The sequence below is a fragment of the Phascolarctos cinereus genome, unplaced genomic scaffold, assembly GCF_003287225.1.
Source record: "Phascolarctos cinereus isolate Bilbo 61053 unplaced genomic scaffold, phaCin_HiC Scaffold_1;HRSCAF=81, whole genome shotgun sequence".
NCBI lineage: Eukaryota > Metazoa > Chordata > Mammalia > Diprotodontia > Phascolarctidae > Phascolarctos > Phascolarctos cinereus.
In genome coordinates this window covers 100,869,520-100,941,608 of record NW_027555514.1, presented here as the reverse complement: position 1 = coordinate 100,941,608, position 72,089 = coordinate 100,869,520, and the positions used below count along the sequence as shown (strand labels likewise).

General features: G+C 38.9%; 3 long non-coding RNA genes and 1 pseudogene across 4 annotated transcripts; 2 read left to right on the top strand and 2 right to left on the bottom strand.

Moving 5' to 3' along the window:
- Positions 1-15,333: 15,333 nt before the first annotated feature.
- LOC144455867 (small ubiquitin-related modifier 2 pseudogene) lies at positions 15,334-17,520 on the bottom strand (annotated as a pseudogene).
- Positions 17,521-50,204: 32,684 nt separating this feature from the next.
- LOC144456942 (uncharacterized) lies at positions 50,205-56,934 on the bottom strand. Of its 2 annotated transcripts, none has more exons than XR_013486176.1 (2): positions 51,494-56,934; positions 50,205-51,370 (listed from the first exon to the last, which is right to left on the bottom strand). It is a non-coding gene; the product is annotated as an uncharacterized LOC144456942 (long non-coding RNA). The 2 variants fall into 2 exon arrangements; XR_013486177.1 differs by having other exon boundaries at positions 50,205-51,335.
- Positions 56,935-58,398: 1,464 nt separating this feature from the next.
- On the top strand, positions 58,399-59,914 carry LOC144456938 (uncharacterized). The gene is made up of 3 exons (XR_013486168.1): positions 58,399-58,504; positions 58,588-58,684; positions 58,793-59,914. It is a non-coding gene; the product is annotated as an uncharacterized LOC144456938 (long non-coding RNA).
- A 3,482-nt stretch (positions 59,915-63,396) lies between these two features.
- On the top strand, positions 63,397-65,159 carry LOC110216299 (uncharacterized). The gene is made up of 2 exons (XR_013486174.1): positions 63,397-64,891; positions 65,012-65,159. It is a non-coding gene; the product is annotated as an uncharacterized LOC110216299 (long non-coding RNA).
- The last annotated feature ends 6,930 nt before the right edge of the window (positions 65,160-72,089 follow it).

The following is a 72,089-nucleotide window of genomic DNA, read 5'->3' as shown; positions in this document are numbered from 1 at the left end:
GGTTTTCTTGGCAAAGATATTGGAGTGGTTTGCCATTTCCTTCTGCAAATCTTTTTTTTTTTATGAATGAGGAAATTGAGAAGCAAATAGGGTTAAGTGACTTGCCCAAGGTCACACAGCTAGTAAGTGTCTGAGGCAAGATTTGAACTCAGGCACTCTATTCACTCTTCACCTAGCTTCTCTTTTAAGCATTTATTATTTGTGTACTATATGCCTGTAGGGACTGGGAATCTGTGGCCTTGAAGCCACATTTGGCTTTTTAGATCCTTAAGTGTGTCCTTTTGACTGAATCCAAATATTTACAACATTTACAATATTTGGATTCAGTCAAAAGGCCACACTTAAGGATCTAGATTCCCCACCTCTGTGCCAGGCGCTATACTAAGTGCTAGGAATATAAAAAAAGGTAAAAAACAGTACCTTATCTCATACTCAATATTCAATTGGGAGAGACGACATGCAAAAATTATGTCTAAACAATATGAACAACTAGGTATAAATAATGTATACACACAGACACATGTATGAATATACACCTAGATACATACACACAATAAAAACAGTACAATATACATTATATATGCATATAAAACACATATAGACACATAAACACACACATATATAAATGATACATGTATACATATAAACACATATACATATATAGATATATAAAAACACATATAGTCGCACAAATGTTCCTATATAAACATATAATATATACATATATATGCTACAACAGACATATATGAATATATAAATACACATATACATATACATACACCCATATATAAATGTTTTATTTCTTTCTTTCTATCTATCTATCTATCTATCTATCTATCTATCTATCTATCTATCTAAATATTCTCTCATTAAGATGATATCAGAGTCTTTTCCTGGCTGTTTTTCCCACCTTCTATCTCAAACACTTTTCTCCTTCCTCCTGTCTCTACCCCATCCCTACCTCCCCCCGTCAATTGTAAGTAGTTCTCCAAACACTTGAGCCACCCAGATATCTTGGGTCACAGGGAAAGGATTGGTGTTAAAGCTATGCTGTGAACAGGACTAGAACGTACTGGAATCAGCAGGACTCCAAGAAGGGAGTCCAGGTAATGCTTTAGTATAATGATAAAGACCTTGTTCAAAATGGAACCATTTTTCATCAATTTAGACTTGAGTCTCCAGACAAGACTCAGTGGTATTTGCCATGTGCCCCTGAAGTTATGAGAATTGACCAAAAATCTGTTTGCCAGCAGCAGATATAGCTCTGCAGAAGCATTTACTTGCTGTGCACAAACCTCTCATGCACCCGCACAGGAGAAATTTGAAGGTGAGATGGCCACAGGACTGTAACACACAGCTTAGGTTCAGGAACCTGGAGACCCCAGAAATTTTCACCCAAGACAATATTCAGTGTTTTAGGCCACATACCATTTGCATTATATTTTATAGCCATACATTCCATACCCCTATAACAATAATGGTTATCAGGCACATTCAAGGTCTGCTCTTCTCTATCCTAAATATTCCCAGTCCTTTCTTTCTAATGAATTAAATTTCTAAAATATTATACAGAACTGAATAGAGTATTCTAGTTATGTCTGGGTCACCAGAGAATTCATTAAGCTTATCACCTCCCTAAACCTAGACAACTTGTTTCTCTTAGACCACAATCAGCTTTTTTAGCTGCCATAAAATATTGCTTGCAGTTTACTAAGACTCCCAGCTCTTTTTCACTTGAAATGTTCCATGTTCTCCATTTTAGCCGTTGCAGTTTTTTTTTCAAGTCTGAGTACTTGGATTACACTTATGACATTAAATTTCCTTTTATGTGTTGCAGCCCAATGTTCTGACCATGCAGAATCTTTTTGAATCTTGGCTCTGTCATGCAATGTACCAGCTACCCCTTAGCTTTGTGTCATCTAACCACTTGTTATAAAGCTCATCTATATCTTTATCCAAGTCATTGGTGAAAAATGTCAAAAATATAATTAAGAACTATTTTGCCCAAGTGTATGCCAATAAATCTGACAATCTTAGTGAAATGGATAAATATTTACAAACATATAAATTGCCCAAAATAACAGAAGAGGAAGTAAAATACTTAAATAACCCCATCTCAGAAAAAAGAAATTGAACAAGCCATCAATTAGCTCTCTAGGAAAAAATCTCCAGGGCCAGATGGATTTACAAGCAAATACTATCAAACATTTAAAGAACAATTAATTCCAATACTATATAGACTATTTGGGAAAATAGGCAAAGAAAGAGTCTTACCAAATTCTTTTTATGATACGAATATGGTGCTGATACCTAAACTGGGAAGAGTCCAAACAGAGAAAGAAAATTATAGACCAATTTCCTTAATGAATATTGATGCAAAAATTGTAAATAAAATATTATCAAAAAGATTACAGAAGCATATTACGAGAATAATACACTATGACCAGGTAGGATTTATACCAAGAATGCAGGGCTAGTTCAATATTAAGAAAACTATCAGCATAATTGATTGTATCAACAATGAAACTAACAGAAACCACATGATTAACTTAATAGACACAGAAAAAAGCTTTTGACAAAATACAATACCCATTCCTATTGAAAATACTAGAGAGCACAGGAATGAATGAAATCTTCCTTAAAATGATAAGTAGCATCTACCTAAAACCTTCAGCAAGCATCATATGTAATGCAGATAAGCTAGAAGCATTTCCAATAAGATCAGGGGTGAAACAAAGATGTCCATTATCACTACTTGTTCAATATGATACTAGAAATGTTAGCTTTAGCAATAAGAGAAGAAAAAGAAATTGAAGGACTTAGAACAGGCAAAGAAGAAACAAAGCTATCACTCTTTGTAGATGATATGATGATAGAGAATCCCAGAGAATCAAGTAAAAACTTACTTGAAATAATAAACAAATTTATCAAAATTACAGGATATAAAATAAACCCATGTAAATCATCAGCATTTCTATATATTATTAACAAAGCCCAACAACAAGAGATAGAAAGAGAAATTCCATTTAAAGTTACTCTAGACATTATAATATATATATATATATAATACCTGACAAAATAAACCCAGGAACTATATGAACACAGTTACAAAACACTTTTCATGCAAATAAAGTCAGACCTAAATAATTGGAAAAACATCAGTTGCTCATGGGTAGGTTGAGTTAATATAATAAAAACAACAATTCCACCTAAATTAATTTACTTATTCAGTAAGTACTAAAGTAATTTATTTATTCAGTAAGTACTTTACTATACCAATCAAACTATCAAAAAATTATTTTGTAGAGCTAGAAAAATAATAACAAGATTCATCTGGAAGAACAAAAGTTCCAGAATATCAAGGGAACTAATGAAAAGAAATGCTAGGGAAGGTGGCCTAGCCATACCAGATCTTAAATTTTATTATAAAGCGGCAATCATCGAGCTAAGAAATAGAGTGGTGGACCAGTGGAATAGGTTAGGTACACAAGACAAAGTAGGCAATGACTATAGTAATCTACTGTTTGATAAACCCAAGGACCCCAGCTTCTGGGATAAGAACTCACTCTTTGACAAAAACTGCTGGGAAAACTGGAAAATAGTATAGCAGAAACTAGGCGTAGACCAACATTTTACACCCGATACCAAGATAAAATCAAAATGGGTACAAGATTTAGATATAAAGGTTGATACTATAAGCAAACTGGGAGAGCAAGGAATAATTTACCTCTCAGATCTATGGAGAAGGGAAGAATTTATGACCAAACGAGGTAGAGAACATTAAGAAATGCAAAATGGATAATTTTGATTACAGTAATTTGAAAAGTTTTGCACAAACTAACCAAGATTAGGATGGAAGCAGAAAACTGGGAAAGAATGTTTATAAGCAGTGTCTCTGATAAAGGCCTCATTTCTAAAATATATGGAGAACTAAGTCAAATTTATAAGAATATAAGTCATTCCCCAAATGATAAATGGTCAAAAGATATAAATAGGCAGTTTTCAGATGAAGAAATGAAAGCTGTCTATAGTCATATGAAAAAATGCTCTTAATCACTATTGATTAGAGAAATGCAAATCAAAGCAACTCTGAGGTATCACATCACACCTATCAGATTGGCTAACATAACAAAACAAGAAAATAATAAATGTTGAAGAAGATGTGGGAAAATTGGAACACTAATGCATTGTTGGTGGAATTGTGAACTGATCCAGCTATCCTGGAGAGCAATTGGAACTATTCACTAGGCTGTATCCCTAGCAGTGAGATCATATAAATGGGAAAAGGTCCTACATGTACGAAAGTATTTATAATAGCTCTTTCTGTGGTGGCAAAGAATTGGAAATTGAGGGGAAGCCCATCATTTGAGGAATGACTGAACAAGTTGTAGTGTATGAATGTAATGGAATATTATTGTGCTATAAGAAATTATGAGCAAATGGACTTCCAAAAAACCTGGAAAGATTTATATGGATTGATTTTGATCGAAGTGAGCAGAACCAGGAGAACATTGTATGTAGTAACAGCCACATTGTGTGATGACTAACTTTGATGGACTTAGCTCTTCTCAGCAATGCAAGGATCTAAGACATCTCCAAAGGTCTCATGATGGAAAATGCTATCCACATCCAAAGAAAGAACTGTGGAGTTGGAATGAGATCGAAGCATACTATTTGCTTTTTTTTCTCTTCTATTTTGTTTTGTTTCTTCTTTCTTGTGGTTCCTCCCATTGGTTCTAATTCTTCTTTACAACATGACTAAAGTGAAAATATGTTTAATAGGAAGGTATATGTAGGGCCTATATCAGATTGCATGCCATTTGAGGGAGGGAGGAGGAGAAAATTTAAAACTTGAAAGTTTATGAAAGTGAATGTTGACAACTAAAAATAAATTATTTAAAAAGGAGAAAATAAAGTTATTAAAGACATTATTAAAAAAAGAAAAGAAAAATGTTAAAAAGCACAGACCGAAGCACAGAGTTCTGAGGCATTTGAACAGAGACCTCTCTCAGCCTCAGCTTTCCCATCTGTAAAATGGGGATCATGGTGAAAGCAGCTACCTTACAAAGTTATTAAGAGGACCGAATGAGATAACAGGTAATGTAATTTGCAAACTGTAAAGTAATGTATAGAGACTAGCTATTAGAGGATGGTGAAGTTCTTTGTCAGATACAGTGGCAGTATAAGGTACAGAAAGAGTTTCCCAGAATGCATCACAGCTTCTATTTCACTTTGACAAATCCAGAGCAAGGAATCCTTTCTGATCTATCAGTTATTAATAGTTCAACATCCATTTATGAGGAGGTCTCTGTTGGAATTGCCTGGGGCTCTATTCTTGGGTCTGTGTTTTTTGACATTTTCATCAATGGCTTGGATAAAGGTATAGATGGCATTTGTGTCAGTCATCATTATATACTCATAAAATGGGAATGGAGATGGTGGAACCTACAGGACTTTCAGCCCCAAAGCCTTATGTGTGATGTAGGATGGAGAAGTAGAAGACAAGTTTCCAGGCACAGGTCCACTACAATGGACATTCATGGTAGCACTACAATGCTCTCAGCTGGGTCCCTTTAGTGAATCAGAAACGGATCCCAGAGCCTCATGGAGCTCTCAGCTCCTGGGGTTCACATGTCAGCACTGGGAATAAGGCCTCCCAGCCTGAGCATGAGGTGCACCTCTTCAGATATGGAGGGTGCTCCCCAGGATGTGGGTGTTGGCAAGGCAGAGTGATGTCACTGACGTACCTGACCAGGGAGAAAAAGTTAGCCACATAACTTATTTTTTACCATTTCCTGAAGACTAGTGGTATGAGCTGTTGAGATGGTCCCTTCCTGCTATGACCTTTCCATGAGCATCAGATTCCTTTACTGTGTGGCCATTAGCCTAATGATAGTGGGTGAGTCCTAAGCTTCGGGAAATCCTTATACTGGATTTGTCTCTAAGTTGGTTCTAACTGGATTCTACCTCAGGGATTCTGTCTTCTTTTTTCTTTCAGCTACGAGAGTCACCCAGATCCTCAGCCACCTGGTCGCAGAGAAGGGATGGAATGTGACACTGAGATGTGAACCCATTTCTTCACATGCTGTCCTGTTGTGGTACCGTCAGAACCAAGAGCAAGGCCTGGAGCTTCTGTATTACTTCCAGGACAATGCAGAAATGGAAAAGTCAGTGTTCTCATTCATGAAGAGATACTCAGCTAAATGGCCCAAAGAATCATTCTCCAGCCTGGAAATTCAGTCTCTAGAGCTAGGGGACTCAGCCCTGCTCCTCTGTGCCAGCAGTCTATCCACAGTGCTACAGAGTCATCTGATCTCTGTGCAAAGACCATCATAGTTCTGGCTGTTTCTCCAAATTCCTAACGGTCCTACCACAAACCCTCAACTCCTCTCTCCTTAGACGAAGATGTGTGGTTTCAGCTGCAGATGCATCCTTTGAATGAGGCAGCTAGTCATTAACTCTTAAAGTTCCAAGTGGGAAAATGTTAGATGACAATGACTCCTATTCTTGGAATGGCTCAGACAGCTCAGTGTACATGATAATAGCCAGTTATTATTCAGCACTTTGCAATTTGAAAAGTACTTTACCTAGACTGTCTCATTTGATTCTTATAACAACCCTAAGAGATAAGAACTATTATCATCTTTATTTTACAGAGGAGGAAACTGAGACTGAGAGGAGTTTAAAGAGGGTTAGACTACTAGTAAGCATCTGAGGTAGATTTGGGACTCAGACTTTATGGACTCCATGTCCTTTCCACTGAAGCACCTAATAGTGGTATGCAAAGATCTGAGGGAGGGAGAAATAAGTCTGTTCCTAAAGTGGAACTGCAAAGTATTCATTAATTTCCTATAATATTATTCATCAATCTCCTCCGGCATTTACAATGCAATTAAAATTGAAAATTCAATTTTAAAAATCATATCATAAATGCATACTATGTGCCAAGTATTGTGCTTATGTTAGAGGAAAAGTCACAGTCTTTATCCCCAAAAAACTTATAATCTAATAGTGGAAGGTATGGAGGGTAAAAATATGTGCAAAATAATATGTACTATACAAGGCAGTTTATGATAAATGCAAAGAAGAGGTCCTCAGTGTTTTGAACAATTTGATAGGAGATAGATCACTTTCAGGGGCAGCTAGGTAGCACAGCGGATAGAGTGCAGGGCCTGAAATCAGGAGGACTCATCTTCCTAAGTTCAAATCTGGCATCAGACACTTACTAGGAATGTGACCTTGGGCAATTCACTTAATCGTTTGTCTCAGTTTCCTCATTTGTAAAATGAGCTGGAGAAGGGAATGGCAAACCACTCCAGTATTTCTGCCAAGAAACCCCCAAATGAGGTCACTAAGAGTCAAATATGACTGAAACACAACCAAACAAGATTTCTTTCATCTGTGAAAATAAGAGAAAACTTCATAGGGCAGGAGGGGTGATGGGGGGTGGTCTGAGCTGAGCCTTAAAGGTAAAGAATTTCAACAAGTAGAGATGCACATTAGAGTCTCTTTCAGGCATGAGAGAAGATTTGTGCAAATGCAGAAAGGCAGCCTCCAGTAACAGCCAGTACTTCTATTTTGCTAAAACACGACACGTACGAAAGGGATTCATTTTAAAAAAATGAGGAGTAATCTGATTTTTGAAGACCTTGAATGTTACAATATCACAAGACAATTTTGTAGACAAGATGATGGGGGCCTGAAGGGTGGAAAGGACTTGACCACACAGTCACACAGAATGTAAGATGCAGAGCTAAGATTCAAACCTAGGTCTTCATCTCCAGTTGCAGAGCCTTTTCAGCCATGCCATGCTGTTAAAAGATAGTTTTTATTCTTTTAGGCCACAGAGATGGTAGCTACAGAATGGGGCCATGTGTTCTACATTAAGAGATACCATACAGATTTTCGATAGCTCTAGCCTGAGTGGTCAAACCAAATAATTTATAGTGAAAAATGGGAAATGAACAAAGGGAAAAAAAACTTTTTCCAACAAAAGTTTTGAATTGATATAAGACAATTGCCACAACGAACAGGTCAAAGGAATCCAGAAATAGCCTCATTCTGAAAATGGTGATGATAATAAGCATTTATATATGCTTTAAAGTTTATAAATCACTTTACAAATAATATTATTTTCTTCACAACAAAATAGGTTCTATCATTATCCCCTTTTTACATATGAGGAAACTGAAGCAAAGAGAGAGTGAGTAGTTTGCCCAGGGTCACACAGCTAGTGAAAATCTGAGCATGATTGTGACCTCAGATCTTCCTGATTCTAGGTCAAGCACTCTCTATACTACTTCACCTAACTGCCTAACACCAATACAGTCTTTGCCAAATTAGTTCAGAATACAAACTTATTTGCAGAATGTTATGAAGGAAGATAGTGGAAAAGTGTTGTTGTTCAGATGTGTTTGACTCTTTGTGACCCCATTTGGGGTTTTCTTGGCAAAGATGCTGGAGCAGTTTGCCATTTCCTTCTCCAGCTCATTTTACAGGTGAGGAAACTGTGGCAAACAGGAGTAAGTGACTTACCCAGGGTCACACAGCTAGTAAGTGTCTGAGGCTGGAGCTGAGTCTTCTTGGCTCTAGACCCAGTTCTCTATGTATTGTGTCATCTAACTGCCATAGTAAAGTACAAAACTATTATAACAAGGAAGTACAGGAGAAAATTGCTTGTAAGATGTGATATTATAATAGATGATCCATTAAATGTTTGATGTAACAAGAGCAAGAGATAGCACATAGACACTGTAATGGACCAGAATTGAAAAGGCCAGTCTGGTGGCTCACTATTACAATTGCAATAGAATGAGGCATTCACAGTCTTCATACAAGCATGGCAGAGGAAGGGCATTCATAGCAGTGAAAGGATATTTGTGAGGAACATAGATGATTCTGCTTAGCAGAGTTCTTCTGTCCTGTTCATGCTGTTAGTATGGGGGTCTGAACCCTGTGGGAAGGGCTCCAGCCCCTCATATCCTGACTTTTTTTGTATCTCCTCGGTCATGAAGCTAAATTAAGTAAATTAAATCTTAAGTATAGTTTAAATACCTTTTTTAGAAGGTCTTGAGATATTGGCCCAACACAGCAGGCCTTGAGATATTGTTCCAACATAGCAACCCAAGTGCTATCACATCACATCATATAATATCATGTCATGTCATACAATACCATGCTATATCATGTTATGTTATGTCATATCATGTCATATCATGCCATACAATATAATAGTGAATGACTGTGGAATGCTAAATACCTAGCTGGAAGGCTCTAGCCCAATTAATGGTTACTTTGTAAAGGATTTATGGCATAAAATGGTCAAGAAACACACAAAATAAAAAGGTAAATTTGGATTTCCATCTGTACTACTAGGGCAGAATACCGACGTTTATGAGACTAGATTCAGTGATGTATTGAAGTTGTTTGATAAACATAATATCCCAGCAAAGGGGGCTCAGTATTCTTTCTCATTCAAGACATAATAGACTGTTGAATTGCCTTTCCACACTAAAAAAATTCCTGTTTAAAGAAGTCATTATCTATAATTATAGCACTCTTGCAATGGACAACATGGGATCAGGGAAAAGCCCAAGGGTGGTGAAGCAAAGATAGATTATCAGGTGAACTTAATCCACGAAAATTATTTAGAAATGCAACAGTCTGAAATGCCAAGAAGCCCAGAGCTAAAAGTGAAAGTAGGTTAGAGAAAGTGATTTGTATTACAAAATAACAATACAGTAATACTTACACTAATAAAGAAATGTATTCCATAGACACAGTGTCAGAAATGATGTCTTGAGGCTTTGTTACAGGATATTTGATAAAGGGGAATTATGTTATAAAATTAAATCACTAAATGTTAACAATGTTAGTAATTTGTACCCAGGCAGTAAAGAAGATACCTTTTAGTCTATCAGGCCACAAATATGATATCTGCACCATAATATAATTTCTAATTCTAGTCTGATTGGTTCAAACAAATAATTTACATTGAAAAATGGGAAGGGGCCAAATAAAAAGATGACAGGGTGCCCAGTTCAGATGTCAACAAGGTTGAAGAGGTCAGAAAGGGAAAAGACAATAACTGAAATGTAAAAGGGAAGCCTTTTCATCCGTAAAGGAAGAATTCTAGATCTTAGAACGTATCTGAGGCTTGAATAAGTCATTCACATAAGAAAAAGCCAGAACCAACCCTGAACTTGCCTTACTCAGGCTGCCTCCACACTTTTATCCCGAGATATTCATTTGCACAAGGCACCAGTGGAAATCTGGGGAATCTCCATGAATAATAATAGTTTCCCTGACTGATGTAAACTGACTTCTTTCTGAATAAGAAAAAAAAATTATCAAAGAGGAGAGGCTGTACTCCTCCCACCTCTTTCTTGGAGATCATGTATCTCAAAGTCAAGGCTTTTAGTAAGTCAAAGAGGAGAGGTCTGTGCCAAGGATGAGAACCACAGCCATATAGCCCTCCAGTTGAACAGAATACTCTAACACTAGCTAGGATGGAGGCTAGTATTGGCAAAGATGATAAATGTTTAGCTAGTTATTTAGCAACACATTATGCAAGCTGTGACTTGGACAATCTGCTTACGTCTCTACCTTATTGGTGACTGATTCTCTTGGACCATTGTTTAGGAAAGCCACAGCTACCATGCTTTACTTCACTCCTACACTCTAGTCATCTCCTCCTAACCTACCACCTTATCACTCCTCTTCCCCATACTCATCCCTTTCTAATTTCGGGAACCTTAAACCATGATCAAATTAACTGTTCAATTATTCTTGGATGTCAATCTATCTCTCATTCACCCCTCTAACTTTTTAGACCAAAATGCTCCTCCCTGACTATCACTCATTCATAATGTTATCGGCTTTTGATGTTCATCATCATCATCATCATCAATCATCATCATCATCTTTTTCCTTGAAGGCAGGAACTTTGCTTTCAAATTTGTATCTCCATTACTCCACACTCTATGAGAACAGTTCATCCTGTTACTGAAATTCAGGAAGTCAATGGTCCTTTCTTTTTTTCTCTCAGTCACATTTTCCCACCCTCCAATCTCCTAACATGTTGAGATTTATTCATATTTCTTCATATTCTTTTTTTTTTGTACTCCTTGAAACATTTCTTCCATTATTTTAGGAAACACTCTAATATTTTATTTCCCCTGGCAATCTAAATGGAAAATTTGTGGGTCTCTGTTCCTGTTATTTTCTCCTGTAGGATGGAGACAAGAAATACTCTGTGCATTCTTGAGTGTTATTTGGTACTAGAAGAAATACAACTTGTAACATATGATATGATATATATATGACAATATAATACTAATTTTAATATTAAATTAATTAATTCTTAATTTTCTAACAGTGACAAGTATCCCTTGCGGGGATTTGTTTACTTAGAAATAATACTAGTTATAACAAATCATTCCAATGCTTAGAATGACTTTCCAAGGAGTTTTTAGTCATTGGTTTTAAGGTCTCATTTAATTTTCCCACTGGTCCCAGTTCATTATGGCTAATAAGCAAAAGTTTTTTATTTGTTTAATGATATTATAATCTGATACATTCTTATCCTTTCTTTAAGGATCCATAAGAGAAATCTCAGACCAATGAAAATATCTCTAGTAGAGCTTTGGCCAGTACTTGAGCTTTGATTGAAGAGAATCTCACTCTGATTAGGTAGTCCATAACTTAAAGAAATCACAACATTATGGATTTATAGCTTAGGGTTTTAGAGACCATTTAGTCACTGCCCCTCCCTTTTTTTTTCTAGACAATTTACTAAGGCCCATAAGGACCGAGAGACTTGCTTGAGATCACACAGATAATAAGTATCTGAGGTTAGATTTGAACTCAGAAAGATAAGCATTCCTGGTTATAAGTCCAGTGCTCTATTCACTGTGCCACCTGGCTGCCAATAAAGCTGTGATGTGGCTGTAGTAAGATACACCTGCTTTCTCACCCTCCAAATTATTTTGAAAAATTTATAATTATCTGTGAGTGACTGAATCATCCCACGACAGGAAAGCTTCATAGCACTCTTTTTCACGTCTTATAGATTCTTGCTAATTGCATCTTTGTTTGGGAAATGATGCTTAGTGTGGTGCCTTACAAGTGATGGATATTCAATAAATGCTAAATGAATGAATAAATGTTGAGTGAATTAATAAATTGCTAATTATTACAGTAACCCTCACAGTTACTTCTAACCCACCTATTAATATTTCATGTGTCTCCTCCATGCCATTGACCCATCTTTGAGCCAACCTTTAGCCATGTATTCCTTTTTCCCGCCTGACTCCACTTGGCCTGATGCAAATTTTGGCCTTTCCATTTTCCCATTTAAACAGGGCAGCCTGGGTTTACTTCCAGCTACTGATTCCAGCTGGTTCTACTCTTCTCTTCCCCTTGACCTGGAGCAGAAATTAGGCTCTGATGCTAGTGGTCTTTTTTCCACCTGCCCAAAATGGTTTCTAAATACAGCTTGTGAATAACTTCTTAAGCCCTCTAAGGGCAAAGCTATCGAAAAGAAAGGTCATTTTAGATTGTATGTGTGTGTGTGTGTGTCTGTGTGTGTGTGTGTCTGTGTGTGTGTGTGTGTGTGTGTGTGTGTGTGAGAGAGAGAGAGAGAGAGGAGAGAGAGAGAGAGAGAGAGAGAGAGTGAGTGTGAACTACAAAGGATGGTTTGACAGAGACCTTTGAAGGAAATGACATTTTGCCAAATTAGGAGGAAAAGGAAGTCTACATGATAGAAATAGTAATTTCTGTGATGAAGAAAATATCACTAACAAAGGCAGGTCAAATGTATTTGGAAGGACTTTTTGGTCAAGATCTAAGATTTAATTGGTATAGGGAATGGCCAGCGAGGAAACTCACCTCTACCAATGCAGCTTAGCAACTATTCTGTGGTTTATAGTCTTAGTAATTGCTTGGGAGCACTAAATCAGGTGATTTGGCCAGGGTCACACAGCCAGTATGTGTCAGAGGCTAGACAAAGTTGGGTATTCCTGACTCCAAGAGGGATGCCTCTTTTGGAAGATTACATTGTAAAGTTATGTACAATTCTCTTTTTTTTTTTTTGGCATTTACAAAATGTTTTCTTCACAACAATTCTGTGAAATAGGTAATACTGGTATTATCTTTATTTCATAGCGGAGGTAATGTTTGGAGATAGTTAAACGGCTTGCTTAGGGCCACATAGCTAGTGTTGAGAGGAAATTCACACCCAGGGTTCTGCTCATTCTGAGTCCAGCCCTTTCCATGAAATGATGCGTTCTCTTATGTAAGTTCAGTTAAGGGAACATTAACAGAAAAACAATTTACTGCCAGTGAGAAAAACTAAGACGGAGCAACTCTCTCATCCTGTCAGTGTGATGACAATTTTGTTGGAGTCAGAGATTGATGGGCATATTTTCTGAGAGATTGAGGTCAGAGACTGTTTCTATCTTTGTGTCCAAAGCATCTAGTTCAATTCCTCAAATATAGAAGTTTAATAAATACTTGCTGAACTCAACCAAATTGAATTGGAGGACACCTCAGAAGGAAATGGATTATCATTATTGTAAATCTTATAATTTTTCTTGAATTTTGTTGTTCATTTTTGTTTTAGTCCCATCTAACTCTTTGTGACCCCATTGAGGGTTTTCTTGGCAAAGATCCTAGAGTGGTTTGCCATGTCCTTCTCTAGCTCATTTTACAGATGAGGAAACTAAGGCAAAGAGGTTTAAATGACTTGCCCGGGGTCACACAGTTAGTAAGTGTCTGAGGCCAGACTTGAACTCAGGAAGAAGAATCTTCCTGACTCCAGGCTTGGCACCCTATCCACTGTACCACCCAGCTGCCCCAGCACCACCTAGTCAGTTGAATATATTTACTTTTGTTGTTTGTTCCTAATGAACAGTTTGCCCTTAGTTTTAAAACTTACTATACTCCCAGTCTTTATTTGCATTAACTCTGAATCCTAGCTGTACAATCCTGACATGATCAGATTCTATATCATCATGCCTGTTGGCATCCAGAAGTAGCCAAGCCTTAGGGCAATGGTAGGACTCTTAGCTAGGATTTTCAATAACCGTTATAAGGATTACCTCAGAAGTTCAGATACAATAATAGATTCTAGCAACATCATGCTGTGGAACAACTAGTCTACTTGTAGGCTCCAGCTGCTATCCCAGTCTGGGGAAATTGCTGACTGGGAAAAATCAATGTTTTTCCTTTTCCCACCCTTCTCTTTTAATTATGTCAGCTGGCAACAGAGAAACCCTTCAAAGCAGGCAAAAAGAAGGCCCATAGCAATAAAGCACATACTACATATTTTTATTTTTATAAACTATTAGTCTACTAGAAATGTGATTAAAAGAAACTATCATTTTAACGAGAGGCAATATTATATATATGCATTTTTTTTTTAAAGCATAGAATACCCATGCTGAAACTAGCATTCTGTTTTTCACTGCTGGACTTCTTATACTCCTCCCTCTCCCCTTTCCCCATGTCTCAACCCTGGTTTTCACTTCAGACTTGATAGGATAGCTTTTTCCCTCCTTAACTTGGTGCCCACAAGATCTCTAGTGTTCTCTATTTTGCAGTTCTTGGGCAATCCTGATCCTTAGATCTCAAACTCTTTGGCATTCTACAGGAAGATTATCAGAGGCTAAATCTTCCCTCACTTGACATATTCAGTCCAAGGACAGAGAATTTCCTGTACTTTTTCACTATGGACAGAAGCACACAAAGATATCTCATGTTAACTATTTATACCTTCAACATACAGATGTTTAAAAAAATCCACAATAAGAGAAAAGTGGTTTTAACTTATGCCTTCACAAAGAAATTCAGCACTTGAAGATGGCCATCCTGGAGGACATGCCCATCTAATTTTGCTTCCCTCTCACCTCTTTCCTTCCTCCAATCCTACCAATTCTCATTAAATGTTAGTCTTGCAAGGAGTGTTAGAGGTCCTATCTACCAACTTTCTCATTTAACGATTGAGGGAAATAGATCCTAGAGACAACCCAAGGGCTATGGAATCACAGGGTTAGAGATATGGAACTAAAAGAAACCTTACAGTTTATTTAGTCCTGGGGTCCACATAAGGAAAAAATTACACCTTTATTTTCTTTTATTTTAAACAAAAAGTTTATTTAAATGACAAGATGTTTGACTTGAAGAGAAAACTATCTAGGATCAATTTCTTTATAGTAATGTATCCCTACTGAGAGATGGAGATTGCCCTACATGTAATATCTATGTACAAAAAAGTTATAAAATTGTGCTTGGGTTTACAATGATAAAAGAAAAACATTGAAATTATCCAATCAAACAAGATATGGAAGGATATGTGTGTGTGTGTGTTTGTTGTTAAGCAGTGAGAGCAAAATAACTTACTGGAATATAAAGATAAAAGTTGAATGAGCATGCCACTAATGGAGAAAAGGGATATTTTCACAGGACCAGTTTGTTTTTTCACCTCCCCATCTCCATTTGATGTTGATCAAAACATACCATTGGCCATTTATTTAAAAAATACAAATCGTGCCTGTGCACAAATCGGGGAAGGGAATCAAAGAAGAGAGAAAACTATACTGCAGTAGTCAAGATGTGGATGAACCAAATCTTGGCTTTCTAACTGTGAATGTATTGTTTTCCTTGGGAGCACAGTTCTGGAGTAGAGTTGCATGTTCTCTTTTTAGTAAGTGCCTTCTGTCTGCTGCTGGAATACATCAATTGTATCTTCATCCTCTATTTCCAGCTGTGCAGGTGTGTCTGTTTCATTGATTGGCTGCCCATCAAATCAGAATCTGATCTGCCTTATTAACAAACCCTGTCGTTCACAATAGGCTTTCATTAATTATACTAAGCATTGTGTGCCTCTTAATCTTAAGTCGCACCACTGAACCATCTTGCCCTGCCACCTTCAAATTAATGTGGTCCTTGTTTTCAGTCTTGATGCTTTCCTTTGGCTTTTTGTGGGCCGAGGTTGAGTCTGGAGGTCTCCTCAGCTGCCACTTCACAAAAGAGGCACCAGGATGGTCTGCTCCGAGGGAACGGGAGAGGGGGAGGGAGGGGATGGAGAAGCAGCAGCGGCAGGAGCAGGAGGAGGAGCAGGAGGAAGACAATGGTGGTGATGGTGAGGGAGAGGAGGAGAAGAAGAAGGAGGAGGAGGAGGAGCTACACCTTTGTTTTCACTGACCTCCACCTGAAATTTAGCATTTCCTTCATTATTAATTTTAAAACTTGAATTTAAATTTTAAAGAATATGAAGTTAAAAACTTGAATATGGAAAAAGAACAACAGCAAACGACTTCCAAGAAAGGCTGTATAAGCTTTACTAAATTGCCAAAGGGGTTCATGTCACAAAAAAGGCTAAAAAAGCCTGTTCTAGTCCAACAGCCTCATTAAAATTTAAAAAAAAAGTTTAACAAGCAACAAGTATTTAACAAATACCACCCCCCCCACTGCAAAAGAGAATACTTCCTTATTCAAAGAAGAAGAGAAAAAAGAGGATTATGTGAAACTATAGGTCTTTTTTATGTACAGTTTTTTAAAAATATAAGTATATAATAAATCTAATATGCTATTTTCAAAGTTGTCCTGCTCATTTGTATTTTCCTCTGAATTTCCTTGTTTTTTATGCATTCTTAAAGACGATTCAATGCTCTACTTCTTTTTTTTCCCTTCTCCTCTTTGACAATATAGCACTAGCTTGCCTTACGCACAATACAAATCCTTTCCTCCAACATCCTCATTTTACACTTGAGGAAACTGAGGAATCAGAGAGCTTTGTTCTAGGTCACAAAAGTAGCAGATGATACTAAAACCTCAATATCCTGATTCCCAGGCCAATAGTCTTTCCCTTGTACTATGTGACCTCTCAGTACATCATCTCCTTTTGGTCTCTTCTTATACATACAGAACCCTGCTCACTCTTTGTCTAGCTCCTCTGCCAGTAGTATCCCTCCATTACTTACCATCTGTATTACTTTCAGGAGCTAGGTGGCTCAGTGGACAGAATGCTGGGCCTAGAGACAGGAACACTCATCTTCCCAAGTTCAGATCTGGACTCAGACACTTACCATCTGTGTGTGGGGTCCCAATTGGGGAAAAGCCACAAAATACAGTAATAAGTGAAAAGCCATAAAGCTATAAAAACTCTGTGAAAGGTAGAAGCCTGAACATGGTGACCTATTTAAAATCATAACTTAGATACAAAATTATATTTTAGACATTGAGTCAAAACTTAAGATACTATGACCTATGAAAGCCAGAACACAAATATTTGTGACCCATATGTGACCAGTACCTGATCAATACACAAATTTATGTGTGGGTACATTAGCTAAACTCCCAAGCTTATTACTAAGCAGAAAACCAAAAATATCCACCAATCAGCAGTGATGTACTCTCTAGCCCAGCCTCCCTTTGTCTGTTTTCTATAATTACCATGAAGATTTTGGGGGTTCTTTTTAGGGAACCACTGAATTGTGTGACTGCTGCCCCATACCACATATTGCGCCTGTTTTGTAAGTATTCATAATGATTGATTAAACTACTACTTATAATTTTCCTTTGGTATCAAAAAAATACCCCATGGTTATGGAGGAGATACAGGGTTCCCCAGCCAGGGGAATTCTGGACCTTATACTGTGTGACCCTGGGCAAGTCACTTAATCCTATTTTGCTTCAGTTTCCTCATCTGTAAAATGAGTTGGAGAAGGAAATGGAAACTTACTCCAGTACCTCTGACAAGAAAATCCCAAATAAAGTCACAAAGAGTCCAACATGACTAAATAGACTGAACAACAAAAGTTTTGGGGGCCAATCATTTAAATTTAGGTTTCAATTTTCTCATCTGAAAACGAGGAGGAAGGGCTAGAATCAAAGATACTAAATTTGTGGCCATTTGGCTATCTTTGGCCAGCAAAACTCCTCTTTGCTGCCCAAACCAGATTAAAATGGAAGTGGGAACTGTTCCACAAAATAAATAGAAATAACAATACAACTGACTAAATAAAATATAATACTGACTAATAAAGATGTAATACAGTTGACTTTTCCAAGTCAATAGGAGGCCTGCAGGGACACATTTCTGTTTGAGTTTGACACCTCTGGACTAGCTGGCCTTTAAGGCCACATGTTATTCAGTCATTTCAGTCCTTTCTGACTCTTCATGACCCCATTTGGGGTTTTCTCAGCAAAGATACTGGAGTGGTTCGCTATTTTCTTCTCCAGCTCAATTTACAGATGAGGAAACTGAGGCAAACAAGGTTAAGTGACTTGCCCAGAGTCACACAGCTATTAAGTGTCTGAGGCCAGATTTGAACCCAGGAAGATGGGTCTTCCTGACTCCAGAGCCAATGCTTTACCCACTGCACCACCTAGTTGTCTCTTTGAGCTCCCTACCAACTCTAAACCTAAAGCTATGTCCACTTGAAGCAAATCTTACTCCTCTTGTTTTTATGAGTTCTCATTTCTCCTTTGCTGGTACTTTTGCTACTCATACTCTTGTCTATTTCAACTAATCTGCTTCTCACTGCCTCTCCTTTCCACAAGAGGGCAGTATCAGCTTGCAAATATTTTAAAAAATAAGTTCATAATTCTAATTATTGTTATGATTTTGGCTAAGATGAATTTTTCTTAATCACTGATATTATGCAATTAGAGATAAGAGCTTGGAATGTAGGCTAGGAAACTAATATAATAACCCTTGGGTTCCATGTTCTTGAGAATCAAGATAAATACTAGAGCTCTGAATAAATCTCTAATATGATCTTTATCTTAGAATGTTAGAACACTTAGAACTCTAGAGCTGAAACACATATGAGCAGTCACATGATAAAACTCTTTATTTTGTGAATTAGGAAATAAAAAGACTGTAGAGGTGGTGTCCTACCCACTGGTTTAGTGCCATAGCAACTTGGACTGAAGCTTAGCTCTCCTGATTATTGATCCAAGGATGGATTTCTCTAGGAAAGACTTTCCTTTTTAACCCATACATAGTCACAATCAACAAGTGTAAGTATAATGTGCTCCAGACTAAGAACAGTCTATACTGAAAGCAAACCTCTTCTATGTGTGTGCACAAGAGAGAGACAGAGAAAGACAGAGACACAAAGACAAAGACAAAGATACACACAAATAATGACAGACAGCACTTAGTAAGCACCTCCTATGTGCCACGACTGTAGTAAGTGCTGAGAATACAATACGAGCCAGGATAAAACAATCAAATTGTTCACATTCTAATAAGGGAAGATATTACATAAAAGGGAGGTGGAGGTGGTAGAGAGAAGTCTTAGGGAGGGAAGTATTGCCAGAGGAAGAAAGTCACTGAAAGAGGTAGAAAGGTAGTTGGAAAGTCATGGGCTGGTACGGGTTTGAAATGAGTACTTAGATGCTGCCTAGAAGAGTCAGGGGGCACTGAAGAACTCTACTTTTTCCATATATCCACCTCCAAGATGGGAAGAGGTGACAATACTTTTTTGAGTCATTAAATTATAAGCTCCTTGAGGGCAGGGACTATCTTTTGCCTCTTTTTGCATCCCCTGTGCTTAGAACAGTGCCTGGCACAGAGCAGGAGGTTAAAAAAATGTTTCTTGATAGATTATTAATTGAGTCCATAGTAGCTAACACACTCACAGAACCTGTGATAATGACCCCTTAAAGAAGCATACATACATTTCATACCCCATAACTTTAGCAGCAACAATTACTCTGGGGTCCATGTCTCCTGACTGAGGAATAGTCTTTTCTTCTATCTCATAATTTGTAATCTACTCATGTCTAGGGGATGGATTATAGGAGTCAATGGATAAGGTAGCATAATAAACATAGCCCAGTAGAAATTGTGGAAGCTCAAAAGTCTGGCCTGCCCACTCCATAATAGGTGGTCAAACCTTTTCTCTAAGATTTCCCACTCCTTCTATGATTCCACCACAGAATCCAGGATCTTCTAATATGTAATTGCCTGTCTCTTGGGATCAAGTGAGTCCTGGGGACAGATTGGAGATCTCTGTCCAGGGCTTACCAAGCCTCTGATCTAAATATTTCCTTTGTGACTGTACTGCCAGCCTGTCTAGTACTCTTATCTCTCTGTTTTTTCTTCCTTCTTCCATAGGACCCATGGATGCTAGAATCATCCAGACACCCAGATACTTGGTCACAAGAACAGGAAAGAAACTGACACTGAGATGTGAACAGAATATGAAGCATAATTTTACATCTGGGTACAGAGAGGACCCGGGTTTGGGGCTGAGGCTGATTCATAGATAAGCTCCAAGTGATATTCCAAAAGGACATCTAGTATCCCAGTCAAAGATGTAGCCATTTCCTCTGATCCTGGAATCCCTAGCACCAGTTACGCAACAGAAAAGACACAGCCCTACATTGTCACCAACACAAACCTTAGTACAGAGGTGGGATGAGGGTGGGGGAGGGCAGATTTGGTTTAGTCCCAGGGCTGGATAGAAGGGAAATCTGGAACCCCATACTAAGAAAGTAAAGAGCTCCAAAGAGTAATTATCTCACAGTCCCTTTAAAAAATTCACTGAGTTAGCACAGCTCAAAGACCACTTCCTCCATGAAGTCTTCTCTTACAGCCTTGGCTGATCTCCCTTATCCATTAATCAATCAGTCAGTCACTGTGCTAAGCTCTGGGGATACAAAAAGAGGCAAAAGATGGACCCTACCCTCAAGGTCCTTACAATCTAATGGGGGAGAAAAGAAACAGACAAAGCAAGCTACGTACAAGATAAATAGGAAATAATTAACAGAGGGAAGGCACTAAAATAAGAGAGATTGGGGAAGGCTTTGTGTAGAAGGTAGGATTTTGTTGTTTGTTTTCAAAGGCCAATGCCCTGCACACGTCATGACTTGCACATGAATTGGATTTAAGTGAGGTAGAGTTGTTCAAAGTCCTCACCCTCACTTTTTCTTCCAGAGTCATTGCAGGGTTTTGAACACAAAGAAGGGATTCTGTATTTGATCCTGGAGGCAACAGTGAACCAATGGTGTTTATTTAATGAGAAAAGTAGAGGAAAGGCCATGGTTAGACCCGAGGTTTGGGCAGATTAATCTGATGGGTGAATAGAGTAAAGACAAGAGTGGGGAGAGATTTTAGGCAGGGGACTCAATCAGCAGGCTACTGAAATAGTCCAGGTGTAAGGGAATGAAGACCTGTATCAGGGTAGTGGCAGTAATCATGGTCAGAAGGGGGCATATGGAAGAGATATTATAAAGGTAAAATCAACAGGACTTGGCAACAGATTGGATGTGGGGAATGAGAGGAGAGTGAGATATTGAGGATGACATCTAGGTTGTGAGCTAGGTGACTAAGATGATGAGGGTATCCTATTATCAACAGGAAAGCTAAGAAGGTTTGGGAGGAAAATAATGGCGATGACATCTATTACCTAATGACATCATTATATTCCAAATACAAGGCATATAAGTATAATTGCAGTTAAAACACTACACAATTAAATCCAGATAATGGATGAGTAAAACAGGAAAAAAAATTTCATGTAAATTTCACTCACCTTTCTTAGTGATGACATCTCTACCAACTGTGGACTCTACAGAAATATTCTGAGGTTTGCTGAGATCATAGAGCTAGCGCTAGTATCTTTCCTTGAAGAATGTTAATAGTGGGGGCAGCTAGGTGGCGCAGTGGATAGAGCACCTGCTGAAGTCAGGAAGACCTGAGTTCAAATCTGGCCTCAGACCAAACACTTGACACTTACTAGCTGTGTAGACCCTGGGCAAGTCATTTAACCCCAATTGCATGAAAGAAAGAAAGAAAGAAAGAAAGAAAGAAAGAAAGAAAGAAAGAAAAGAAAGAAAGAAAGAAAGAATGTTAATAGAGGAATGCATGGGACAAGGTCAAAGATTCACTCATCCAGCTTCTAGCTGGTGTAACCTTGTCCTCTGTGTTCTTTCTCATCCCCCATCCAAAATACTTCAGTTCTTGGGTAGAGGGCCTTAGATACAGGAAGATTCTACCTGGAGACACAAAGACTGACCACATGGATGATGCAGAAGTAGTATAGTAGTATAGCATAATAGCATATATAGAAGTAGTATATATATATATATATATATATATATATAATATATATATATATATGTATATATATATATACACACACACATATAATATCGATCATATTTTGACAAAAATGTGAAATGATTCTCTCCAAGACTAGGATCCCGGCTTTTTTTCTGGGGGCAATGGGGTTAAGTGGGGTGTGTGTGTGTGTGGTGTTAGAGACAGATAAATACGTAAGCTGTAGTCATGCCAATAACTAGGTTTGGGCTGGGAATGGAATGTTCTTCATACCACACTGAGGGGTTGCTGTGGCCTTTACATATTTTGACTTTGAGGGTGAGGTGGGAAGTGGGATTGGTGAGATCACAGATAAACAGTATCTAGTGAAAAAAAAGGAGAGCCACAGAGCTTTGGTTCTGCCAGCTCAAACAAACCATTGCTCTCCAGGGGGACTAAAGGTGGGAAATACCCGTTTCCTGACTTGCTCCTGCCATGGGAATTAGTTTCCTCTGTTACGTGACCATTTTTCTCCTAAAAGCGAGTGAGTCCAGGGCACAGGAGAGAAATCCCCATCCAGGCTTATTCAGGCCCTGGCACCCAACCTTCTATGCTCTGTCTAAGGCTTTGTCTATTGGTTTCTGTCTCCTCTGCCCACAGATTCCACTAACACTGGATTCACCCAGAACCGAGATTCCTGGTCACAAAGACAGGACAAGAAGTTATGGTCAAGAGACCCAATTCCAGGGCAATATCTCTTGTCTTTGGGGAGCTGGAAGCTCCCAAGTGTATAGCCTGGCTCAGATACATTTAGAAAGAGGAGAGCTAAGATGGAAATTTATTTATCCATCTACAAGTTGATACTGAAGAAAAGACGACCTGGTGTTAGAGGTGATGGGTTACTATTCACTCTCCCACATCACCCATAGACAGACACAAACACACACACACATACACACACACACAACACACACACACTTCCTACTTCACCTACTGAAACTATGAGAGTTTTGTACTCAGAAAGGAAGTGACATCTGGTACCACTAAAATTTAATGCAGAAATTACAGTTTGTATTTCATTTTTTATTACCAAGAAGAAAGAGAAAAGGGAAAAGTCTCCAGTCTTGTCACAACGGTAGGGCCAGACACATCTTAGCTGAACTTGAATATTCAACCCACAGACTTGGAGGACTCAGATGAGTACTTCTACGCTAGCAGCAGAGGCACAGCCCTGTATCACCTAATTGCTTAATGTACAAGGCATATAAGCTATACTTCAGCCATTTATTTACTCCATATAAAAGACACATTTATAAGTGCACATTGACAAAGACTTTAAGCATGAAAGAATAACCCATAACTCCACTCTCCTAGGAAGTTAATATTTAATACATCAAAGTGTGAGTCATTTTGTGACTGCTGATCATCCAATTCACTTTTACCTAGGCTTTGAACTTTCTGAACAACTATCTTAAGGTCTGTATCTTTTGGCAAGCTCAAGGTTTGTCTTGGGCTCATTCTTGAGGCTGTTGTCATTTTTTCTGAGAAGGATGTAGCTTCAGAAAATTCAGAAAGGGCAGATAGGTGGTGAAGTTGGTAGAGTGCTGGCCTAGAGTCAGGAAGACTCATCTTTCTGAGTTCAAATCTGGCCTTAAACACTTACTAGTTGTGTGTGACCCTGGGCAAATCACCTGACCCTCTTTGCCTCAGTTTCCTCACTGTAAAATGAGCTGGAGAAAGCAATGGCAAACCACTCATTTCTCTGACAAGAAAATCTCAAAAGGGATAATGAAGAGTCAGACATGACTGAAAAATGGCTGAACAAAAAGGAAAGGAAATATGACACTGCCTAAGTTAGTGTTAACCTTTGTGTGTGATCTGCTTGGACTCAAAGGGAGGTAGATTTTGACTCGATGGAAAGATAAACTTCTGAATGCTCAGAGCTATCCCAAAGTGGCATGGGTTACTGGAAAGTGATTGATTTCCTCTCAATAGAAGTTTTCAGACAGACTGGCTCATTCAATCACTTGTCACAGATGTTGTAGAGATGATTCTTGGCCAAGTATGAGTTGGACTAGAGGGAGTCTGAGGACTCTTCCAAATGTAAGATTCTGTGATTCAATTAGTGCTGGTGCTTTTCAGAGAACTTTCTGGTCTTTGCTGGCTTTTCTGTTCATATCCAAGAATTCAAGGAAAATTTGGACCTGGAATGCCTCTCTATGTACTCGAGTAGGCAATCTCCCCATTGACAAGCATGTGGTCCGGAGCAGTTTCTAAGTTCTAAAAAGGGAATCCTAAAGGCTTGTGTTAATGTTGTTGTACAGTTGTGTCCAACCCTTCATGACAAATCCATGGGATTTTCTTTTTTTTTCTTTTTCATTCTTTTTTTATTTTTTAAAAATATTTTTTTCAATTACACATAAAAACAATTTTAACATTCATTTAAAACTTTTTTTGAGTTCTAAATTTTCTCCTCTCCCCTCACTTCTCATTGAGAAGACAATTTAACTCCATCAGTTGTTTTTCTGGAGATGGATAGCAGTTTTCCTCATGAATCCTTCAGAATTGTCTTAGATCATTGGAAGGCTGAGAATAGCTAAGTCATTCACAATTGATCATCATAAAATATTGCTATACTGGTGTATGATATTCTCTTGGTTCTGCTCACTTTACTTTGTATGAGTTCATGTAAGTCTTTCCAAGTTTTTCTGAGGGCATCCTGCTTGTCATTTCTTATAGCCCAATAGTGTTCCTTCACAATCATATACCACTACTTTTTCAGGCATTCCCTTGGGGTTTTCTTGGCTAAGATACTGGATTGGTTTGCCATTTCTTTCTCCAATGTGTCCCCATTTTACAGGTGAGGAACTGAGGCAAATAGGGTAAGTGACTCGCTCAGTGTCACACAGCTAGTAAGTGTCTGAGGCCAAATTTGATCTTGTATCTTCCCAACTCCAGGCCTAGCATTCTACTTACTGCACTACCAAGTTGCCCAAAGGCTACCTGGTCTTTAATGGCATAAGAACAGAGTTTATCCAAAGAACAGGCACTCTTGAATGAAAGAACAGTACCTACCTCACAGAGTTGAAGTGAGGATCAAATGAGATATTTATAAAGTGTTTAGCACAGTGACTGGCACATAGCAGGTGCTATATAAATGCTTATTCCCTTCCCTCTCTTACTATTCTCTCAGTATTTCTGTTGGTATTATTTCTTTTTGCTTCATAGAACAGTTGTCACTTGTGCAATTTCTAAGATAAAGTAAAGAAAAACCTTCAAGGTTCTCAGTCTTTTGGATTCATTCATCTCTATTGAATAACCTTAAGAATCATTCCTACATGAGAGGATTTATCCTCTGTACTAAGCATAGCTCTCCATTAGAAATTTGTTTTTCATTGGGGTTCTCTTTTCCCTTAATTTTCCCTGCAGTCTTTTCTACTACTAGATCTACATCAGATTTTCTTATAAAGTTTCAAAGGAATGCAGCCTTAAGACTTCAATCATCCTCCTAAGGCAGCTGGTAACTGGAGGAATAAGGTCACACAATTAGTAAGTAGAAGAATTGAAAATAAGGTTCCAGATTTCTGACAAGTCCACTGTTCTAAAGACAAAATCAGTTTGGTTGGATCACAACACTGTCCAGTGAGATAGAATGGGACCAGGTGGTGTAGGACTTTAAAAACTAAACAGACAGTTTATAGTTTATTCCAGAGGCAATAGGAAATCAATAGGGGCTCCTGAGCAGGAAAATCATGTGGTCAGATCTGTGCTTGAGGAAAATTACTCTGGCAGCAGAGTGAAGAATGGACCAGACTACAGATATTCCTGAATCAAGGAGACCAATCGGTAATCTGTTGCGATAATCTAAGCCAGAGCTGATCAGGATAACATACAAAAACCTTAGTAATATTGGGAGGTCCAAATATCCAAGCAATATTTCAAACAAATTATTATCAGTTGTCCCTGAAACCTGAAGGAAAAGGTCCCTACCCTGTTCAAATAGTACAATTTTCTCCCTGATTCTTTAGCGCCCAAGGTCAAACAGGTAGTGATGGATATGAATTTTCCTATGTCTTATGTTGCGTAATAGCCAAGAGTGTGCTGGTAAATGTTCAACAACTGGCTGTAAAGAAAAATGTGTGCATGACACACTTTTAAGTTTAATCTATAGTATCAACATTTTCTCCATCACTTCCTTAAGTCTAGGTAATCAACAAAATAAATTAGACACTTATCTGTAGTGTTTGCCCATTTTTGAGGTACAAATGCTCACACTGAAAATTTAACAGTCACTCCTCCCAAGCTGGTTCAAGCTGGCTCCAGCATACCCATCTTACAGACCCTGGAATGTAATGGGTCATAGCTGACCCAAAGCTGAAACTTTACCCTGTGTTTGGGGAGCTAAGTAGCACAGTTGGCACAGTGGTTAGAGTGCTGCACCTAGAGTCAGGAAGAACTGAGTTCAAATCTGACCTTGAGCTCTTACTAGCTATGTGACCCTGGGCAAGTCACTTAACTCTGTTTGCCTCAGTTTCCTCATCTGTAAATGATCTGGAGAAGGATATGGAAAACCACTCCAGTGTCTTTGCCAAGAAAAACCCAAATGGGGGTCATGAAGAGTAGGACACAACTGAAATGATTGAAAAACAACAAAAAATCCTGGGTATCTGTCTCTGTGGGACTCAAGGACATCTGGGAAGCTGAATACCTCTCACCATGAAGACCTTCATGCCACAGAATTCTTATTTTACTTATGTATCTTTTTTCTAATAGACTATAATATTACAGAGAGGGAAAAAAGAACCATGACATAAAAATAAACCTACTATAGTTTTCTCTATACAATTAATGAACTTTACATATAAAACTGAAGTATCTAATTAACTCATTTTTTTTAGGTAATTGGGGTTAAGTGACTTGCCCAGGGTCACACAGCTAATAAGTATCAATGTTTGGTCTGAGGTGAACTCAGGTCCTTCTGATTTCAGGGCCAGTGCTCTATCTACTGTGCCCCCAAGACTCATTCTTAATGTAGGAAATGATATTGAAATGAGCAGAACCAGGAGAACAATTTAACCTGTAACACTATAAAGACAGTGTCTGACATGTATTTACAAAGTAGTTGTTTGATGACTGACTGACAAAGAACTTTGAAAGACAAGTAAATTCTGGATCAAGGCCATGAGTAACCATGATTCCAGAGGACCAAAGTTGAGGCATGCTAACTACCTATCTCCTAATAGAGATGTGATCAAATCATTATTCATAATGAGACATATTATGTCGTTGGCCAATGGGGGAATTTATTTTACTTGATTATTCGTATTTGTTAAATAAGTTTTTTTTTCAATTAGGGGCAGGTAGGAGGGAGAGAAAATAAACAGTTGTTGATTTAAAAAAGTAAAATTAAATGAAATACGTAATTAAAATAGAGAAATAAGCCATAGCAGTTCTTGGTTGAGAGGTTAGTACCTGTGAGATAAGTAGAAACATTTGACCAGCATTCCTCAGGGACCATGTGAGACCAGAAATCAGAAGGTCCCATGGAAAAGAACAATGATATCACTAGAAGACATCAACGGGGCTACAACAATGCAGGTAGGAATTGCTTCTCCATGCCTCCTTCCTGACTACAGGACATCCTTAAATATATGCCCCTCCACAAATGGTCCCTAGCCACACATATTCAATGAATACACGGCTCTTCACATGTGTTTCTTTGGTATGTCCGTGTTTCCCGCTGATAATGTATGCATTTATATGGAAGTTAAAACCAGCTAAACCGGAGGAAAAAGTCTATGGCTACTTTATAACTGATTTCATTAGATGTCTTTACTGTAACTAATACTTTGCTCTTATTGACTAGTAAAAGTGCAAAGATCAAGAGCAGCTCATGATCTATACCTTTTTCAGTGGTTATGGGTACACAGAGTACTATGAATCTTGAGTAGACAGTAGCTAGCAGGAGGGAGCCACAAGTGAGTGGACAGGGTTGAGTACTCTAAGTACTTAATTAGTATAAGCATCAGCCCTCTATCTTTCTTGGATCACAGAACAAAGGTGTTTGTTAATTTGTAACCTGGAGGCAGACACTAAGCATAATGAAAACTTAAGGAAAAGATTTGCTGATGACCATTCTTAGAAAGGGAATTTGGCTCCTCTGCTTCCCCCCCTAGAGTGTGCAAACCCTTCACAAAGTGGCCCTGGGTCTTTGGGAATCCTCAGGGACAAACTTCACCCAGCTTAGAAAGTGATGTGACTGAGCTCCGCCCCCAGACTGCTCCTCCTAAGTCTTTAACAGGGTGAAACATCAGTTAAATGAGACGCGTCATTCTTTTTCTCACTTACGCCATGGGCGCCAGCCTTCTCTGCTATGTGGTTATTTTTCTACTGGAATTAGGTGAGTCCTGGACACAGATGGGAAATACCTTTACAAGGATTGCCACATTTCCTTGGAGATATAACATCAACTTCTTACATAAGTTTCACCTCCTGTCTTTTGTCTTTTTTCCTTCCAGACTCCATGCATGCTAAACTCACTCAGATCCCAAGGCATCTAATCATAGGGAAGGGACAGGCAGTGACAATGACTTGTGACCAAGACACTCAGGATGCTCGAATGTTTTGGTATCAACAAACCCCAGGGAAGGCAGGTCTAGTGCTTATGTTTTACTCAGTGGGAAAGCAGGATAAACAAGAGGGGGATGATCCTCAAGGATTTGATGCTGAGAGACCAGACATCAAGAGTTTTACTCTCAGCAAACCATCTGCAGAACCCAGGGACTCTGGGATGTATTTCTGCAGTTTCGACCACAGTGATGAAAGGGCATTTCGTTTCTATGCACAAACTTCCTTCCTTTAAACCCTAGCACAGGAAGTGGGAGTTGGTGGGTAGGGAAGAGAGTGGAGGCAACTGTCATCGAATATAAAAACTGCCCAAAGAGAAAGCAAAAATGTTTCATATATCACAATATCAAAAAGTCAGAGGAATAAAGTAAATGCTTGAGTTAGGAGTTGAATAAACTCCACAACCTAAAATGGTAGGTCCTTCACATAAGTTAAGTCTCCACATGTGCTAGTTGATCCATTGTACTGCGGTATGTACAAGGCTACAGGCTTAGATGGGCTTCCCTTTTCCTCCTTTTTGTTGAATTTCAAACCACACAGTTCCTGTGGTTGGGCTAAGCCCTTGAGATTTGGAAGTTCTGCTTGTGATGAGGAATCAAGATGCTTGGAAGTTTTGGAATGCGGACTGTTGGATTTTTATGCCCAGAACCAGAGGGTCCAATTCTCTATTCACTTCACAGCCAAGACCACAACCAACGCTTCCCTGAATCTTCAGTTACCCTGAGAATGGATCAATGCAATAAAAAGGAATCCAGAGCTGCAGAGACTGGAAGCTGTTGAAAACCTCATCAGCTGTGAGATGGAAGGGAAAACACTTCTTTCCCATAGTGCTCCCATTTGCTTCCTCCCCACCCTGTTTTTTTTTTTTAAATTCTCATGGGGGATAGGTGACTTTTCCAAAGTTCTGGAGACACAATTCAAACTCAGATCCAGGTTGGGTATTCTTTCTACTACCCTACACTGGCTCCTAAGAAGTATCAGGAAGAGTAGTAAACAGCTAGCAAGAATACCCCAAACTATCTATCTTCCAGGAACTACAGTGAGAAAATCATTCTCATATTTCAAAATTAAGTGACTCAGAGGATTTATGCAGATTTGGGTACTAATGGTAATACATTCATGGGTTTCAGTGTTGTTTGGGATGTTAGGGGGATTAGCAGTTCTGGTATGAGGGTTTGCAAGCCATTTTCAGGGCTGCTCACTCACCTTTAGTGTTCACTTGTCACCCCACTCTTGCATGTGGCTCCAAGAAACTATAACATGCACAGTGGCCACACCACAGCAAAACCATCTTGGCAAAAGTGCTAAACCAGGTTGAGGGTATCCAATGGACCTCAAACCTGTCAGTGAATTAGGGGGATGTCTATCTTAAACATATGAATACAGGCAGAATGGGTGGATGAGAACAATTTGTTCCAATGGCCACAAACTCCCATGAAGCAGGCACTGTGGAGTGCTTACAGCATAGTCAGAAATCAAAATTGCCAAAGTCATCCACTGCATCCTGAGCCCATCACCAGTTCTCCTGACTTTTGTCTTGGCACTGGACTTCGATGACTCTGGAAGAAAAAGTGAGGCTGTTGAGTTTGTTCAGCTCTCCCTCACTTAAATCCAATTCATGGACAAGTCAAGACAATGGTGAGGTCATTGGTCCTCTTCAAAAACAAAGGATTAACAATAATTCTTTTTGAAATGAAAACACATCTTCTGAAATAGTGTGAATAATGTGCTTGAAAATTATATCGCTTTCAGTATGCCAGGTAGAATCCAGCAGAGAACTTTCTAGGTATTCTGGGGAGTAGAGAGGAGAAGAGTATGGGCCAAGAGAAGTGAGGAAAAATACTCTGTTAGTCATGGCTTGCAATAGTGAGGAAACTGGAGTCCTTGCACAGTCAGTCATAAAGCATAATCAGGCTGTTACTGTGTGTCAGGCACTGTGCTATATACTCAGAATACAAAGAATACAAAAGGAAAATAAATGAGAATGGACCTTTGACCCAGAGTGCCAATACTGGACAAGGACAGGTTGTTGCCATATCATTGTATTAACTCATATTGAGCTAACAATTCACTAAACATCACCTTTCATTGAACTTTTGTTTTGGCAAGATTCCCTCATCCCATAGTCAGACATTTCATTTAAAAAAAAATTGACTATACGATTCATTCCTTTTCTATAGAGTAGGGATTCCTTGTGAATTATTAGTTGGTACATATGGCCCCCATGGTCCCTTCCAACTCTCAGATTCTGTGGTCCTGTGATTCTTGGTCTCCCAAGAGTCCTTGCTAAAATGTAAATGTATGTTATGTGAATGGTAGCATACCACACAATTCAACAACAATTCAGTCCAACAAACATTAAATACCCAGTATATGACAGACTCCAAAAGAGGCACAATATTTAGATAAATTACCTGTCCTAATCAACATGATATGAATGCAAATAACCATAATAAACAATCGTACCTGAGAAGTATGATAACGAGTTGTGCCGTGGCTTAACACAAGTGCCAGGTACATAGCCAGTGCTTAACAAATACTTGCTGGTTGAAGTGAGGGTAGGCCACTACTGACTTAAGAGATAAAGGAATCTGGGATCACAGATTCAAAGTTGGAAAGGACCTTAGAGGTCATGTGGTCCAAACCCATAATTTTAAAAACGAAGGACTAAAGATTAAATGCTTTGCCCAATATCACACAAGTAGCAAGTGGCAGATTCTAGCAATTTTATGGAATACATTTCAAAAAAAAAAAAAGAGGACATGAGTGAGGAGATCATCATTCTAGGCAGAGGGAATAGTATAGACAAAAGCACAGAGGCTAGAAAATACTGGCCCCTGACCAGGAGAGCAATTTGTGTAAAACAAAGAAGAGGAAAATAATATGGTATAAAGCTGGAACAGTAGACTTATGGATGGCCTTTTATATCAGGATTCAGAATTTTAATTTTTATCATTAAACAACAGGAAATTGTTAAATGGTTTTGAGTAGAGGTGTATGACCAAAATAACAATTCTGGCAGAAATTAAATGTGGATTAATTTATCAGAGTAGTAGTAGAAAGCTTCTAAGAAATGTTAACTGAGAGCAATATGGAAAGTGTCTAGAGCTTAGGGTTTTGCCATGGAATGAAGGCCTGGATGGGACACCACAGCGAATAGCTATTGAGCACCAGGGAGTATTATGAGGTCCCAGAGGACCTGAGAAGAGGGTGGGTTGGAATAAGCAGAAGACACTATGAGAGGTGAAGATTCCCAGCACAGTGCCTTGGGCACTGGCTCAATAAATATTTGTTTAATTCAACTGAACTGAAAAACAAAACCAAACTAAACCCTGCTTCATAATTTTCTTAGCACTGGCCAAATGTTTTTGATAAGATTTTGAGAAAACAATGCTTTTTTAGGCAGCTAATTGGTATAGTGGATAGAGTACCAGCCCGGAGTCAGGAGGACCTGAATTCAAATGTGACCAGAGACATATAGCACTTACTATCTGTGTGACTCTGGGCAAATTACTTAACTCCAATTGCCTCACCAAAAACAAAACAAACAAAAAAGCAAATAATGTTTATGCCTCTCCATAGTCTTTAGAGAAATTTGGAATCCAAAGAACATGTTTCTGTTTCATGGAATCTTCCTATTTCTAGTCTCAAGGAAGAGAGCTTGGGAGTTGATGAGACGTACATTTGAACTTCACACTGCTATTTCTAAATCTTCTAATCACTAAACCCTTCTTCTTGCCCCCAGGAAAGTCTGTGTCCCATTCTTACTGGACCCTACTCCCTCTAAATAGCTATTTTTGAAAGTATCAGATAACCTAAGTTGACGTAAGATTTTAATGCCTAGTATTAGAATCCAACTCAAAGTTTCTTTGTTTTAATTGTCCAGTTTAGAAGATGCTGTTGTCCATCCTCCATTCTTGCAGAGGACCAAAAACATCAGGAGGCTGATGTCTTAACTTGCAAGTGAGTTGGATTTAAGTTAGGCAGAGCTGGACTACTTAGAGGAAGAATGAAAGGAAATGAAAGCAAAAAGAAAACACTTCTCTTATCTGTAAGTAGGTGTGTTATCTAACATTTAAGTAACTTGTGCACATATTCTGCTCTTGCTGCCTATGGTAAAGTAGTCCCTACCACACTCCTAAAGACAGAACTGAGAATATTCTGCTGTGGTGACAAATCAGTATAAGAAGGACTTCAAAATATTTCATATAACCATGTTTTAATTATAGCTGAAGCTTGTGTGGTTGGCATAAAAGCTAACAGGCAGCCATCTGCTATGCCACCACCAAAAAAAAAATTATTGCTTTTTGTGGGAGCCAATGAAGACCATAGTTCCATAAATGGAAAGGATCCAGCCAAGTAAGGGAGGCCCAGAGCTCTTCTTCTACATCATTGGGCCAAAGCTTAGAGGAAGGATGTCAGGGACCCAATCCATTCCTGCTCTGACCCTCTCATGGGCAACAGACTCTTTTGCTGTGTCTCCATTTTTCTCCTCGGAGCAGGTGAGTGCTGGGTAGAGAAGGAACCTTCCCTTCCCCCTTTTGGAGAGAGGAGGTTCAGAGATTTGCCTTTCCCTAGAGGAAGAAACAAAGATCTCCCAGATTCTGTGCCCCAACTGTTGTCTCTTTTTTCCCCTCACACAGCCCCTACTGAAACAGAAATCACTCAGACACTCAGATTCCTGGTGACAAGGGTGAAGAAAGAGGTGACACTCAGATGTCAACAACATTTCCACCTCAACATCATGTGTTGGTTCCAAGAGAAGACACCAAATGGACCCAAGCTAATGTTTAGTTTTTGGTATGAGGAGATGAATTTAAATGATACTGTTCTGCAGCCAGTCATACCTATATTACAAAATCAAGGTCACTTGACCCTCCACATCCATGACATGGAGACAGAGGACTCAGTCACCTATTGCTGTAGCAGAAGCAAAGACACAACCTTGCAGAGCCTTCTCCAAGCTGTGAAGAAACCTACTGGCTCCGGTATAGGAAGAAAGAAGGGAGAGAAGTCACCACATCAGAGAGTTGGCTTACATCAGGAGGTTTTAGAGAGAAGAGGGATTGTCAAACCCCAGAGGCCTTTGCTAGTAGCTCTCAACTTTCATATTGGGCTGATATACAGTTCTCTGATTTATTAGAAAATGCCAGTGTGTATTGGTAGAGGGTCTCACTAGAAGTGCCCTACCCTGCTGAAACCAGACTGCTAGTCCAAAATAAAAACAAAAACAAATTGTATTCATTCATACTACATTTTCTTCTTGTGTTTCTTTTTCTCCTTCAATGGTGTGGTGATGGTGGAAGGGGCAGGGTCCCCTCTGTGTGCAGATGGTAGGGAGTATTATTCTATCTCCTCTCAGTTCATCATCTTGTCATTCGTTAATTGACTTCTCCCAGTGTGTGATATCAGAGGTGAGACATCAACTAGATATGAGGGAGATCTGATCCCCTCCATGTGAGACTCCTGATTAAATTTAGCATCCCTGAGCTGCCTTGGTGCCTCTACAGATAAAGGGAGGCCTGGTCAAATGTTAGGCCATGTCCCAGGAGGAGCTTCTCTCAGGACCATCACAGGCCTCCCTCTCCTGCAATGTCCAGGAAACTATCCAACCAAAGCCATGATGACTTCCCTGGGAGTATTCCTTCCATGTCTTCCCCCAGACTGTTTTGGTGGACACAAGAACTGCCCTTGTTGGGAAACAGGTACTGTCTTAGGTCCTTCACTGGTGTACATGTTGCCCCTCCTTGCTACCAAGCTTGTGTTTCTCCATTTAAGGCACCTAGAGGCCTTTGTGAATGAAATGGGACAGATATTGTACTTATTGGTTTGCATTACTTTCCTATCAAATCCTTAAGTAAATCTCCTTTAAGTCTCAACAAAGGACTGCCCTCAGATACAACTAGTATTTATCTATGGGACTGTATGGGGTGTGCAGGGAGGACTAGCACTTCTGGTGAAAGCCACACCCTGTCTCAGCAGACAGGCTAAACTAGGCTGAGTGTAACCAACAGTCCTCAAAGCTGTAGGTGAATCATGGGGATGAGCGTTCCCTAGCAGAATGGGTAGAGCAGAACAATTTTTTCCAATAGATATGAAGATGGCTGAAGCCAGCACTGTGGAGCTTTTAGAGCTTGATCAAATACCGAAGATGCCAAGGTGATCCTCTGCATCCCAGGTCATTGCCAGTGCTCCTGATGACTTCACGCAATTCTGCCAAGTCACCATGACTTTTGTCTTGACATTAGACTTTGATGACTCTCTGAAGAGTGGTGAGGCTTATGACTCTGTGCAGCTCTGCCTTACTTAAATCCAATTCACAGACAAGCAGGAATATGTGTTGTCTTCAAAAATGAAGGATGAACAAGAATACATCTCTGTCTACACCATCATTCTTGTAAGCTTTTTCAAGAGTAGTGGTCACGTGCCTATGATTTTCTTTGGACAAGACCCAACATAGAATCTCTGTATCTTGACTCTAAATGCCAAGAAAAATATTATACCAATTGCAAAGTGTCCATGAGCACTACAAAATCTCTTCAGTGAAGTTAATCATAATTCAGAAGTCAGCCTGTTTATATTAGAAAAGCAAAGTTGGCTAAAAAAATATGTTTGTTCAATTACTCTAGGTAGTTGGATTGGCAGTCCATTGAGTTAGTTGACCAACTTGTAAAACTAGGTCAGGTGCTTCAAATGCTGAAAAAATTGGATCCCTAATTAAAAGAGAGAGAATTTAAGCTGGAAGTAATATGAGAAGAGGTGCCATGCCTTGAGTAACTCTAACTGTCTGAGCCTTCGTTCTGAACATTGCTGGTGAGTAAGGAGAGGACCTAATTTACCCAGTCCAAGATCATGCTGATATATGAGAGCTGTTTAAAATGGAGACAACAATATGTGGGATGGGCTATGTTTTAGCCAATTCCCCTTTTCATGGGAGATCACGCTTAAGATGAAAATTTCATAATGGGACACATCTCTCACATCATTTCTGTAGAGCAGCTGTTCTTAACCTAGGATCCCTAAATTTTAAATGAATATATTTTTATGCCTATTTCAATATTGGTAACTAAGGCTATGCATTGTATTTTATGCATTTGTAAACATTTTGGGAAGGGATCCAGTTATTATGGTTGTTGAGTCACTTTCAGTCATGCTTAACTCTTCATGACCCCTTTTAGGGGTTTTCTTCACAAAGACACTGGAGTGGTTTGCCATTTCCTTCTCCAGGTCATTTTACACATGGGGAAACTGAGGTTAAGTGACTCATCAGGGTCCCATAGCTAGTAAGTGTCACAGCCTAGACTGAAACTCAGGTCTTCCTGACTCCTGGCCCCATACTCAGTCCACTGTTCAACCTAGCTTCCTCCCCAAAACAGACCAGGAAAGTATTTATTGTACAAGGCATATAATCTGTATTTCAGCTATTTATTTCCTCCATGTGAAAGGCACATTTAAAAGACAACACTCATATGTGCACATTAACAAAAACTTAAAGCATGAAAAAATAACTCATAAGTCTTCTACACTCCTGGGAAGCTGATATTTAACACATCAAAGTGACTCCAGATCATCCAGGTCACCTTTACCTTGGCTCTGCCCTTTCTGAACAAGCGACCCCAAGCTATGTCTTGCATTCCTTCTTCTCCTTGTAGTCCTCTTCTCTGAGAAGGATGTAGTTGCAGAAAATTCAGAAAGGGAAGCAAATGTGACACTGCCTGAGTTAGTGTTAATCTTTGTGTGTGATCTGCTTGGGCTCAGAGGACAGAATCAGTGAAAGTCTAAGAGGTAGATTTTGACTTGACAGAAGGATAAACTTCTGAATGCTGAGAGCTATCCCAAAGTGGCATGGGCTACTTTGGAAAGTGATTGATTTCCTCTCAATAGAAGTTTTCAAACAGACTGGCTCATTCAATCACTTGTCACAGATGTTGTAGAGATGATTCTTGGCCAAGTATGAGTTGGACTAGAGGGAGTCTGAGGACTCTTCCAAATGTAAGATTCTGTGATTCAATTAGTGTGGGTGCTTTTCAGAGAACTTTCTGGCCTTTCCTGGCTTTTCAGCTCATATCCAAGAATCCCAGGAAACTCCGGACATGGCATGCCTCTCCATGTACTCGAGTAGACTATCTCCCCATTGACAAGCATGTGGTCCAGAGCAGATTCTATGTTCTAAAAAGGGAATCCTAAAGGCTTGTGTTGTTATTGTTTGTGTTGACATGCAATCATATCCAACTCTTCGTGGTTTTCTTTTTTTTAATTAATTTTTTTATTCCAAAAATATTTTATTTTTCCCAAGTATGTGTAAAAACAATTTTAAACATAATTTAAAAAAAATTTTGAGCACTAAATTTTCTTTCTTACTCACATTTCTCCCCTCATTTAGAAGGCAAGCCATTTGATATAGGTTATACATGTGTAGTCATGAAAAACATACTTCCATTTTAATCATGTTGTGAAACAAAACATAGACAAGAAAAAAAATAAAGAAAGTTAAAACAAGTAAGTTTCAATCCACTTTCAGACTCCATCACATTTTTCTCAGTGAATAACATGTTGTATCATGAGCCCTTTGGATCATTGTATTGCTAAAAATAGCTGTCATTCAACTATTGTTTATTGTACCACATTGCTATTATTGTGTACAATGTTCTTCTTCACTTCACTTTGCATCAGTTCATATAAGTCTTCCCAGGTTTTTCTGAGAGCATCCTACATGTAATTTCTTATGGCACAATAGTATTCCATCACAATCATATACCACTACTTGTTCAGTCATTCCCATATGCTTTTCTGAGCAAAGATCTGGAGTGGTTTGCCATTTCTTTCTCCAGTGTGTCCTCATACTACAGATGAGGAATTGAGGCAAATAGGGGTCAAATAACTTAGCCAGAGTCAAGCAACTAGTCAGTGTCTGAGGCCAGATTTGGACTTGATCTTCCCCACTGTAGGCCCACTGCTTGATCCCACCTGCCCAAAGGCAACTTGTTCCTTAATGGTATAGCAAAAGAGTTTATCCAAAGACTAGACACTCTTGAATAAGCAACCCTTAACCCTAATAAACCAATAATATCACTCACAGAATCTAAAAATAAGTACTCTCAATTATGGGCCCCCAGAAGCTTTATCTGTACCTTCTGTTCTTTCTTTTCAGAGGTTGAGGAACAGGAAGGGGTTTTCTTGACACTTCCCCCAAACCCTAGAGGTAACTAGGTTTCAGAAAGACCTGAGTTAAAATCTGGCCTTAGGCATTTAGTAGTTTTGTGACCCAGGGCAAGGCATTTAACCCTAATTGCCTCAGTTTCCTCATCTGTAAAATAAGCTGGAGAAGGAAATGGTAAATCACTCCAGTATCTTTGCCAAGAAAACACCAAATGGGGGTCATGAAAGTAGGGCAGGACTGAACAACATCAAAAACCCTGGGTGTCTATCTTTGTGGGACTCAAGGAGATCAAGGAAACTGTACACATCTCACTATGAACACCTTCATGCCACAAATATCCTTGTTTTACTTACGTATCTTTTTTGGAATACACCATTGTATTATAAAATGTATTACTGAAAAAAACATAACAACCAAAATAAATTGTTTTCTCTAAACAATTAATGAACTTTCCATGTAAAATTCAAATATCTAATTAACTAAATGACTCATTCTTAATGTAGGAAATGATACAGAGTGAAACGAGCAGAATCAGGAGAACAGTTTAATCTGTAATAATGTTATAATGACAGTGTCTGACACATATTGACACAGTAATTGTTTGATGACTGACAAACAACTTTGAAAGAAAAGTAAATTGTGAATCAATGCAATGAGTAACCATGATTCCAGAGGACCAGAGATGAAGCACGCTAATTACCTATCTCCTAATAGAGATGTGATCAAATCATTATGCACAAAGAGACATATTATATCATTGGCCAATAGGATAATTTATTTTCCTTGATTATTCATATTTAATAAAAGGTTTTTTTTTCTGCTTAGGAGCAGATGGGGAGAGAGAGAAAATAAACACTTGTTCATTTATAAAAGTAAAATAAAATAAAATACAAACTTTAAAATAAAAAAAATACTCCATAGAAGTTCTTAGCTGAGAGGTTAGTAGGTGTAGACAAGTAGAAACATTTGGTCAGTGGAACACCATTCCTCAGCGATCATGTGAGACCAGAAATCAGGAGATCCCATTGGAAAAGTACAATAATATCACTAGAAAACATCAGTGGGGCTGTAGCTGTGGAGGTATGAATTGATCTGTGACTCTTTCCTGACTACTTGGGAAACTTAAATATATGCCCCTCCACAAATGGCCGCTGGCCATACATAATCCATAGCTGTTTGCCTCTTCAAATGGACACTCTTTGGTTTGTCCACTTTTGCCACTGATAGTGCGCACGTGTATAGGGAAGTTGACACCAAGTAAATCTGAAGAAAAGTCTATTACTACTTTTATAACTCTGATAGCATTACATGTCTTTAAAGTAATTCAGTCTTCTTGTTGACTACTAAAAGCACAAAAATCATCAGTGCCTCATGATCCATACTTTTTCAGTTGGTATGAGTTCATAGAGTACCGTAAATCTAGAGTAGCTAATTGGAGGGGGAAGAAAGGGTATCTAATTATAACAAGCATCAATCTTCTCTTCATCAAGAATCATACAATAAGGATGCTTGGTGGTTTATTATCTGGAGGCAGAAAGTAAGGATAATGAAAACCTAGTGAAAAAGGCTTTCTTATGATTATTCTTAGAAGGGGAATTTTTCTCCCATTTCTCCTATAGAGTATGACCTGGGATCTTTGAGAGTCCTCAGGGACAGATAGACTACCCAACTCAGAAAGTGATGTGGTTTTGCTCCGCCCCCAGACTCTATCTCCTAATTGTTTAACAGGGTGAAAAATCAGTCAGGAGAGATGTACCATCCTTTCCTCAATTATGCCATGGGCACCAGCCTTCTCTATTGTATGGCTGTATTTCTCCTGGAAGTAGGTAAGTCCTGGGCACAGATTATTAAGATTGCTACATTCCCTTTTGATATAATGTCAACATCTTACATAAGTTTCACCTCCTGTCTTTTGTCTCTTTTCTTTCCAGACTGCATGCATGCTAAACTCACTCAGATCCCAAGGCATCTAATCATAGGGAAGGGACAGGCAGTGACGATGACATGTGACCAAGACACTCAGGATACTGGAATGTTTTGGTATCAACAAACCCCAGAGAAGGTGGATCTAGTGCTGGTTCTTTACTCCGTGGGAAAGGGGGATATAAGTGATGGGGATGATCCTCAAGGATTTCAAGCCAAGAGACCAGATATCAAGGTTTTTACTCTCAGCAAACCATCTGCAGAACCCAGTGACTCTGGGATGTATTTCTGCAGTTCCAGCCACAGTGATGAAAGGACATTTCATTTCTATACACAAACTTCCTTTCTTCCACCTCAGCACAGGAAGTAGGAGTTGGTGGGGAGGGAAGGGAGTGCAGGCAACTGTCATCAAAAGAAAAGCAGCACAAAAGAGAAAGAAAAAGATGTTTCATATAACACAATATCAAAAAGTCAGTCGAAAATGCTAAATGCTTGAATTACTAGTAGAATAAAGTCTACAACCTATGATGGTAGACCCTTTTCATCAATTAAGTCTTCATATGTGTTAGTTGATCCACTGTACCATGCTATATGCAAAACTACAAGACTGAATTGGCTTCCCTTTTCCACCTTTCTGTTGGATTTCAGAGATATATTTGAAGCTACCACCCATTTATTTCCTGTGATTGGGCTGAGCCCTTGGAATTTGGAGGGGCTACTTGTGATGATGAATCAAGTTGTTTGGAAGTTTTGGAAAGAGGAATCTTGGATTTTGCTGACCCAGAGGCAGAGGGTCCCATGCTCTATTCATTTCACAGCCAAGACCACAACCAATGCTCCCTTGAATCTTCAGTCACTCTGAGAATGCACAAATGCAACAGAAAGGAGTCCAGAGTGGCAGGGATCTCATTAGCTATAAGATGGAAGGGAAAGCACTTCTGCCCCATAGCGCTCCCCTTTTCTTTCCCTTGGTACAGCTCCTAAACCGAGGAAGAGTCCCATATCTCCAACTCCTACGTTAATCCTTTCCATATCTGGAGGAAGTTCAAGGCTGTACCTCAGCACCTCACAGATCTTGCTTGGAGGTCAGGAGGAATTTGGGAAAGATGATGGGAATTAGAGAGTTCTATGTAGAAGCACTTAATACTTTTCCTTTCATTCTTTCTCTCTTTAGTAAACTATATGACTACTGTACTTCAAGTACAGTGTCCAGTTAATGAGTGTGTTAGATTATTAAGCTGAAAGAGGAGAACTCAGCCACAGGTTTCAGTGGAGAGTTAGCTGAGGTAGAGCCATAGATTTCCTATTTCTAATATTTCACTATCATCCTTTAGTGTAAAGCCCAGACCCAGTCAAGGCTGTCAGGACTTGGCAAGGAGTGGGAGAGAATGCGGAAGACTAGGCTAGGAATTTTCTGGTTGAGAACTTGCTGGTATCCAGTGAAGTTACTGAAAACTTTGTTCAGATTTTACCAAGGCTACACTACAGAATTGTGGTATTTACAGGCCTGGTGGCTCAAGGTCACCAACATCTGATGGAAAACTCATATGTTATGCTGCCTTGCTTAATAATTAAAATGTTGCTACATTGCCTTTCTGTAGGCTTAAGGAAAATAGCATAAGAACTAATTGGCATTGATTCTATTGTTTTAACTCGTTCTTCTACTTGTAGTCTTCTTCTCTGAGAAGGATGTAGTTCTGAATGCTGAGAGCTATCCCAAAGTGGCATGGGCTGCTTTGGAAAGTGATTGGTTTCCTGTCAGTAGAAATTTTCAAACAGACTAGCTCATTCAATCACTTGTCACAGATGTTAAAAAGATGATTCTTGGTCAAGTATGAGTTGGAGTAGAGGGATTCTGAGGACCTTTCCAAATGTAAGATTCTGTGATTCAATTAGTGCTGGTGCTTTTCAGTGAGCTTTCTGGTCTTTCTTGGCTTTTCTCTCCATATCCAAGAATCCTAGGAAATTTTGGACATGGCATGCCTCTCCATGTACTCAAGTAGACAATCTCCCTATTGACAAGCATGTGGTCCAGAGCACATCTTAAGTTATAAAAAGGGATCCGTAAAGGCCTGTGTTATTATTATTTAGTTGTATCCAACCGTTTGTGACCACATGAACATTTTTATGGGATTTTCTTATTTTGCTAAATTTTTCATTTAAAATAAATATTTTATTTCTCTTAATTACATGTAATTTTATTTTCATTAAAAAAATTGAGTTCCAAATTCTCACCCTCCTTCAATCCCCTCCTCATTCATTGAGAAGGCAAGTAATTAAATATAGTTTATACATGTGCAGTCATGCAAAACATATAGCCATATTAATCATGTTGTGAAAAATAACAGCAAAAAAAGAAAAACAAAGAAAGTTGAAAACAAGTATGCTTCAATTTGCATTCAGACTCTATCAGTTTTTTTTTTTCTTTGCTGGTGGATTGTACTTTTCATCATACATTGCTTGGATCGTAGTATTGCTGAGAATAACCAAGTTTTGGCTAGCTGATCATCGTACAATATTACTGACCCTGTGTACAATGTTCTTCTGGTTCTGCTCACTTCACTTTGCATCAGTTCATGCAAGTTTTCCCAGGTTTTTCTGAATGGGCCCAATTGCCAGTTGTCCTGACCTATATCTTGCCACTGGACTCTGAATGACTCTGGAGGAGAAAGAGAGGCTGCTGACTTTGCAGAGCCTTGCCTCACTTGCAAGTCAAGGTCATTGGTCCTCTGAGAAAAGAAGGATGAACAACAAATAACACAGTTTTTCTGAATCCATCCTGTAGGTCACTTCTCATTTCACAATAGTGCTGTACCCCAATCACATACTACTACTTCTTCAGCCATTTACTTGGGGTTTTCTTGGCAAAGATCTAGAAGGGCTTTTCATTTTCTTCTCCAATGTGTACCCATTTTACAGATGAGGAACTGAGGCAAATGGGAGCTAGGTGACTTACCCAGAGTAACACAGCTAACAAGTGTCTGAGGCTGGATTTGAATCCAGATCTTCCACACTCCATGCCCAGCGCTCCATCTTCCTCACCACTTATCTACTCAAAGGTAACCAGGTCCTTAATGGTTTAACAAAATAGTTTATTAAAAAAAAATAGCAACTCTTGAATATGCAACCGTTAGCCCTAAGGAACCTATACTATAACTCACAGATTCAAATGTGAGCACCATTTTGCTCACAAATCTCCCATAAATTCTCTGATGAGTGCCTCATAATTCTCTTATAACTTATGAGCTCCCAGAAGTCTTGTCTTTACCCTCTGCTCTCTAGCCAGTGGCTCTAGGAACAGGAAGTGGTTTTCTTGACCCTTTCCCTAACCCCTAGAGGTAACTGGGTGTCAGAAGCAGAGTCAGAAAGATTTCAGTTAGAATTTTGTCTTAGGGGGCAGCTAGGTGGTATAGTGGATAGAGTACCAGCCCTGAAGTCAGGAGGACCTGAGTTCAAATCTGGCCTCAGACCAAACACTTGACACTTACTAGCTGTGTGACCCAGGGCAAGTCACTTAACCCCAATTGCCTAAAAATAAAAAAAAATTAAAAAAAAAAGAATCTTGTCTTAGACACTAGTTATGTGACTTTAGGCAAGTCACTTAACCCTATTTGCCTCAGTTTCTGCATCTGTAAAATGAGCTGGAGAAGGAAATGACAAATTAATCCCATATCTTTGCCAAGAAAACCCCAAATGGGTCCATAAAGAGTTGTACATGACTGAACAAGAGAAGAACCCTGTGTATCTATCTCTAGGGACTCAAGGAGAACTGGAAAGTTGTATACCTCCTATCATGAGCACCTTCAAATATCCTTTTTTTATGTATCATTCTCTGACTACACCACAGTATTACAGAGAGGAAAAAAAGAACCGTAACAACCAAAATAAATACACTGTTGTTTTCTCTAAACAATTAATGAACTTTACATGTCTAACTGAAGTAGCTAATTAACTAAAAGAATCATTCTTAATGCAGGAAATGATACAGAGTGAAATGAGCAGTATCAGGAGAGTATCTGAGAGATAGAGACATAATAATTGTTTGAAGACTGACAAACAACTTTGAAAGATAAGTATTCTGATCTATGAAATGACTAACCATGATTTCAGATGACCAAAGATGAAGCATGCTAACTACTTATCTCTTAATAGAGAAGTGATCAAATAATTATGCAGAATGAGACAAATAACTCACTGGCCAATGTGGGAGTTTGTTTTGTTTGATTATTCATATTTATTAAAAGAGTTTTCATTTTTTCATTTAGAGGCAACTGGGAGGGAGATAAAATAAACTTTTTAATTTAAAAAAGTAAAATTAAATGAAATATATATTTAAAAATAGAGAAATAAGCCATAGAACTTCTTGGCTGAAAGGTTAGTAGCTGTGAGGCAAGTAGAAGCATTTGACCAGTGGAGCAGCTTCCTCAGTGACCACATGAGACCAAAATTCAGAAGGCCCCATGCGAAGAAGCCCTAGAAGACATCAATGGGGCTGCAAGAGTGGAGGTATGAATTGCTTCTCTATGTCTCTTTCCAGACTACATGAAATCCTTAAATATATAACCCTCCAGAAATGCTGCCTGGCCAAATATTCCACAGATATATCATTCTTCACCTGTATTTCTTTGGTGTGCCTACTCTTCCTCTGATAATGTGAACATTTATAGGGAAGTTAACACCAGGTGAACATGAGGAAAATGTCCATTGTTACTTTTATAACTCTGATTTCATTACTTGTGTTTTAAGCAATTCTGCCTTCTTATTGGCTAGATGAGGAGGGCCTCATGATAATGGTTCTTCAGTGGGTATGAGTACATAGAGTAGGATGGATCTAGAGTGGAGAGCAGCTAGCTGGAGGGATCCATATGTGAGTGGGAATGGTGGAATTATTACAACCATCAGTCTTCTCTTCATCTAGGATCATAGAACAAAGATCTTTGTTGGTTTATTAGCTAGAGTCAGAAACTAAGGATAATGAAAACTTAATGAAAAGTCTTTCTTATGACTGTTCTTGGAAAGAGAATTTGGCTCCTCTGCCTCCCCCATAGAGTGTGGATCTTTGAGAGCCCTCACAGCCAGATAGACTTCAACTGCCTTAGAAAGTGATGTGATGTTGCTCCTCCTCCAGACTCTATCTCCTAAGCATTTAACGGGGTGAAAATCAATTAGGAGAGATGTCCCATACTTTACCTAATTACACTGTGGGCATCAGCTTTCTCTACTATGTTGCTATTTTTCTCCTGGAAGTAGATGAGTCCTGGGCACAGATGGGAAATAACTTTACTAGGATTGTGACATTCCCTTGTCAACTTCTTACCCAAATTTACCTCCTGTCTTGTGTCTCTTTTCTTTCCAGACTCTGTGCATGTTAAAATCATTAAGATCCCAAGATATCCCACTATAGGCAAGGGACAGACAGTGACAATGAGATGTGACCAAGACTCAGGATACTCGAATGTTTTCATACCAACAAACTCCAGGGAGACAGGGGAAGCAAGGAGGTCTAATGCCCGTACTTTACTTTCTGGGAAAGGGGGATATACAAGAGGGGCATAATCCTCAAGGATTTAAAGTGAAGAGAGCAGATACCAAGATTTTTATTCTCAGCAAACCATCTGCAGAACCCAGGGACTCTGGGATGTATTTCTGCAGTGCTGGCCACAGCAATGAAAGGGTACTTCATTTCTATGTACAAACCTCCTTTCCTCCATTCTAACACAGAAAATTGGAGTTGGTGGGGAGGGAAGAGAGTATAGGCAAATGTACTCCCATAGGCCAAAAGAGAAAGCAAAAATGTTTCACATAACACAACATCAAAAAGTCAGAGGAATAAAGAAAATGCTTGAGTTAGGACTTGAATAAAGTCCACAACCTATGATGGTAGGTTCTTCACACAAGTAAGATCTCCACATGTGTGAGTTGATCCACTGTACTGTGGTATGCACAAGGCTACAGGCTTGGAAGGGTTTCCCTTTTCCTCCTTTCTGTTGAATTTCAGACCAGACAGTTCCTGTGATTGAGCTAAGCCCTTGAGAACTGCAGGTTTTGCTTGTGATGAGAAATCAAGGTGCTTGGATGCTTTGGAATGGAGACTGTCAGATTTTGATGACCAGAACCAGAGGGTCCAATTCTCTATTCACTGCACAGCCACAATCACAACCAGTGCTCCCCTGAATCTTCAGTTATCCTGAGAATGGATCAGTGCAACATAAAGGAATCCAAAGTAGCAGAGACTGGAAGTTATCGAAAATCTCATCGGCTGTGAGATGGAAAGGAAAACACTTTTGTCCCATAGTGATCCTCTCTGCTTCCTCCCTCTTCCTCCCCCAAAGGGGATAGTGACTTTTCTAAAGTCATATACATAGTAAATACTGGAGACACAATTCAAACTCAGATCCAAGTTCACTATTCTTTCCACTACCCCACACTGTCTCCTAAGAGGTATCAGGTAGAGTAGTAAACAGCTAACATGAACACCCCAAACTATGTATTTACCTGGAACTACAGTGAGAAAATCATTCTCACATTTCAGAATTAAGTGACTCAGAAGATTTATGTAGATTCAGGATACTAATGCTAACTTATTCATGAGTTTCAATTTTGTTTGGGATTTGGGGGAGGGATTAATGCTTCTGGCGTGAGGGTTTACAAAACCTCTTCCAGGCTGCTCACCCACCTTGGTGTTCACCTGTAACCCCACTCTCACATGTGGCTCCCAGAATCTGTAGCATGAATAGCAGCCCTATCCTGGTTAATCATCTTGGCTAAAGGGCAAAACTAAGGTGAGAGTAACCAGTGGGCCCCAAACCTGCCAGTGAGTTAGGGGAATGTCTACCCAACCATAAGAAGACTTTCCCTGGAAGAATGGACAGATGAGAAGAACCTGTCTGGACAACCACGAAGGATACTGCAATAGGCACTGTGGAGGTCTCAGAGTTTGGTCAGACATTGAGGATGCCAGGGTCACCGACTGAATCCTGAGCCCATCACCAGTTTCCTAACTTTTTTCTTGGCACTGGACTTTGATGACTCTCGAAGAAAAAACTCATGGTGACAACTTTGTGCCACTCTGCCTCACTTAAATCTAATTCATGGACAAGTCAAGATGTTGGTGAAATCAAAGGTCTTCTTTAAAAATAAAGGATCGACAATAACTCTTTTTAACATAAAAATTTCTTCTGAAATATTGTGAATAATTTGCTCTTTCAGTATGCTACCTAGGCATAAGCAGAGCACTTTCCAGGTTTTCTGGGGAGGTGGGGTAGGAGGGACAAATGTATGAGTCAAGAGAAATGAGAAAAAAAATGCTTTGTTAGTCATGGTTCTGCTGATTGGAATACTAAGGAAACTGGGGACCCTGCTCAGTCAGTAAATTATTCAAAAAGCATCATTAGGATGTTACTCTGTGTCGGGGTTTTGGAACACAAAGAATGCAAAAGGAAAATGTGTACAGAGAATGGACCTTTGACTCAGGGTGCCAACATTGGGGTGGGGAACACGGGTTGTTGCCTTATCACTCTATTAACTCTCACTGAGCTTACAATCCACTACACATCACCCTTCATAGAACTATTGTTTTGGCAAGCCTCCCTCATTCTATTCCCAAGCATTTAATCTTTTTTAAAAAATTCTAGTATATGATCTATTCCTTTGCTTACATTAAGGCAGAGATTCCTTGTGGGTTACGAGTTGGTATAAATGACACCTATGATCCCTTCAACCTATCTGATTCTGTGACCCTGTGATTCTTGGTTTCCCAGGAGCCCTTGCTAAAATGTAAAGATATATATATATATATATATATATATATATGTGTGTGTGTGTGTGTGTGTGTGTGTGCGTGTGTGTGTGTGTATATATATATTTATATATATATATATATATATATATATGTATATATATATATATATATATATATATATATATATATGTATATATATGTTTTAAAATATATTTGTTTTAATTGCCCAATTTAGAAGATGAGTATTAGGCAGATTCCTAAGCCAATAATTCTTCTATTTTGCCACCTAAATCTAACCAGTTCTAAGCTTAGGTGCTTTTCTCCTAAGGTATAAGAAAAGCCCATATCACCCTTCTAGTTTCTTCTCTAGTACAAGCTGAATTACCTTGAGCTCAGCTAGCCACCAAGGGAACAAAAATAGATCGAGCTGGCTCTTACTTTCCACTACTGATTCAGACAAAGTTATATTCTTAGATAAGGTTGGCTGCTCATTTTTCCCTTCCACCACCACCCCAAACTGAGTCAGTAAGTCCATCTTCATTATCAACTCCTAGAAGCCACTGTCAACTAGCAGACATGTTTTTGTTTGTTTGTTTGTTTTTTCCAGTGCCTTCCACCCAAGATCTGTTCATAGGATCAAGGATTTAGAGCTGGATGTCACCTTTGGAGCCACTTGGTCCAACTCTTTTATTTTATAGATTAGGAAACTGAGACTCAGAGAAGGAAAGTGACTGACTCAACCTTGTCCAACATTACATAAGTAGTGAGCGGCATAGCTGGGATTCAAACCGAGGACTTCTAACTTCAGATACATTACTCTTTCCACAGTGCCAGTCTGGCCAGCATGCCCTCCTTAGTCAATCTGGTGGCACCATGTTCCTAGGTGTGGTGGTGTCATAATATTATTGGTGTTGGATTTTTTTTTTAGATGGGAGGAGGCAATTAATAGTAAGTCACTTGACCAGAGCCACATAGATAGTAAGTGTCTGAAGCTGGATTTGCATTCAGGTCCTCCTGATCCCTGGACTGATGTTGTGTCTACTGTGCCATCTAGCTGCCCATCATCAGATAGTTGTGGAATTAATGTGGACACCTGATCATTATAGGGGTATTAAGCATAGATTTTGAGAAGGAAACATTGTCCAAATCACAAACCACAGATATATAGAATTTTGGAGCACAAAGTTAGGAGAAAGGAAGGGGTTCTTTTCACAGCAACCATTTCCATGCTATTGATTCCCCTTCTCCTCTTAACTCTTCACCAAACAAAATTAAGACCAAATATATGAACATTGCCTAGTGGAAATACTATGGCATGAGTGGGGAGGGCTTCAGCTCTGTCCCTAACTATCTGTATGACCTTATGCAAGTCAGTTTACTCTTAACCCTCAGAGTCAGCCTTTTTACAAACAGGAGTTTGGACTTACTGATCTTTAAATTCTCTTTGAACAGTATGATATGTGATTCCCCTCAGAAGATAAAAGGAGATAATAAAAGTGCTTTGGTGAGTTAAAAATGCATTATAACTATGTTCCAATCTTCTGAGAAATAATCAGTTTTGTGCCATCCCATCACTTGGGTAGAATGCTTCTTTACTCTTCAGTTTGGATTTTTTACATTCCTCTCCATTCCCATTCCTGATCTTTTTTTCTTTTATTGAAATTTGTCATTATGGCCCAGCATCTCTCTCATCATAACCTACTCCAGGAGGGGGGAACCTGTGGCCTTAAGACCACATGTGGCCTTCTCGGTCTTTAAGTGCCATCTTTTGACTGAACCTAAATTTTACAGAAAAAAAGGATTTGTTCTCTAAGATTTGGATTGTGTTAAAAGGCTGCACTTAAGGACTTTGAAGGCTACATGTGACCTTAAGGTCACAGGTTCTCCACCTCTGGCCTGCTCTTCACACAAGAGATCAGTCACATATGTAATTGTGTTTTTTCCCCTCTTTCAATCTTCCCTGATAAACCTTTAAATTCCATGGAATCATTTTTAAGAAATTGAATTGGCCAAGATTGTTGACAATATGCCCAAGAAGTAGCAACTCCTGCCTTCCAAAGCACAAGTGAAGAGGCAACTATCTTTCTCAATCCAGTAGTTTGCAATGAATGGCAAGGCTGGAAATCTTTGGAAAAGAATCCTGCCCCTATTTTATACATATCCAGCATGGATGTAACTATGGTCAAGACAAATTAGAAAATACAAGGCAGAAGCTCCTAGAAATTCATGCAAAATTGTCATCCCAGAAGTTCCAGCAGGTCTCAGGCTTTGGGTTAAGCAAAAACAAAAACAACAACAAAAAAACACCCAGTAGTCAGAAATCCTCAAGACAAAAGGGTTTTGCCTTTTGTTTAAATTTTAACTTAGTAAAGAAGGGTTTTGTTGATGCACAGAATGTTTGTGCTAGAATGGACCTTAGCCGCCATATAATCTATTCTTGTGGTTCAAATTTAAATGAGCACTGGATTTAGAATAAGAGGACCTGCCTTTAAATTTTCCCTCCCTCCCAAATGACCTTTGTGACCTGGAGCAAGTCACTCCACCTCTCATGGCCCCAGCAACCTTCCTCTTCTATAAAATGAAGGGGTCAGAATGGTTAGGCTGTCTGTAGAATACTTTCCAGCTCCAAATATAAGATACTAAATACATAGATGAGAATGCTAGATAATTCACTAGAAAAAACAGATAATCAGGACAGGTTTGAAAATAAATGTTTAATTTATTACATTATTTTTTCCCCTTAAAAAAATCAAACTGTCTGTAATAGTAAGTCATGGCTCCATATATAATTTTCCATTTCTGGTTTATTTTGTATATGGAAATACTTTTGAGGGAATGTTTGTTAACTTTAGAGTCAATGAAACTATAAAAAATTATAATAAAAACATTTCCTGTTATAATAACCTACCAAGAAAGAGTACCCTACCAAGAAACCCAGGTATCTGGAAAACAGCTCGCAACTGTCTTTCTCAACCCAGTAGTTTGCAATGGCAAAGGCTGAAATCTTTTGGAAAAGAATCCTGCCCCAATTGTACATTTGTCTGGAATGGATGTGGCTATGGTCAAGATGGATTAGAAAAGACAAGCCAATAGTTGCTAGAATTCATGGAAAACTAACATCCAAGACCCAGAAAGAAAAGGGTTGTTTAAGGTCACAGAGAGAAAAAAAAAATTCTGACAGCCTGAAGAGCTAAGATGAAGAAACCAGTATAACATGCCTTGAAAGGAAAAAGAAAACACTTCTCTTGTCTGTATGTACCTCCGTTGTCTAACATAAAGTAACTTATACACATATCCTGTCCTTGCTGCCTACGGTAAAGTAGTTACTACCATACTCCAAAAGTTGGGCCTGAGAAGGTGCAGCCATTGTGCCAAATCAGTGTAAGAAGGACTTCAGTATGTTTCATATAACGATGATTTAATACAACTAAAGCTTTTGTGGTGGGCATAAAAGCTAACAGCCAACCATCTGATATGCCATCACCAAGAAAAAAAAACTGTCTTTTGTGGGAGCCAATGAAAATAACAGTTCCATAAATAGAAATGATCCCTCCAAGCAAAGGGGTCCCAGAGCTCTTCTTCTACATCTTTGGGCCAAAGCTCAGAGTTACAAACCCAATCCATTCCTGCCCTGACGCTGACATGGGCAACAGACTCTTTTGCTGTGTCTCCATGTTTCTCCTTGGAGCAGGTGAGTGCTGGATAGAGAAGGAAAATAGTCCTTCTGGAGAGAGGAGGTTCAGAGATTTCCCTTTCCCTGGAGGATGAAGCGAAAGTCTGCCAACTTCTGTGTCGCAACTTCTGTCTCTTTTTTTCCCTTCCCACAGCCCCTGGTGAAGCAGAAATCACTCAGACACCCTGATTCCTGGTCACAAGAGTGAAGTAGGAGGTGACACTGAGATGTCAACAACATTTGGGCCATAATTACATGTACTGGTACCAACAGGAGCCCCACAAAGGACCCAAGCTAATGTTTCATTTTGCTTACCAAAAGATTAATTCAAATGAATCTCTTCCTCAGCGCTTCAAATCCGATTCACCATCAAAAGATCAGTTGACACTCCATCCACGGTGTGGAGACAGAGGACTCATCCACCTACTTCTGTAGCAACAACAAAGACACAGCCTTGCAGAGCCTTCTCCAAGCTGTGCAGAAACCTACTGGCCCTGGCATAGGAAGAAAGAAGGGAGGGAAGTCACCACATCAGAAACTTGGCTCACACTGGGAGGTTTTAGAGGGAGGAGGGACTGTCAAACCCTAGAGGCCTTTGTTAGTAGCTCTCAACTTTCATAATGGTCTGATACACAGTTCTCTGATTTATTAGAAAATCCCAGTCTATATTGGCAGAAGGGCCTCACTAGAAGTGCCTTACTCTGCTGAAACCAGAGGGCTAGTCCAAAATAAAAACAAAAAAACCCACCAAATTGCATTCATTCATACTGCATTTTCTTCTTATGCTTCTTTGTCTCCTTCAGTGGTATAACAATGGTGGGGGGCAGGGAACCCTCTGTTTGGAGATGGTAGGGAGTATGATTCTATCTCCTCTCAGGTTGTCATCTTATCATTTGCTAATTGACTTCTCCCAGTCTGTGATATCAGAGGTTTGACATCAACTGCATATGAATGCGACCTCCTCCCCTTCATGTAAAGCACCTGGTTGACTTTAGCATCCCTGAGCAACCTTGGTGCCTCTAGTGATCAAGAGCAGCTCAATAAAATGATGGGCCAAGTCCAAGGGGTAGCTTCTCTCAGGACCATTGTGTGCTTCCCTTTCTTCCTGCAAAGGCCTGGAAACTATCCAAATAGAATCTAAGACAGCAGCCCTGGGTTTAGCCCTTCCATGTTCCCCCAAACCATTTTGGTAGACACAGACACTGCCCTTGTTGGGAACAGATGCTGCCCTGGGGTCCTTCTTCTGTTGTACTCATCTTGCCAATCCTTGCTCCCAGGCTTATGTTTCTCCATTTAAGGTGCCTAGAGGTCCTTGTGAATGAACTGGTACAGACAATGACTTTCCTATCAAATCCTTATGTGAACCCCCTTTAAATCTCAACAAAAGACTGCCTCAGATATAACTTTTGTGAGCACACTCCTAGACATATACCCCTCATACCTGAGGCTGTCCTTTGTCTCCAAATGGGATAGGTCTGTCAGCTCCTTCCTATAGAGCAGGTGTTCTTAAACTAGGGTCCCTAAACTTTGAACAAATGTATTTTATGCCTACTGCAATATTATTGGCTGCCTTTGGAAGGCATTTTATGCATTTTATAAACATTCTGGGAAGGGATCCAGTTGTTGTTGCTACTGAGTCATTTTTAGTAATGTCCAACTTCCTGTGACCGCTTCTGGGGGTTTTCTTGGCAAACATACTGGAGTAATTTGCCGTTTGCTTCTCCAGCTCATTTTACAGATAAGAAAACTATGATAAATAGGGTTATGTGAGTTGCCCAGAATCATATGGCTAGTTTCTGAGGCCAAATTTGCACTCAGCTCTTCCTGATTTTGGGACCAGCACTCTGTCCACTTGACCCTCTTGAAGGGTTTCAGAAACTTCACCAAATGCCAAAGCAGTCCAAGACACAAAAATAATTCAGATCCCCTACTCTAGAGCAAACTTCCTGTCCATTTTCAAGTTTTAGAAATGATTAGGGCCAGAAACTATGCCATGAGTAGTTTGGGCTATCTAGAAATTTCTCATGTCTCTCCATGTGGATGTGTTGTTCAATAAAGCCTATTCTAGCTAACTCATCATGAGTGCTCCAGTGTATGAGATCATAGGAGTCCTCTGAACTCAAGACCAAGGCAGCGGAGCTTTTGTGGCCTTTCAGGGTATAGGGACTAAAAGAACTTTAGTCATCCTTTTCAAGGTGGATGTGAACTTGCTGCTGTACTCCAGCAGATAGCAGCAGAGAGAAGCAAATGACACAAAGAGATTGAATAGATGAAGACCAGCAGTTGCTAACCAAACTGTTGCAGATGGATTGTAGAGATAACCAACACACCAGTGCCAAGCAAAGATGCAATGCTTGAGCAATGCCAAGTAAAAGATGATCTAATGCCCAGTAGAGATACTATACCCAGTGTAGGAAGAACACAAAGATATCTCGAAAGGACATCAGCTACTCCATAGTATTGGAGGTGAGAATTACTATGGTCACTCACAGGCTCTGGCCATCTGTATACTCTGTGTATATCTTCTTTGTATATGCCCAGAACCCATCTGCATGAGTGAATGTGTGACCCTCCAAGCACATTCTGTAACTAAAGCCTCAAGAAAAGAGAGCCTCCCCCTCTCTCCCAAGGCTCCTCTCCTAGAAAACCATTATCCATGTATTTTCTGACAAGTTACATTACTAAAGATTTAAGGATGAAAAGGTTGAGAATATACATATGGCAATTAAAGTCATCTAAACTTATGTTCAAGGTACAGTTTCAGAGGTAAGTCTTGAGTTCAGATGCCTCAGTTCCACAGACTTTATTCTAGACTCCCACCTAAAACAATACTACCAATCTAGTAGCAGCTAGGTGGTCCAGGAGAGAGAACATTGGTCCTGGAGTAAGGAAGACCTGAGTTCAAATTCACCCTCAACCACTTACTAGCCATGTGACCCTGGGCAGCTCATTTACCTATCTTTTGTCTACTTCAGTTTCTTCAACTGTAAAATTAGTATAATAATAACTCCTCCCCTCCCCCAAACCAAGGGTTGTTGGGCAGATAAAATGAGATAATATTTTTGTAGTGCTTATCATGTTGCCAGGCATATAGTGGGTACTTAATAAATGGGTGTTTCCTTCCTTTCTTCCTTCTAGCTGATTCCCTAACAATCATCCCACATTTTCAAGTGCACTAAAATTTTATTTCATGGAGTTTGAGAAGAATATAGCTACTCTTGCTCTAAATTTCTAATCTGGATCTCCAGATAAAATGTTCTTAATTCTTGGAGGTGCCAACATCACTAGGAATTAACTCCAGAGCCTGAGAATTCTGGGACCCAATGCTGACACAGTAGGATGCCTAGTGATGCTAAGATCCCATTCTTTCTTGTGTATGAACCATCATACATTCATAGCAACAATCATAGAACGATCATAGTTCAAAGTAAGGACATTTATTAACAGATGGAAAATTTTACTATAAACATAAAAAAGTAGAATAATAAGAAGTGTACACACACACACACACACACACACACACACACATATGTAAAATATAACCATTTGCCAGTGCTTCTCACAGCATGAAGCACTGTGGTTCACTTTTTGATTATTTTTTTCTTAAATTCAATTTCATTTTTTTTCAGGTTCAAATTCTGTCCTCCTCCCCTTCACTTCCCCCACATATAGGGAAGGCAAGAAAAACAAAACCCATTACAAATATGTATAGTCATACAAAACAAATTCCTGTGTTAGCCATGGCCAAAAATATACTGATGCTTTGCCCTGCACTTTGAGACCATCTGCTATCTATCTGGAAGTAAATAGAATGTTTCAATATGAGTCCTTCAGAATTTTGTTTGATTAGTGTGGTACCATATTTTTCAAAGTTTATTATCTTCACAATATTGCTGTTATTGTATAAATTCTTCTGGTTCTGTTCATTTCATTTTGCTCCAGCTCATGTCAATCTTCCAAGGTTTTTCTGAAACCTTTTCTTTCATTCTTTCTTGCAGCACTGTAGTATTCCATTATATTCATAAATCATAACATGTTCTACCATTCCCAAATTGACAAGCATCCTCTCAATTTCCAATTCTTTGCCCTTACAGAAAGAGTTGCTATAAATATATCTTTATATATGGATTCTTTTTTCTTTTCTTTTATCTCTTTGAAGTATAGTTCTAGTGGGAGCATTGCTGTCTCTCATGGTATGTGTAATTAATAAATTTTTAGTTCTAAATGGCTTTCTAGAATGGTTGGATTAATTCACAACTCCATGAACATTGGAGTATCTGCTTTCCCACAGACCTGCAGCATTTCTCAGTTTCCTTTTTTTGTTATCTTAGCCAATGTGATGGGTATGAGGTAGTATCACAGTTATTTTAATTTTAATTATTAACTAATTAGTGATTTAGAGCATATTAAAAATATGATTATCAATACTTACATTTCTTCCTGTGAAAACTATCTATTCATATCCTTTGATCATTTTTTAATTAAGAAATTGGATTTTTCTTGTATATTTGACTCAATTCCCCATATATCTTAGAAATGAGACCTTAATTAGAGCAACTAACTACAAAAATTCCCCCTCAACTTCCTACTTTTTTTAATGTAACTGTTTTAGTTTTGTTTGCGCAAAACTTTTAAATTTTACATAATCAATATTGTACATTTTACCTCCTGTGAATTTCTCTCTCCTGTTTGATCATAAACTCTTCCCCTATCCATAGAACTGACAGATAAATTCATTCATGTTCCACTAAGTTCCTTATGATAATACTCAATATGTCTAAATCATGTACTTATTTTGAGGTTATCTTGATATGGTTTGAGATATTGTTCTATACATAGATTTTACCACACTGCTTTTGAGTTTTTCCAACAGTTTTTGATAAATAGTGGTTTGTCGACCCAATAGAATGGATCATTGGATATATCAAACACTAGTTTACTCTGTCCCTTTGCTTTTGAATATTGTATGTCTAATCTGTTCCACTAATCAATGTCTTTATTTCTTACCAAATTCCATTTTTTTTTTTGAAAATTACACCTTTGTAATATAGTTTGAGATCTGGCACCTAGACTCCTTTCTTATTTTTAAAAAATTGATTGTCCTGATATTCTTGATATTTTGTTCTTCCACAGGAATTTTGTTACTCTTTTTTCTAGCTCTATAAAGTAAATTTTTGCTAGTTTTATTAGCAAAGCACTGAATAAGCACATTAAGTTAGGTAGCATCGTCATTTTGATTATTTTAACTTAGCCTACCCACGAGCAATTGATATTTTTCAAGTTGTTGAGATTTATCCTTATTTGTGTAAAACCGTTTTGTAATAGAATTCCTGTATCTCAGGAGGTTGACTCCCAAGTATTTCAAACTGTTTATAGTTATTTTAAATGCAATTTCTCTTCCATGCCTGCCTGCTGGATTTTATTGATAATATTCAGAAATACTGATGATTTGTGTGGTATTATTTTATATGTTGCCTTTTGGGCAAAATGTAATTTCCCTTCCTATGTCTTTTAATTTGGTCTAATTTTGCTTCTACTTTGTCTGAGATTGCGATTGTTATCTTTGTCTTTTTTTTTTAATTACTGTAGTGGAAGTGTAACAGTCTTGGAGTAAGTACCTTGTATACAGCCAAAAGACCTTCTCTCTCTCTCTCTCTCTCTCTCTCTCTCTCTCTCTCTCTCTCTCTCTCTCTCTCTCTCTCTCTCTCTCTCTCTCTCCCTCTCTCTCTCTCTCTCTCTCTCTCTCTCTCTCTCCCTCTCCCTCTCCCTCTCCCTCTCCCTCTCCCTCTCCGTCTCCCTCTCCCTCTCCCTCTCTCTCTCCCTCTCCCTCTCCCTCTCCCTCTCCCTCTCTCTCTGTCTCTCTCTCTCTCTCTCTCTCCGTTGTTTTATTTTACGTGGCTTGCCCAGGGTCACACAGCTAAGTAAGTATCAAGTATCTGAGACAAAATTTGAACTCAGGTCCTCCCGGCTCCAGGGCCAGTGCTTCATCCACTGTGCCACCAACTGCCCCAAGACCTTTTCTTTGACCATATGTACATGCTCCCAGGACTTCGTTGGCTAGACTTTTGTTCCATCAAAATGACGTGAACTGACACCTAGTGAAGAAAAAGTGGTACAAAGGAAACAGTTGTCACAATGACAACATAATTGTAAATAAAAACAACTTTGAAAGTCTTAAGAACTCTGATAAATGGATCAAGCACTTGTAACATTCTACTTGCCTCTTTTCAGAAACTTGAGAGACTCAGGATGAGAAATACACTATATATATTTTTTAGACATTGCCAGTGTGGATATGTATTCTGTTTAACTATGTATATTTGTTACAAGGGTTTTTTTTTCTTTTTTCAGGTGAAGTTCTGGGACAGTGAAGAGTATAAAGGCATAGAAAAGGAAGGAAGGACAGAAGAGAGATAGAGAAAGGAAGAATTAGAAAAAGGAGGGTCAGAGTACCAGTTTTTTAATGTACAGAAGAGTAAAAAGGAAGAACAGGAAGAAAAAAACAGCTTTGAAAAATAAATACTGAAATAATTATATATTTTAAAAGAAAATCAAGGTGTAAGTAATAGCAATTTGAAGTTTTATAATTTGTTTCTTTAAGTATGTAAATGAAAATGCCCATTTTATTTGTTGCATGTAGAGTCCAGAATTTTAAAAAATATAATAAAAAAAATCCTTGTGTAACAAAGACTCGTGTCCTTTAGAGAACTAAATTTTCACGAAGTGTTTTTCAGTCTTCCAGGTTAGAGAGGAAAAGTCTTTTTTTTTTTAAGTGAGGCAGTTGGGGTTAAGTGACTTGCCCAGAGTCGCACAGCTAGGAAGTATTATGTGTGTGAGTCCAGATTTGAACCCGGGTCCTCCTGACTCCAGGGCCAGTGCTCTAACCACAGCACCACCTAGCTGCCCATGGAAAAGTCTTTGAAATCAAAGCCTAATCAATCACTACTTTACTACGGAACAGTCCTTATTAACTCATCCTTGAGAAAAAGGGATATGAAAACAAGTTAACAATAATACTTTGCCATCCTAGACTCAAGACTTAGCTCTAGAAGGGCTCTTAGAGAGCATCTTGTTCCACACCCATCTTTTATGGATAAGAAAACTAAGGCCCAGAACAATGGAGTGTGTTACCTAAAATAACCAAGCAAGGTCACCACCACAATAACTGATGATGTCATGAGTACCCAAATCATAACCCCACCTACAGACCTTTAAAAGCAAATGGTGTTCTTCTGAAAGTAACTCTAGCCTAGAAATTATGATTCATTCTCCTCCTCTGTGGACTGTTCCTGCTCATCTATGAAGGACATGTTGAACTTCAGTAAGGTAAAGGTTTTAAAGCTAAAGCTTGTGAATTGAATGATGGAGAGCTCCAGAGCTCCACTTTCTTCAATCTGCTTTCTTCTTAGACAGAATAGTGAGTGGGAAAGGAGCTGAATTCCTGACCTGATCTTACCATGAGTACCAAGCTCTTCTGGTCTGTCATCATTTATTTCCTGGGAACAGGTGAGAGAGGGAGATTTCATCTTAGGCTTGTCAAGTTCTGACTCCAATTTTTCCTTGGGAACTTCAATATCAGTGCCCTCTGTAGACTTCTTTCTGATTCTACCATAGGTCCCATGGATGCGAAGGATGCAAGAATTACCCAGAGCCCAAGACACATAGTCACAAGAATGGGACAGGAAGTGACACTAAAATGTGAACAGAATTTGGGCCATAATGCCATGTATTGGTATAGACAAGATCTGGGCCAAGGACTTCAACTCATTTATTACTCTCCATTAAAAGATGATATTCAGAAAGGAGACATTCCTGAGGGATACAACGTCACTCGGGAAAAGATGGAGCTTTTTCATCTTATTCTGCAGTCATCCAGAATCAACCAAACATCTTTGTATCTCTGTGCTAGCAGTAAAGACACAGTAAGGCAAAGCCAGTTCCTCTCCATACATAAACCGTCTTCACCTTGTACAATCCTGAAGTGTTGATTTTTTCTGCTTTCATCATACTTCTCTAACACAGGAAGTTATTTTTGCTAGAAACACATACTGTGGGGGGAAATGCTAATTATGGAAGTCTTATGTCCCTATCCTTCACAAAGGTCCTAATTTATGCTTCAACATAGGGAAGGGTTTGTAAATACCCAGTAACAACTGGCGATTGACATGGAAGTCATTTCTTACCTAGATATCTGAGTGTAATTAGACCATGAACTTATTACAACAGAGATCAAAATGAACATCAAATCATGAGACTGAATAAAGATGAGAAGAATATACTGAATATGTATGTAATATTAAAAGCTTCATTCTGGCCTGTCTAAATAAGCTCTTGATTCTGAAACATTAGTAATAGAATAAGGGATTGATATTGACTGTGATTATTAAAATTTCCTAGAGAATTATAAATGTCATAAGGCAGCTGGCACAGTGAGAATGCCACAAGAGTACTGAAATCACTTAATCAGTCAATGAGGATTTTTTATGTACCTATATGTGCCAAACGCAGTGGTTATGATCTGTACCACTGGAGTCAGTACCAATATTGATGAGATCATTCGACTGTTAAAATATCAAAGTATGTATAAGTACTGTAGACCAGTATTTCTTAAAGTGTGGCCCCTGGATCTTTGGGGGCACTTAAAACATTTTTAGGGTACCCTTGAGATCAAAATTATTGTCACAATAACACAAAGACGCTATTCATCCATTAAAAAGCTCCTCTGTTTTTCAACTACATATCTGTATGAAGCTGGATTTTCTTCATATACTTCAACTGAAACAACACATCACAATAGACTGACTGCAGAAGCAGATATGAGAGTATAGCCATCTTCCACTAAGCAGGATATTGGAAACATATGCAAAAAAAGAAAATCATTACCTTTTTTCCCACTAGTTGTTTTGTTTTGGAAAACATTGTTATTTTGCATAAAATTGTATATTTTATGTTACTATGTAATGGCCTTATTATTTTGAATGAATTAATAAGTAGATATTTCCAAATAGCTGAAATTTCTAATATGGTACATATTCATAGATATAACTCACATAAACAAAAGCTCTTTAGGGTATTCAATATTTTTTTAAAAGCATAAAAATTTTCAAAAGTGTAAAGGGCTCCTGAGGCCAAAAAAGAAGTTGAGAATTGTTGCTATAGATACAACAATGACCTAGGCACAAGACTGAAAAATTGATAATAGGATGGGTTTCATTTAATGCAGAAATATCAATGATTGCTAACTCCTCTTATCACACAAATACACACACACTTTCTTTTTAACACAAACATTCTTCAGATGATACAATATGGCTAGGCATAATGAAACACCATATTCTTTGAAGAAGTAAAATTCCAGAAGACCCAGAGAGCAATGGAAAAACCTTGATGTGCATAAGTAGGCTTTAGCATATGAACACTGAAGATTTGCAAGTAAGAAGTACCATAAAATACATCATCATGAACACATTATCAGAAAAAGGGGGCCCCGGCAGCTAGGCTGTCCAGTGGAAAGAACACCGGCCCTGGAGTCAGGAAGTCCTGAGTTCAAATCTATCCCCTGACATTTGCTAGCTATGTGAACCTGGAAAAGTCATTTAACTCTGATTTCCTGCTACTTCCTGTTCCCCCAAAAAAGGAGGTAGACTGGCCATGTTTAAGAGTTGAGATAACAGACATCATGTGAAGTACTCTACTGGTACACCTAAAACACTAAAATTTCTAATGAGTTGTTCCATAGAGATTCTACATAGTATTTATTAGAGGTCATGGGAAAAAATTACATGTGGTCAGAAGTTATGAATATGTTACAATCTGCACCAGTGGTGGGGTGGGATGGGGAAAATGAATCCACATAAAGGAGAGCATAGATACATCCAAGTGTCAAAGTAAGACTTATTATGCTAACAATGATAGCACTGCTTAGTGAAAAGGCAGGAGTGAAGAGGGTTAGGAAATCTTCCTTTAATTCAACCATAACTAGTCAGGTAATTAGTCCATACTTTAGTCAAAAGCATTTATTAAGCACATACCTCATTCCAGGTACTGTGTTAAGTACTAGGGATATAAATACAAACAAAAAGAAAGAGAGTTCCTTCTCTTAAGGAGTTTACATTTTAATGGCAGAAGACCCCACGGAAAAAGGAGCTAAAGTAGGGTGGGAGAGGTAAGAGTGGGGTGTTTGGGGGGGCAGGGAGGAGGGGAAACTATCCATGGAGGTGAAATCTAGGGAGTCAAAAGCAGAATTGGAAAGGAATGAAGGCAAGCCAGCCCAGGTACTTCCTTAAAATGGCACCCCAAGAAGAACTCACTAATGGGAGAAGCAGCTTGTAGTTACTAAGAGGTGGAAAAATCCAGAATAAATTTAGAACAGAGAGATTCTTAAGCTTTGGGGTCTCAGAATCCTTTTATACTCTTAAAAATTAATGAGAATATATTTTATGCATGTAGGTAAATATCAACATGTACCATCGAAATTAAAATGTCTTAGAATTATTATAAAACAGCTTTCTTCTTAGGCTCCTTAAAACGACCCAGGACCCCAGATCACACACTGACAGACATTATCTTACATTATCTTGTTAAGTCATCTTATGTGTCTGAGCCTAGTTTCCTCCACTGCCAAAAAGGAGATTTGGACTGAAATATCTTCAAATCCTCTTCCAACTCCAAAATAATACAATTTTTAATTGTCTTCAGAGGGCTGGCTGTCAAAGAGATTAAGGGAGATGATGATGAAAAATTGCCTTGATACATTATAAAGGGAAAAATTAATTAATGCATGATTACCTATCTTCAAACTACAGATACTATCATTTCACATTGTCTGGATAAAACATAACCTCACTATTCATGTTTGGTTCATTTCTCGCCACTCTATTCCCTTTCCCAAACCCTCTCTCACTGCTCTTTCTCATTCTCACACTCAGTCTCGTCATGTCCTGCTCTCTACACAAGGGGTCAGTAGTACATTTTGAATCACTTGTTTTTTGACCCCCCTTCATGACATGTCCTTAAATTCTATAGAGCTATTTTTTAAAGCGTGTGAATTATTCAGGATACATTATACTCTGCTCTATGCAATCTGCAGTCCAATCAAACCAGGCTTCTTGGTTTTCCTTATACATAACACTCCATCTCCCAACTTAGTGATTTTACACTAGCTATCTGGAATATTCTTCCTAATCGCTTCTATTATCTTGCAGTTACAAGATTCATCTTAAAGATTTCTTCAAGATTCATCTCAAATGCCACTTATTGCATAGTTTCCTAGCAGGTCTCCTCCAAGACTATTACCTTTATGTCTCTGCTCTGTGCACCACCAGCCTTTCCTTGTTGTCATTGCCGGTCATTGCTTTTCATGTGTGTCTGACCCTTTGTGACCTCATTTGCAGTTTTCTTAGCAGAAGTTCTGGAGTGGTTGCCATTTCCTTCTCTAGTTCATTTTACATATGAAGAAATTGAGGCAAATAGGTTTAAGTGACTTGCCCAGGGTCATATAGCTAATAAGTGTCTAAGGCCGGATTTGAACTCAGGAAGATGAGTCTTCCTGACTTACTGACTCCCTGGCATTCTATGTGCTGTACCACCTAGCTGCCCCAATGGGTTATGCATGTTTTATAAATACTTATATATGTGACTGTTATCACTACTTGCCATCCCCACTCCCAATTATGATACAATGAATGCTATGGAAGCATTTCACTTTTGTCTATTTCCCTTGCCTAATGCTTACCAAGGATGGGGAATCTGTGGCCTTTGAGGTCCTTGGGTGCAGCCTTTTGATTGAATCAAAATTTTTACAGAAGTTTTACAGAAGAAATCCTTTTATTAAGGGGATTTGTTCTGTGTTGTTTGAATTGAGTCAAAGGGCCACACTTGAGGACCTAAAAGGCCACATATGGCCTTGAAGCCACAGATTTCCCCAATCCTGGCTTATTCCATAATATTAAACTAATAAATGTTTGTTGATCAGTTGTGTAAAGGAAGCTCTCTACTTCCTCCAAGTGACTTGATGCAGTCACAGAATGCAGTCATACATCATGAGGTTTAAATATCTTAGCAAGGTCTAATGTCCTGTGATCCCTTTATTAGATGTGAAAACCTATCTGATTGAGTGAAGAAGTGATTGGCTGAGAAAACAAATTAACCAGCCTCCCTTAAATAAATTTAAAAAGTTGAGCTCTAAGAAGCTCAAGGTAGTCAATGTTCATAGAAGATGTGGAGTGAGACTAGTAGGGAGAGAGAGAAGGGGAGGGGAGTGTCTCCCTTCCTTCTCTCTACCAATCATGAGGAAGGAATGAAAAAGCTAGGTTTTTTTTAAAGGTATCTTTGGAGAAAAAGGAATCCAACAGGGAAGGTCAGTGTTCTCCAACTCGATGACGGGATCATAACTGACAAGAGAGAAGTCCAGATGCTTATTTCTTATTTTATTGCCATTTGCTTTGCCAAGGAAAATGAACTTCATATTGGGAAGGAAAGAAGTTGGTACCCAAGATGAGAAAGGAAATAGTAAGAGAGAACCAAGCTGCCCTTGAAAGATTCAGGTCACCAGGCCTAGATGAATTATGTATTTGGGTTCTATGTGTGTGATTCCTGTGTTTCCTTCCTGTGTTTCCTTCCTGTGTTCTGTGTTCTGTGATTGCTGGGCCACTATCAGTGATATTTGAAAGATCATGCTAAAAAGGAGAGGTACCATAAGATCTGGAGGCAGGTAGGTGGCTGGCTCAGTGGATAGAGCTCTGGGCCTGGAGTCAGGAAGACCTGAGTCCAAATCTGGCCTTAGACACTAACTGTGTGAGCCAGGGAAACGCACTTAACCTCTATTTGCCTTGATCCACTGAAGAAGGAAGGGGCAAACCACTCCAGTATCTGTGCCAAGAAAACTTCATGGACAGTATAGACAAAGAGTCAGTCAGAAACAACTGAACAAAAGCAACAAATTATTAGTAGCTATGATGTGACATATAAATGCATGCAATAACTTATATATCTACCTATGTATGTATTTACATATCATGTATATATGTATGTGAAGATACATACATAAATGAATGTATACATATGCACACACATCAGAAGTACAGTACAAGGCAACTGGGGCCAAGGAGAAACACTAGCAGGTGGGGGGGATTAAGAAAGGTGGCATTTGACCCTAGTTTTGAAGGAAATTAGGGATTCAAAGAGGCAGAAGGGAGGACACACTACATTCCAAGTGTGGGAGACAGTCTGTGCCATGACACTGTCTAGTGTAACCCTCCTCCCATTTTGAAAATTAGGCAAAGAAAGTGCAGAAAGTAAATAGTAAAACCTGTCTCAACTCAGAAGTGTAATAAAATAACTCTCGCCTCCTCCATACACAGAAACACAATTTCTTCAATGATCCTAAATTTGAATACCACCAGGATTCCTGCTAGCTCCTAAATCATAACCACACCTACAGACCTAACAGCAATGCTGCTATTCTGATTTCTTCCCCCTTTCTAGGAGATACTCCAGCTCCCCTTGGGAAGACTTGTTCAGCTACAAGGTTTTAGAAGGTGTGTTAATTCTGAATCCTCTGTGGTAAGCTAGGGGCGCCCCAGAGCTCAGCCAGTTTTCTACCCCCTCTCCAGGAGCCAGAGCTCTGTTCTAGGAAGCTGCTCCCTTGTTGCCTTGATTCTACCATGGACACCAGGCTTCTCTGGGGTGTGGTCATTTGTTTCCTGGGATCAGGTAAGTCCTAGACGCTGATGGGAAATACTTCCTCAGACTTTTTTGATTCTGATTGAAATCCTATCCCTGAGAGATTCAGTGTCAATCTCTGTCTGTGGATTATTTCTGCTTCCCCCATAGGTTCCATGGATACCAAAGATGCCAGAATCATCCAAACTCCAAGAAATCTAATCACAGGAATAGGACAGAATGTGACACTGAATTGTGAACAGAATTTGGGACATGAAAGCATGTACTGGTACCGCCAGGACCAGGGCCAGGGGCTTCAGCTCATTTATTTCTCAAGAACAAAAGATAGCACTGAGAAAGGAGACATTTCTGAGGGATATGATGTCTCTCGGATAAAGGAGACCTTTGCTCTCATCATACAGTCATCCAGAACCAAACAAACATCTTTTTATTTCTGTGCCAGCAGCAGACACAGTAAGGCAAAGTTAGCTCTTCTCCATGCAGAAACCTCCTTCATCTCTTACTGCAACTCTGAGGTGCTGAATTTTCCTGGCACTTGTTACCCTTCCACCAACACAGGAAACTCTTACTAGTTTGAGAAAGCTATGAGCTAAACCACTGTTCTAGTATTTATCATGTTCTGGCATGAATTGCAGATATTTTGAATATGCCATAAATCCCTTAATGGGCCATGAAATCTTATAAAGTAACTTTGTATGTATGGGATAAGGGTGCTACTCATACCTCCTTGCATCAAGATGATGATGATGTCTGATGATGTTACTAGACTGCTATCAAATGATCAGCCCTTCACCAAGCATGGCATCTCTTCTGGGAAAATTGCTCCACTGGGCTTGCAGAGCCTGTCACTTGTGGGGCCATGTTTCTACTAGGCTTGGTACTCATTGAGCATGGTGGCAGCTCTACTTGCTCCTCAAAGGGCATCATATGGTTCTGCTGTGCTTGTGGTTCCTGCCTTACTAGGCCTTCAGTCTACTTGGGCACAGAGGTTGGAACCTGCCCTAATATAAGTAAGCTATAGTTCTTTAGTTCTACTCATTATATCCATCTAACAAAAGCAAAGTTAGTGCCTCCACATTAAGACTGTGTCTGTCCCTTTAGACTTCTAGGTCTAGGCTGGAAGTGAAGTCTGTTTAGTGTGAGCATTCTAGTATAATCCCCAAATCTTCTTTGGCTTAATTACAAATGTATTTGGGCCAAGACAAAAGGGAACCTAGGGAGGTAAGGTCAGTATTCTCCACCCATCTAGCCTACATCCCTTTCTTTATCATGCATATGTGTTGACAACAAAAACAGTTGACTTGGTGTTACATTTTGGGCAGTGATAGCCTATATCTATATCTGGGGACACATTATCCTCTGCTCAGAAGATAGCTGCCATTACATTTCTGGATATCTCTAATTGTAAGGAAGCTTTGCCTTATATCAAACTAATACGTGATGTTATACACCACATCCTGTTCACATCTTAGTGTTTCTGCTTGACCCATCCCTGTGATCAGGTATCTGGGAATCAAGGATGATTCTGGCTCCCTTGATAATCATAGGAACCATGAATGGGAAGCAGAGGGAAGCCTAGGTGGAAGGTTGGCATTGAAACTAGTAGGGAAAAGTTTGGAGCTAGAATCTGGCAAGCCGTTCTCAGAATTTACTGATGTCCAAGAAACAAATGACCACACATCACAGAAGCCTAGTGCCCATCTGGGATTTTCTTTAGTTACTCTCCAATGAGCCTGTACCCCAGATCTGTTGGTGAGAGCAGCTCCTTGTGTCATTCTCTTTTTGACACCAATCCTTGTAGTCTTCTCAACTAGTCTTCATAGACATGGCTGTGACTAGAAAGTTTTGTGCATATTGGAATATGGGTGGGGAGTGGGAAGGGAACTCTCCGGGAGTTTAGCTATTAGGTGTGTGTATGGAGAGGGATATGTAGGCTGTCAATAACTACAAGGTTTGTACATTGCTGAAGTTCTAGGTTCTGCTGAAGAAGAGTTAAGTACTAGAGTTTGGGAATTTAACCACCTTGGGGGAGGAAGAACAATTCAGAAACCATAAGGTTTCTGTGCTACTAAAAAGCTGGGGGCACACAATTCATAATACTTAACACAAATATATATATATACACACACATATATACACACATCTATACTTTTTTGTTGTCTTTCAGTCATTTCATTTGTATCCAACTTTTCACAACTACATTTGAAGACTTCTTGGCAAAGAATGGTTTGCCATTTTCTTTTCCAGCTCATTTTACAGATGAAGAACTGAGGTAAATAGGGTTAAGTGACTTCCCGAGGGTCACACAGTCTGAGGCCTGGTTTGAACTTAAGAAGATGTGTCTTCCCTACTCCACACCTGGCATTCTATCCATTGCACCACCTAGCTAACACATATATACTTATGTGTATGTTTATGTGTACATATATGTATATGTATATATTCATACGTACTTGTGATTTCACTGAAGAGTCACCCAATCAGTATATGTTAGCAGTGGGACTGGAACCTAGCTCTTTCTGGCTCAAAGGCCAGATTTCCATGCATACATCATGTTTATATATGTAATATATATGTGCATATGTGTATGTATGCGTTCATGTTTATGTATGTATTATATATTTATGTACATATATGAATATGCAGAGAAGCAGGTAAATGAAAATACAACTAAACAAAAATTGACACTTTATTTCATATACAAAATCAACCTAAAGGAGATAATTAAATAATTTATATTTTATATATTAAATAATGTATGCATTATATAATTATTCAAATATCATAAAATATGAAGAAAGTCTGTTGAAACATGACATAATTCTCATAAATGATCTTTACATATTTCTTATATTTCTTTATTGCCAAATGCTTTTGTGAAGGAAGAAATGAGAACGTTGTGGTACAAGCCTCAGATGTAAAGCTTCCCTATGTAATAAACCTGTTCCTGGGGGCTTCCTGCATCTTCGGAAGCATTTGTGACTACCTAGTATGAAACACCTGTAATCTTTTCCTAAGGGCTCCTGTGAGATGAATGAACTTCTCTTGTGCAGGTCTTTCAAGGTGAAGGTTAGCAACAGAGAAATGGAGGAATAGATGATACTGCAGGGTGGGTTCCTTTTCACACCCTAGCTTTCCTCAAATCCAGCAGATATTTTCCAGTTATAACTAGAAGAAAGGAAAGCAGACATCTTCAGAGAAACAAATGAGACCCTACCCAGCCACACAAACAGGACAAGTGCAGAAGTAATAAAAACAGGGATCTAGGTTTCTGATAGTTGGGGAGCAATGAGAAGGAATTATAGCAACTAGCTGAAAATTTCAGTATCCAGCTATGTTTAATTCAACTTGACCCCTTCAAAGCTCCTCCTGGGATCAGGAGGTTCACTTAATTGCTTGAAATTTCATTTTAGTTTATCCTGATGTGAGAGCCAATTCAAATATAATTCTACTATAGTAGGAAGAGGGAGAACTAAAATGGATGTTGCTTTTGAAACACTAGAATGTGTGGAGTTTTTACTACTCTTTTATCTAATTTAACTAACTTTCTTGTTCAGATAATGAAGAAAGGTTAATTGCCGAATACTTGAAGAAGAAGAGAATGGCCAGTGGGTGGAGGTTTCTTCATCTGTGTAATGAAGGGTTTGAACTAGATAGATGGAAGTCTACCCCTCCCACAATCTATAAAATTTTAATCTTAGATAAGAGGGGAATCAAAATAGGGGGTAAGGAGGAGGAAAAGCCAGGCAAGAGGAAGATAAAGATAAATAGGAAAGGGGTAAGGATGAAACAAAGGACTGGTAAAGCCACTGCCGAGAAAGTGTTGGAGTAGTTGAAAAGTGGGTGCAATGATAGTTGGAAAAGATTTAAGGCAGAGGATGTTGACGTCAGTGAAAGATACAACCTAGTATAACTGGAAGAGTCCCACAGATCTTTAGCTTGACAAAAATTCTTCTTACTCTATATAACAGCAACCTGTTCTTGCCCTAATCCCACCATGGGCAGTTACCAGGCTCTGTACTGTATGGCCATTTGTCCTCTTAGAAACAGGTGAATCCTGGGTACAGATTGGAAATGTCTCTCCTGTACTTAACAGACCCTTGTTTCAAATCTTGCACTTGTGGTTGCAATTCAAAATCCCTTCCTGACTTAAGATGAACATGGCTATTCTGTTTTCTGTCTTATTTACCAATAGCATATATGGAAGACAAAGTTATCCAGACCCCAAGACACTTGATCACAGCAAGAGGACAGAATGTGCTGCTAAGCTGTGACCCCATCAAGCCACATGTTTATATTTTTTGGTATCGACAGCTCTTGGAAGAATTGAAGTTCATGGGTTACCTTCAGAATGAAAAAGTATTAGATGAATCAGGTGTGCCAAAAACTCGATTCTCAGTTGATTGGCCCCGAAACTCATCCTCTAATCTGAACATCCAATTCACAGAGCCTCAAGATTCAGCTGTTTATCTGTGTTCCAGCAGCTTAGGCACAGCATTGTGAAGTCCTCTCCTTTCTTTGCATAAACCCCTTCTGGATACCACAGAGGAAATAACAGTTAGAGACAAAGGGAAAGACAGTTACCAGGCTTTGATGAATTTAGACAGAGAAATTTGGGAGGATTTGTGGTGAAACTGAAAAAGAAGTCAAAAGAGGAGAAGAAAAAAGAGAATGAAGGGAAGAAATGGAAATACAAGAATGAGGAGCTATAAAAGAAACAATGAAGTACAGTGGAAAACATGTTGAATTTGGAGTCGGAGGACCTGAGTTCAAATCCCAACCTTGCCATTTACTACCTATTAATATGAACTTTCACAAATCAATCAACTTTTATGTGCAAAGTGTTCTATGGTAACTGTACCTCTTTAAACACCAGTTTCTAAGTGGCACAATGGTTAGAGTGCCAGGTCTGGAAGTCAGGAGGACCTAAGTTGAAATCCAGCCTCAGACACTTAGTAGTTGTGTGACCCAGGACAAGTCACTTAACCCTATTTGCCTCAGTTTCCTCATGTGTAAAATGAACCAAAAAAAGAAAATGGCTAAGTTACTCCAGTATCCTTACCAAGAAAACCCCAAATGGGGTCACAAAGAGTCAGACATAACTGAATGACTAAACAACAATTCTAACCTGTTAAAAAAAAAGGTGATAGAACTAGGTGACCTGTAAGGTCCCTTCTAACTCTAATTCCATGATCCTGTAAGAAATATAAAGGTTTGATGTGAAAGAAGAAAAGGATTGGACCTCGAGTTCTTAGTGTGAGAAGGTCTCAAGGTATAAGTGGAGAGCTAAAACAGAAAGGCTTGAGAAATAGTAGAAGTAGAAGGTGAGGGATTCATACTGAAGCAGTAGAACAATCAGAACTTTCAGAGAAGGAGGACCCAAGGAGAAAGCAGTTGGGAAAATATACTAACACAGGGCAAGCTGGTAAGTCAAAGGACTACCCTCATAAAGGAAGGTACCATTCATTGGGCGTGACTTCCAAAGAGCTAATGGGGTGAGAAGAGTAAAGACCCCTGAGTTAAAGAGGCCTTCAAGTAGTATGTTAAAACTCTTTCACTGGAGCGAGTAGCAAGAAAAACAGGGATAAGGGTCTTGCTTCAAGCAAATATGGGGAGTGGAGAGAATTGTGAAGTGACTTGAAGACAGCAAAATGGTTGTAATTCTGTCATGAGAAAGTGTCATGTGTTGAAATGTGTTCAAAATGTGTTCAAAATTCACATTGGTTTCTTTCCTAGGAGAAAAGGTTAAACAAATGAAGAAACAAAAACCAGAAGGGTTTGTATTTGAAACAAAGAAGAAAATACATCTGATGAAAATGCATCCTGACCTAGAAAGCTGGAGGTGAGGAGACTCACACAGGAGACATGGAAGAAGAAAATACAATGAACACATGAGGCTAAGGAAAAAAAAAATGAGCCTCTATCTGAAGAGGAAGAAGATGGATGCTCTGCAGAGAAAACACCTGCTAATCCTCCAAGGAATAATGGTGTGGATCCATAAGTCCTCTCAAGAGAGATAGCATCCTATAAGGAACAGAGTGGACTTGTGCATTCCTGGTGAATCTATTCTAGATACGAGAGAGAAAATTTCAAGATGTGGGAAATTTTAAGACTACTACACATTTTTAGTGACTTGTGTGCACAAATGATATTATATGAAGGAACTTAGAAAATAATCTAAAAGTATGAAATCTGTATTAAGAAACTGAATATTGAATGACAAATGTGGCATTTTTGTTGTGGGACCATATAGGATCATTGGATCATAAATTTAGAGCTGGAATAGACCAAAGAGGTCATCTGGAACATCATTCTCATTTTATAGAGAAGAAACATTTCTGTATATTTAAAATGAAATCCAATTAAGAGAATGGAAACTATGTCAAATTAAGAGCTGGTTAAGAAGATGATGTCTTAGAAAAGAAGGTAGTATTTGATTGGTATTTCTGAACTTCACCTTAAAATACAGGAATAACAAATTGCTGATCAGGGATGGACCTTAGAAAGGTCAAACCTGTCAGTGAATTAGGGGGACATCTTTAAACATATGAATATTGGCAGAATGGGTGGATGAGAACAATTTGTTCCAATGGCCACAAAGGCACTGTGTAGTGCTTACAGCATAGTCAGAAATCAAAATTGCCAAGGTCATCCACCACATCCTGAGCCCATCACCAATTCTCCTGACTTTTGTCTTGGCACTGGACTTCGATGAGTCTGGGAGAAAAAGTGAGGCTGTTGAGTTTGTACAACTCTCCTTCACTTAAATCCAATTCATGGACAAGCCAAGACATTGGAGAGGTAATTGGTCCTCTCAAAAAATGAAGGATGAACAATAACCCTTTCTGAAATAAAAATATATCTTCTTAAATAGTGTGAATAATGTGCTTGAAAATTATATTTCTTTCACTATGCTAGGTAGAACCAGCAGAGAACTTTCCAGGTATTCCGGGGAGTAATGGGGAGAAGTGTATGAGCCAAGAGAAGTGAGGAAAAATACTCTGTTAATCATGGCTCTGCTGATTACAATAGTGAGGAAACTGGAGGCATGCACAGTTAGTAAGTTAGTCAAAAAGCATAATCAGGCTGTTATTCTTGTGTCAGGCACTGTGCTATGTACTCAGAACATAAAGAATACAAAATGACAATAAATAAGGAGAATGGACCTTTGACCCAGAGTGCCAATACTGGGCAAGGACAGGTTGTTGCCATATCATTGTATTAACTC